This window comes from Pangasianodon hypophthalmus, chromosome 23 (genome assembly GCF_027358585.1).
Source record: "Pangasianodon hypophthalmus isolate fPanHyp1 chromosome 23, fPanHyp1.pri, whole genome shotgun sequence".
Lineage (NCBI taxonomy): Eukaryota > Metazoa > Chordata > Actinopteri > Siluriformes > Pangasiidae > Pangasianodon > Pangasianodon hypophthalmus.
This window is the reverse complement of record NC_069732.1, coordinates 677987-750075: the sequence shown is the minus strand read 5'-3', so window position 1 is coordinate 750075 and position 72089 is coordinate 677987. Positions and strand designations below refer to the sequence as shown.

At 40.4% G+C, this 72089-nt stretch overlaps 5 protein-coding genes across 6 annotated transcripts; all 5 read right to left on the bottom strand.

The window, feature by feature from the left end:
- Window positions 1-6911: 6911 nt before the first annotated feature.
- On the bottom strand, window positions 6912-12012 carry LOC113528988 (keratin, type I cytoskeletal 50 kDa). The gene is made up of 8 exons (XM_026917889.3): window positions 11341-12012; window positions 10970-11052; window positions 10706-10862; window positions 10261-10422; window positions 9827-9952; window positions 9573-9647; window positions 7888-8036; window positions 6912-7094 (listed from the first exon to the last, which is right to left on the bottom strand). The coding sequence occupies exons 1-8, from the start codon at window positions 11962-11964 to the stop codon at window positions 6983-6985; spliced, it is 1488 nt and encodes a 495-aa protein (XP_026773690.3). The 5' UTR covers window positions 11965-12012; the 3' UTR covers window positions 6912-6982.
- Window positions 12013-24954: 12942 nt separating this feature from the next.
- On the bottom strand, window positions 24955-27607 carry LOC113528992 (keratin, type I cytoskeletal 13). Its single transcript, XM_026917896.3, has 8 exons — window positions 27045-27607; window positions 26837-26919; window positions 26571-26727; window positions 26207-26368; window positions 25762-25887; window positions 25550-25624; window positions 25264-25412; window positions 24955-25151 (listed from the first exon to the last, which is right to left on the bottom strand). The coding sequence occupies exons 1-8, from the start codon at window positions 27558-27560 to the stop codon at window positions 25037-25039; spliced, it is 1383 nt and encodes a 460-aa protein (XP_026773697.3). The 5' UTR covers window positions 27561-27607; the 3' UTR covers window positions 24955-25036.
- Window positions 27608-32958: 5351 nt separating this feature from the next.
- On the bottom strand, window positions 32959-36171 carry LOC113529047 (keratin, type I cytoskeletal 13). The gene is made up of 7 exons (XM_034298507.2): window positions 35719-36171; window positions 34864-34946; window positions 34429-34585; window positions 34064-34225; window positions 33846-33971; window positions 33271-33494; window positions 32959-33171 (listed from the first exon to the last, which is right to left on the bottom strand). The coding sequence occupies exons 1-7, from the start codon at window positions 36112-36114 to the stop codon at window positions 33054-33056; spliced, it is 1266 nt and encodes a 421-aa protein (XP_034154398.1). The 5' UTR covers window positions 36115-36171; the 3' UTR covers window positions 32959-33053.
- Window positions 36172-39919: 3748 nt separating this feature from the next.
- LOC113528991 (keratin, type I cytoskeletal 13) lies at window positions 39920-43700 on the bottom strand. Its single transcript, XM_026917895.3, is given in 8 exon segments — window positions 39920-40129; window positions 40229-40452; window positions 40782-40907; window positions 41000-41161; window positions 41370-41526; window positions 41803-41885; window positions 43051-43640; window positions 43643-43700. Coding segments are annotated over 8 exon segments (1500 nt in total). The 5' UTR covers window positions 43686-43700; the 3' UTR covers window positions 39920-40014.
- A 10727-nt stretch (window positions 43701-54427) lies between these two features.
- LOC113528990 (keratin, type I cytoskeletal 50 kDa) lies at window positions 54428-58846 on the bottom strand. 2 transcript variants are annotated; one of them, XM_026917894.3, is made up of 7 exons: window positions 58299-58846; window positions 57265-57347; window positions 56873-57029; window positions 56015-56176; window positions 55799-55924; window positions 54802-55025; window positions 54428-54631 (listed from the first exon to the last, which is right to left on the bottom strand). In XM_026917894.3, the coding sequence occupies exons 1-7, from the start codon at window positions 58767-58769 to the stop codon at window positions 54523-54525; spliced, it is 1332 nt and encodes a 443-aa protein (XP_026773695.1). In that variant the 5' UTR covers window positions 58770-58846; the 3' UTR covers window positions 54428-54522. The 2 variants fall into 2 exon arrangements, with proteins under 2 accessions (XP_026773695.1, XP_026773694.1); XM_026917893.3 differs by having other exon boundaries at window positions 54428-54634; window positions 58299-58845.
- Between the last annotated feature and the right edge of the window lie 13243 nt (window positions 58847-72089).

The following is a 72089-nucleotide window of genomic DNA, read 5'->3' as shown; positions in this document are numbered from 1 at the left end:
AACACAGATGTGAGAGATCTCTGATATGTAAGGCATACAGTCACTCTGCCGTCACACACCTGAGTGACTAATGAGAGTGAGGAAGACAGCATCCAAACACACCAGATCACCATAACACTCAACATCCACGAGTCCCCCAGATCTACTGCTTTGTCTAAAACACTAGTCGCTAAATGCTAAGTTAAATAAATAAGTCTTCAACCTCGACTTAAACACTGAGACCGTGTCTGCTTCACGTACATTAACTGGGAGACTATTCCATAATTTTGGGGCTTGGTAAGAGAAAGCTCTGCCCCCTGCCGTGGTTTTGGCAATGCGTGGTACTGATAGACAGCCTGCATCCTTAGAGCGAAGTAGGCGTGGCGGAACGTAAGGTACTAACATATCGCTTAAATACTGCGGAGCGAGACCGTTTAATGCTTTATAGGTTAGGAGTAATATTTTAATTATAGCTAAAATTAATCATCATATGACAGAAAATTGTGGAAGCTTAGCTGAACAGGAGCGTGTTTTACTCTGAGGAACAGAGCTGAAGTCTTTGATACAGACATGTCTTTTGGATGTTAAAGCTCCAGCCTTGAGTTTTACAGGTTATGAATCCATAAAGATTCAACTTTTACTCCATTACTTCCTGCAGCATGTTAATCATTACTTATCACTCCGAAGACGGAGAAAACTAAATTGGCTAAAATATCTGAATATGACACACTTTTAAATTGAAGCAGACCAATCATAATGCAGTGTACATTTTAATAGCTGTCTATTTAAGGCAGCATTGAATGACACACATTCCCGCTAGAATGTGTTATTTAATTTTTTTTAATTTAATTGTTTAATTTAATATTAACATTTAATAAAGTTTAATAAAAAAAAATAGCACATTTGAATGGGATTGCGTGTGATGTCACAGTAACTAGGTAAATAATGTATATTTCAACTTTGAAACTTGAAGATAATTTATTTGAAATATACAATTTCTCGATTGACAGGTTTATTCACGTGTGCAGTATAGACAGACCTCAACTGGTGAGGCATTGGCAGACGGAACAGAAAGAGATTTTCTGATATTCAACTGTTGAATAGTAATGACAGATAAAGGCGCCTACAAGTAGTCTGCTGTCTCAAAATGTCCAGTTCATATGAACCTCTATATTCATGCTGTAGTAGAAATATTTGTTAAGCTAGGATAAAAGATTGATAAACTGATATACTATACTGTAAAACCAGTTTCCATTCTAATGTATTTTCCATTCTAGTGTGTCTAAGACTGTCCATCACATGACTATGATTGCAGTATCTCCACTGCAATTTGCAATTTCAGTATGCAATTTCCCCACTGCGGGACAAATAAAGGAATATCTTACTCTTACTTACTCTTACTCTTATCTCTCACCTCCAAGCCACAGCCTCTCTACACTCACCATCACAGCCTCTCTACACTCACCATCACAGTCCCTCTACACTCATCATCACAGCCCCTCTACACTCATCATCACAGTCCCTCTACACTCACCATCACAGTCCCTCTACAATCACCATCACAGCCCCTATACACTCACCATCACAGTCCCTCTACACTCACCATCACAGTCCCTCTACACTCACCATCACAGTCCCTCTACACTCACCATCACAGCCCCTATACACTCACCATCACAGCCTCTCTACATTCACCATCACAGTCCCTCTACACTCACCATCACAGTCCCTCTACACTCACCATCACAGTCCCTATACACTCACCATCACAGCCCCTATACACTCACCATCACAGTCCCCTATACACACACCATCACGGCCTCTCTACACTCACCATCACAGTCCCTCTACACTCACCATCACAGCCTCTCTACACTCACCATCACAGTCCCTCTACACTCACCATCACAGCCTCTCTACACTCACCATCACAGTCCCTATACACTCACCATCACAGCCCCTATACACTCACCATCACAGCCTCTCTACACTCACCATCACAGCCTCTCTACACTCACCATCACAGTCCCTCTACACTCACCATCACAGCCTCTCTACACTCACCATCACAGCCTCTCTACACTCACCATCACAGCCTCTCTACACTCACCATCACAGTCCCTCTACACTCATCATCACAGTCCCTCTACACTCACCATCACAGTCCCTCTACACTCACCATCACGGCCTCTCTACACTCACCATCACAGCCTCTCTACACTCACCATCACAGTCCCTCTACACTCATCATCACAGTCCCTCTACACTCACCATCACAGTCCCCTCTACACTCACCATCACAGTCCCCTATACACTCACCATCACAGTCCCTCTACACTCACCATCACAGTCCCCTCTACACTCACCATCACAGCCTCTCTACACTCACCATCACAGCCTCTCTACACTCACCATCACAGTCCCTCTACACTCACCATCACAGTCCCTCTACACTCACCATCACAGTCCCTATACACTCACCATCACAGCCTCTCTACACTCACCACTCACCATCACAGTCCCTCTACACTCATCATCACAGTCCCTCTACACTCACCATCACAGTCCCTTTACACTCACCATCACAGTCCCCTATACACTCATCATCACAGTCCCCTATACACTCACCATCACGGCCCCTATACACTCACCATCACAGTCCCTCTACACTCACCATCACAGCCTCTCTACACTCACCATCACAGTCCCTCTACACTCATCATCACAGCCCCTATACACTCACCATCACAGTCCCTCTACACTCACCATCACAGTCCCTCTACAATCACCATCACAGCCCCTATACACTCACCATCACAGTCCCTCTACACTCACCATCACAGTCCCTCTACACTCACCATCACAGTCCCTATACACTCACCATCACAGTCCCCTATACACTCACCATCACAGTCCCTCTACACTCACCATCACAGTCCCTCTACACTCACCATCACAGCCCCTATACACTCACCATCACAGCCTCTCTACATTCACCATCACAGTCCCTCTACACTCACCATCACAGTCCCTCTACACTCACCATCACAGTCCCTATACACTCACCATCACAGCCCCTATACACTCACCATCACAGCCTCTCTACACTCACCATCACAGTCCCTCTACACTCACCATCACAGTCCCTCTACACTCACCATCACAGCCTCTCTACACTCACCATCACAGTCCCTCTACACTCACCATCACAGCCTCTCTACACTCACCATCACAGCCTCTCTACACTCACCATCACAGTCCCTCTACACTCACCATCACAGTCCCTCTACACTCACCATCACGGCCTCTCTACACTCACCATCACGGCCTCTCTACACTCACCATCACAGTCCCTCTACACTCATCATCACAGTCCCTCTACACTCACCATCACAGTCCCCTCTACACTCACCATCACAGTCCCCTATACACTCACCATCACAGCCCCTATACACTCACCATCACAGTCCCTCTACACTCACCATCACAGTCCCCTCTACACTCACCATCACAGCCTCTCTACACTCACCATCACAGCCTCTCTACACTCACCATCACAGTCCCTCTACACTCACCATCACAGTCCCTCTACACTCACCATCACAGCCTCTCTACACTCACCATCACAGTCCCTCTACACTCATCATCACAGTCCCTCTACACTCACCATCACAGTCCCTATACACTCACCATCACAGTCCCTCTACACTCACCATCACAGTCCCCTCTACACTCACCATCACAGCCTCTCTACACTCACCATCACAGCCTCTCTACACTCACCATCACAGTCCCTCTACACTCACCATCACAGTCCCTCTACACTCACCATCACAGCCTCTCTACACTCACCATCACAGTCCCTATACACTCACCATCACAGCCTCTCTACACTCACCACTCACCATCACAGTCCCTCTACACTCATCATCACAGTCCCTCTACACTCACCATCACAGTCCCTTTACACTCACCATCACAGTCCCCTATACACTCATCATCACAGTCCCCTATACACTCACCATCACGGCCCCTATACACTCACCATCACAGTCCCTCTACACTCACCATCACAGCCTCTCTACACTCACCATCACAGCCCCTATACACTCACCATCACAGTCCCTCTACACTCATCATCACAGTCCCCTATACACTCACCATCACAGCCCCTATACACTCACCATCACAGCCCCTATACACTCACCATCACAGCCTCTCTACACTCACCATCACAGTCCCCTATACACTCACCATCACAGTCCCTCTACACTCACCATCACAGTCCCTCTACACTCACCATCACAGTCCCCTATACACTCACCATCACAGTCCCCTATACACTCACCATCACAGTCCCTCTACACTCACCATCACAGTCCCTCTACACTCTCCATCACAGTCCCTCTACACTCATCATCACAGTCCCTCTACACTCATCATCACAGTCCCCTATACACTCACCATCACAGTCCCCTATACACTCACCATCACAGTCCCCTATACGCTCATCATCACAGCCTCTCTACACTCACCATCACAGTCCCCTATACACTCACCATCACAGTCCCTCTACACTCACCATCACAGTCCCTCTACACTCACCATCACAGTCCCTCTACACTCACCATCACAGTCCCCTATACACTCACCATCACAGTCCCCTATACACTCATCATCACAGTCCCTCTACACTCACCATCACAGTCCCTCTACACTCACCATCACGGCCTCTATACACTCACCATCACGGCCTCTATACACTCACCATCACAGTCCCCTATACACTCACCATCACAGTCCCTATACACTCATCATCACAGTCCCTCTACACTCACCATCACGGCCTCTATACACTCACCATCACGGTCCCTCTACACTCACCATCACAGTCCCTATACACTCACCATCACAGTCCCTCTATACACTCACCATCACAGTCCCTCTACACTCACCATCACGGCCCCTATACACTCACCATCACAGCCCCTATACACTCACCATCACAGTCTCCTATATACTCACCATCACAGTCCCCTATACACTCACCATCACAGTCCCCTATACACTCACCATCACAGTCCCTCTACACTCACCATCACAGTCCCTCTACACTCACCATCACGGCCTCTATACACTCACCATCACAGTCCCTCTACACTCACCATCACGGCCTCTATACACTCACCATCACAGCCCCTCTACACTCACCATCACAGCCCCTCTACACTCACCATCACGGCCTCTATACACTCACCATCACAGTCCCCTCTACACTCACCATCACGGCCTCTATACACTCACCATCACAGCCCCTATACACTCACCATCACGGCCTCTATACACTCACCATCACGGCCTCTATACACTCACCATCACGGCCTCTATACACTCACCATCACAGCCCCTATACACTCACCATCACGGCCTCTATACACTCACCATCACAGTCCCCTATACACACACCATCACAGTCCCTATACACTCATCATCACGGCCTCTATACACTCACCATCACAGTCCCTATACACTCATCATCACAGTCCCTCTACACTCACCATCACAGCCCCTATACACTCACCATCACGGCCTCTCTACACTCACCATCACAGTCCCTCTACACTCACCATCACGGCCTCTCTACACTCACCATCACAATCCCTCTACACTCACCATCAAGGCCTCTCTACACTCACCATCACGGCCTCTCTACACTCACCATCACAGTCCCTCTACACACACCATCACAGTCCCTATACACTCATCATCACGGCCTCTATACACTCACCATCACAGTCCCCTCTACACTCACCATCACGGCCTCTCTACACTCACCATCACAGTCCCTCTACACTCACCATCACAGTCCCTATACACTCATCATCACGGCCTCTATACACTCACCATCACAGTCCCTATACACTCATCATCACAGTCCCTCTACACTCACCATCACGGCCCCTATACACTCACCATCACGGCCTCTCTACACTCACCATCACGGCCCCTATACACTCACAATCACGGCCTCTCTACACTCACCATCACAAACGGGTAATATCTACATGAATATATACAAGGAAGAAGGTTGACTTAAACTGGAAGCTGCATAGACATGGAGATAAATGATCTGAATGATGATGGTGACCAGGTGAGTGGCTGCATGGATGATCTGGGTGAGATGGAACAGAGCTATACACCGTGTCCCTGGTTTCCACTGCACTGTCCATGTTTGTCTTCATGTACATTCTTAGATCTGCCAACCCCCAAGAGGAATAATGTGTAGTCCTCGTAATACAGTAATGTATCCATTTTTGTTTTATTTTTCTGCATGTATTGGGTTGTAAGGTGAGGTGTGTGTGTGTGTTCAGGGCTCCATGTATTGTTTCATGCATAGTGGGGTGGGAAGATGTGTCTGCGAAAGGGCCCAGGACTTACTAATCCGTCCCTACCCAAGAATCAACTAAAACTATGATACTGTGATGTTTGTTCCCTTTGTCTTTGCTTAAGAATAATAAAATGGTCCTTAAATAACCACCTGAACATCAACAATGTAGCAGAAATATGATTTTAAAACATAGTTATTTATATTCATTAGGGGAAAAAATGATCTAAACAAACAGTTTCCTGGTGTAAAATAATAATTTGCTTAGTGACATGTAATATTCTGTCTTGGTATTGCAGTTAAACTAGAAACACAGGCTTTAATGCAGTGTAGTCAGTTAAACTGAAATTATTTACAGCGATATTTAGCATGACTAGATAACAAACACTAAACTTCAGCTTTAGTTATATTAACTTTTGCCTTAATTAATATGTTTACAGTGGCTAATTGTCATTACGGATGGATTACACATGCATTGTATATTGCTGAACTGATAGTTATGATTCTTTGATGTGTGTGTGTGAAACAGGAAACACAAACTACCATCATGATTGAAATTTTATCTTTATTACTTGACTGAAATGCTTAGTGAAATACATTCCATCATGTGTTTTGTTGTCATTCTACTGGAATTGGATCAGCCTTCTCTTTAGGTTGCTGTAGCAGCACTCCGGTAGGAGCTGCAGAAGGAGCCGCGGAAGGAGAGCTCCTGCCGGTAATATCTAAGGCACTGGTGAAACAGAGAAGGACAACAATGACGTTAGATTCTTTACCTTGTTATGTACATCATTAATTTATGGACTGGGAATTTACATGCCAGCTATGAGGGAAATGCTGCGTTTGAGGCAAAGTTGCAACCTGTAATTCCCTGCCTACAACCAGGAAAAACCACCGAAAACACCTCTCAACTTCAACTTGTCAACGTGGAGTAGTCTTCTGAACTACCAGTTCCTTCCCTGGTTATGGAGTGACATCAGATCAACATGGCCGCTCATACTGTGAACAGTGTAAAGTTCCTCTTCTCTACATTTAAATAAGTTTATAGCAGTACTGGCTTCAGATTAGTTAATACACAGACACAGTACTTGGTTAAATCTATTACAGTGATCATGCTAATCATTGTTCTCAGAAGGTAATCATTAACATTAGAGTTATCACTAATGTTTTTGCTAACACTACTTGCTATTGTCCGCTGTTGTTGTTACTCTACTGCAATTTCCAAATGTCCAAAATGTTGCATGAATGTTAAAAGTTCACTATAGAAGAACAGCACCAATAGCCAATCAGGCCTGCAACTGTGCTCTGACAGAATAAACAAAAGACACACTTTTGTGGAGGCGGCCATGTTTTTTTTTTCCATTTTGCACGTGAAACCTGCTGAGGTGTGAAATTATGTTATTACAACTTGCAAATGACCACTTACAAGGCACCAGGACACAGCATAAAAGTAAACAACTCTGAACTATAAGAGACACAGAAAATGGAAAAGAGATTTATATGGAGTTAATTCAGATTTGATTTACATTCCGAGGGCCCCTATTTCCAGCAGTCTCCGGTATTCAGCAATCTCCACCTCCAGTCTGGTCTTGATGTCCAGCAGCATCTGATAATCACGGCCTTGACGATCAAGATTAGCACGAAGCTGCAGCAGCTGTTCCTCCAGACTCGTCACCTTTGTTTTGAGAAACATACCAATGAATTACTCATTTAATCCACATTACTGCACTTTGGCATGTTTATACAAGTCACCACTGGTTAAGGAGTTTCTAAAATACCCAGGAAATAGCACCAATGCTTCAGGGTCAAGTCCCACCCATTTCACAACACCACATGAATCCCTAATGCCTGGTGTATCGGGTTCTTATCACTGGTAGTAGGTTGCTCTGCCTACTAGACATGATTTAAATTATGAATATGCCACAGGTAATTGCTTTAATTGACTACACAGCCCCTAAAATTTCATTAAATTGCATCACTGAAATGTTTACCAAAGTGTCTATATTATTCATAAGTCTTGGTGAAATTCAGTATTTTAGTGTATCAAATGATCAAATATCTCAGTGCAATATCACGCTGTTCATTCCTTTAACTCAAACAGTTTCTGATGAACAGCAGAGCCTGAATGAAAATCTCCTTTGAAGCCCCAGAAACAGAGCTAACAGACACCCAGTGAAGCCTGTGCATCTCTTGATATCTGTTACCCATTTGTGTACATGGTGTTTTAATGGGACAAAATATTAACGCTGATTGGACACCATGCTTTAAATGCTTCATTTTGAGCCACGCCCGAACACACAGCTTCACTGGGACTGAATGGAGTGTGTGCAGGAGGGTTTTGTGCAGAAACAAAACATCTCAACATTTATTGGACAATGTGCTCTTTGTTTGTCCCTCCTGGATGCACAGCTTCTCCCTACGATAACTGGTCGATCTCTCAAAGTGGTGTAACCTCATAACCTACTGCCAGTCACAGAAACATAATGAACATGACTGACATCTCAAACTTGAACATATCCACACCAGTCAGAATAGCTTGGAGCCTGCTGTAGTGGTATAATTTGTAAATATTGTAAATAAACTGTAAGTATAAAGTTTGATTATTTGCATTCATTTCTGAAATTTGTTGTTTATAAGTCTAGCTAGCTAGCTGTCACTTCCTTCTTCAGCTAGCAGCTTAGCTGCTTTTTGGCATGAAATGGCTGACACGCCTAATGTTGACCTGATTCTAGAAAAGTCTTTTGATGCTCATACTTATGAGGAGAGAATGAAAATTAAACAGAAATGCTGAGCAATGCCTTTCATTCAAATGTTCAGGGAGCATAAAAGGTCCTTGGTACAGTAAAATAGGCTAAGTATGCCCTCTGCAATACAAATCCCTATGAATAAGCTGTTACTGTAGAAATGTAGAAAAGATAACACGTGTTAGAACAAGATATATATTCCATAATCCACCACCAGCCACCAGCTGGGTGGATTAATTACAAAAATTCAAACAAACCCCTGCTCTATAATGTCTTGTATTATATAGTATGTATATATTGTATATTATTTTAGTTTGAATCAATGTGGCACTTGGTTTCTAAATAACAATGACATAACATAATGCACACATGACATTCATCTCTAACTAAGCAATATGGATACTTGACAATAAAAGAAACTTATGCTATCTCATCAATGACTTTACAGCATGTTCATCCAACCTCACCTGCAGTTGGTATCCTGACAAGTGCGCAGCGTAGAAAGCCTGTGTCTCTAGCAGTTTTGCTCCCAAGGATGCTTTCTGTGGTGAAAGTAATTGGTGAGTTTTCTTTAAATGTTTATATTTTAAACACCTATGCAAAGAGTTTCTGTTTATATGCATTACATTACACAATAAACAACTACTCAGTTAACACTGGCTATATTCTGAGACCATACTGCAACCAGGCAATTCATAAAATGCTGATTTGTAAATCTCACCACGGCCAGAACAGACTGGAGCTCGAGTTCCAGGCCCTGCACTTTGGTTTTCTCTGTACTCATTTCTGTATGAGATGTTGCTATGGTCTGTGTGCCGGTAGCAACCTCTTGTCTCAGGGTCTCCAACTGCCAATGGAAAAAATAGAGAATAGAGTTATAGTTTAGTTACCATAGTCAAAGACATACTCTGGATAAGATAAGTCCCAGATTTCCACATTTCCTCATGGACAGGGCAGGTTTTCCTTGAGTTGTAAATTTTGATCCCTGCACTGCCACAGGACCACTTAATGGCTCAGCTCTGTGCTTGAATTGGATAAAAGTTTTTAAATAATAGCGCATCACTAAAACCTGATCTTCTTTCAGCTCTATTAAAATGCTATGATGTGGTAGTTTGATCATTTTGATGACTTTTTTTTTGCAAAAGCGGAACCCACCTTGCCCTTGAACCAGCCCTCGAGCTCTCTCCGGTTCTTGGCAGCGATGGTCTCGTAGTGATCACGGATGTCTTCCAGAACGCTGGTGAGATCTTGCTGTGGTGCAGCTTCCACCTCCACGTGAATCTGTCCACTCATCTGGCTGCGTGTGGTCACCATTTCCTTGGAATTAATCAGAGTTGGAGGAGATGGTTGAGTTTAACTCATTAATTCATAAAGGTGATTTATATGAATTCATGAATATCAGTGACTGACTTTTGTCCAATTCTGGCTCACAAGAGTACCTGAACAGCTTGTAAAATCTACTATGCCTGTACCTTTCCTTTCTGATCTAGATGAAAAATCACTAAAACAATTCTCTTTCATTTAGTGTTTGGACAACTCTGACATCCAAAACATGCTTCATAACAATTTAGCATTTTGTATGCTTGTAAAGCTTCATCACCTCGTCATGGTTCTTCTTGATGAAGGCCTTCTCGTCATTCAGTGTGTCAATCTGCAGAGTGAGCTCAGCCATGCCCAGGTGGATATCATCCAGCAGCCTCTTCAGCCCAGCGATATCAGCCTCAACAGCCTGACGAATGGACAACTCATTCTCATACCTGTGTAAAGAAATTGCATTTTTAAAAAAAAAAAAAAAAGAATAAATTCATTTCCATTTATGTAGTACATATGTAGCATGTTCTTTTAATGCGATATGAGATCTTACTTAATCCTAAAGTCATCTGCAGCCAAGGTGACATTGTCAATGTTGAGTTGGACTGTACCTCTCACCTGAATGGCATCCAGAATCTGAAAACAATCAACCCAAAGACATAATGTGAATCCATTTGCAATATACTCAGTTAAGGCACAAACAGCCAAGGTAACAAAGCATTTCTAGACCTTTCTTAGGTATGCTCAACATCTACAAAACTAACATCCACTAAGAATAAAGTACAAATACTTTCACCTGAGGAAAAGTAAAAATTGATTAGAAAAGGTGTGTGAGCCATAAAATTCTAAAAGCAATATCAGTGGTTTAAACACTTTAAAGTCTAAGCTAACTGCAGCAAAAGAGTTCAACTTTAAAGGATTTACTTCTGCCTGGAGCTCATTGATGGTAGACAAGGAGTCAGTGTAGTCCCGTGCAATAGGTGAAGTCCTGCTGTCCACAAATTGCCTGATCTTCAGCTCAAGCTCTGCATTGGCCTTTTCCAATAAGTGCACCTTCTTCAGGTAGGAGGCCAAACGGTCATTGAGTACCCTCATGGTGAACTTCTCATTGCCCAGGATGCCAACATCTGCTCCCCCAATGATACCTCCGAACCCAGGTCCAACTTTGAATGCAGCACCACTTCCAAACCCACCAGCACTTCCAAAGCCAAAACCTGCAGCAGAGCTTGCACCTAAAACTGTAGCAGAGCTTGCACCAATACCTGAACCAAGACCTACACCAAGACCTGAACCAAGACCTAAACCAAGACCTGAACCAAGACCTGTACCAAGACCTACACCAAGACCTGTACCAAGACCTACACCAGAGCCGAGGCCTCCACCAACTAATCTAGATGGACCAACCAACAAAGGCCGAGAGGCTTGGGAGATGAGAACCCCATGGCCTCCTGCTCCACCATGGACGCTTCCGGCGCGTAAGCTGCCACCCCTTCCACCTCCACCATAACCGAGGTACACGGATCCTGATGCAAAGCTACTGCGTGCCATGTTGATGGAGGCTTTTCGGTCTTACTCTAGAGAGTGAGTGAGGACTAGAAGTTCAGCAGACTTTTATACCCTGTCTGAATCTTCAAACTGTAGATGAACAGTTGAGGTTCCCATGGATTAGCTAATTGAATGTTATTTAATGTACCAACATGCCTTAAAGGTAGATTTTTAAAGATTATGTGATTGACAGCCACTCTCTCATGGGCATGGGTTGTACCGCCTCTCACTCCTACAGGGTATTTGCTCCGATTCCAAATTCCTCAAGGTTAGATCTCAGTGTAAAGAGACAATAGCAACAATGTTTTATTTGATGACAAGATTGTGTCCATCGGGAAGATGAAACATCTTTCTTGCTTTATAGTTTGAGAAGAGAGAAAGATCACAGCAATGCAAATGTGGGAAATTTGCGTATCTCTGCTATAACCTGTGCAACCTGTGCAATCTCACCTCACCTTCAACAGAAGCTTTTACATAGTTAACTAGGGAATAGTGTGCAGAGATATTACAGGATCATTGCACTCATTTTTCATCTAAATAGATCTACTCACATTTTTGCATTTGGATAAGCCTCATTTATTCCCACTCAGCTGTGAACATACAGTATGTTACGATTAACACTGTCCACAGATTCGTCCAATAAACCGATGATGCTTAATAAACTGGGAAATCACCATACATTTTGCTGCCACTTAATTTATTACTCTAGCTAGGTAAGATCCTTCCTTACAGCTAAATTCAATCATCACACGGTGGAAGCTTAGAACAAAGAGGAGTCTTGTTGGACGTTAAACCTCTTGTCTCAAGTCTTACAGATCTGAATCCTTACAGAGTCTGTATACCATCTTGTAATACAGTAAATGTAATTGAAGATATAACTAAAAAAACAAAATGTTACTCATTATACCACAGTGTTTATTTGTATAGCATTTTTAACAATGGACATTGTCACAAAGCAGCTTTACAGAAATATATAAATTTCAGATATAAATTTTAAATGTTTGAATTTATCCCTAATGAGTGAGCCAGAGGTGACGGTGGTGAGGAAAAACTCTGAGACGATATAACTCCCTGAGGAAGAAACCTTGAGAGGAACCAGACTCAAAAGGGAACCATCCTCATCTGGGTGACACGGATAGTGCCATTATAAATCATTCCCTCTATAACTGTGTACTACATGGACAAATAGTGCAGTTGTGTAACCAGGAACTTATGAGCTTTTGAGCGACTTATGAATATGAGCATCAGAGTCATTTCTGAATTCATTATAGTTTTAAACTTGAAGTCTATTTGTTGAAGTTATCAACTGTTCAATGATGGAAACTTGAGTGAAAAACTGTTCATAGCAATTGCAGAGCATGCTATCCGAGGAAGAACATCCATAGCCATCTTTATGGTTTCTATGTGGTTCCATCCACAGCAATCTCATGGTGATCTTTAGGCTGTCCGTGTGGGCCATCCTCTGCAGCAGCAAGTGCTCAGGTGATGAGAACTCCAACCAGAAGTAGGGCATCAGGATGGAGAGAGAGAACACAGATTATTAGATATGCTTATTGTCCCGTAATGGTTAAGGACAATGTACTTTGCGTGCAGAGAGCAAGCAGGGACTCTTGAAACATTAGCTATGACAGCATAACTAAAAGGGAGAGCCAGAAGCTAACACAGACATGAGGGAGTCCTGGGACATAAAGCAGCAGCCACTCCACCATCAACAAACCTGAGTGAACGTGTGAGAGTGGCGGGACGACAGCATCCAAACATCCCAGTTCACCACAACACTCTATTTGATAAATGTGATTGGGAGCCAGTGCAGTGTGGATAAGATAGGGGTGATGTGGTCATATCTTCTGGTTCTAGTAAGGACTCTCGCTGCTGCATTCTGGACTAACTGGAGCTTGTTTATGTTCCTACTGGAACATCCAGACAGTAAGGCATTACAATAATCCAACCTAGAGGTAACAAAAGCATGAACTAATTTTTCTGCATCGTGTAGTGACATTATATTTCTTATCTTAGCAATATTTCTGAGATGAAAGAAAGCAATCCTAGTGATATTATCTACATGAGCTTCAAAAGAAAGACTAGAGTCGATAATCACACCAAGGTCTTTTACTGCTGCACATGATGAAACAGAAAGGTCATCCAGAGTTATTATGTGATCAGAAAGCTTACTTCTAGCTGCATGTGGTCCTAGTACAAGTACTTCTGTCCTGTCAGAATTAAGTAAGAGAAAGTTAATAAGCATCCAGTTTCTAATGTCTTTTACACATTCCTCAACTTTATTAAGCTGGTGTCTGTCATCTGGCTTTGCTGAAACATACAACTGTGTGTCATCAGCGTAACAGTGGAAGCTAATACCATGTTTATGGATAATTTTGCCCAGAGGTAGCATATATAGGGAAAAGAGCAGTGGGCCTAAAACAGAGCCTTGTGGAACACCAAACTTTGAGAAGAGAAGTCACCATTTACGTTTACAAACTGATAATGATCAGTCAAATAAGACCTGAGCCAGGAAAGGGCTGTTCCCTTAACGTCAGCTCATTTACAGAGACCTGTATTGCAGATGCTTCACACAAATGGATTAAAAACATGTGTAATCATTGATGTGATGTTTTCTGTAAAGAGATGTTTATTTCAGATTCAGATTCACCTTTATTGTCATTGTGCAGTATACAAGTATAGAGATAATGAAATACAGTTAGCCTCTGACCAGAAATGCAAATAGCAATTTATATGACAAGTAAGTTAAATAAAAGTATTTACCGTAGAAGTAAAGTGCAATCTTATGGACAGCAGTAGCAGAAGCAGAAGCTATGCAGAAAAGTGCAACAGTAGTAAATAGTCCTTGTGCAAATAGAGCAAGTAAGGGGAAAAAACATTTTAAAGAAATCTTGAGATGAGGGTCCTGGGTGGACCACTGTGTATGTGCATTGTAACTATGGAATAGGGTGTGTGAAGAATGTGTGGGTTAGTGCATTAGTGCAGAGTTCAGAAGAGTGACAGCAGAGGGAAAGAAGATATTCCTAAGCCGGCTGGTGTGACAGTACAGGCTCTTATAGCACCTCCCTGAAGGGAGAAGAGTAAACAGTTCATGATCGGGTTGAGAGGGGTCTTTGATGATGCTTCTCACCTTCTGCAGGCAGTATTTATTGTGGATTTCTGTAATTGTTGGGAGCTGGACACCAATGATACATTGAGCAGTTTTCACCACTCGCTGGAGAGCCTTCTCGTCCACCACTGAGCAGTTGCCGTACCACACTGAGATGCAGGTTCTCAGAATGCTCTCAATAGTACAGTAATGAAAGTTCACCAGTATCTGTGGAGACAGGTGAGTCTTCCTCAGTCTCCTCAGGGAAAAAAGGCGCTGCAACAGCAGTGGAGTTAATGGTCCAGTTCAGATCACTGGAGATGTAAACTCCCAAGAACGTGAAGCTAGCCACACGTTCCACCTCTTCTTCATTTATGTGAATAGAGGTATGTGCATGACACTTCTTGATCCATCAGAAGTCTACATTAAGTTCCTTGGTTTATTTAACATTTATGGAAGGAGTCTCCAGTGTTAGCACTTTGTAACAGACATAAAGATGTAATTTTCTGAAATGGGAAATTCTTCAGAACATGGGAAATTACGCATTGTGGTTTCTCAGTAAAATGACTGTGATCTGGCGATGGATCTGGTGCTCCCTATTTAGTGAGGTCAGTCAAGAGGCTACTGACATCCAAATAAAGAGGAATAAATAATAGCCATTATAGTCAGAGATAATAGCCAGCCAGTCGCAAAACCTAGGGTTACACCAATATGTCTAAAGGGACACTAAAAGGAATTCCCATGGAGTGGACTCTTTGATCTCCCTGGCTTGGAGCAGTTGTTGATGGCCCAAGAGCCGCACAAACCCCCACACTGTGATGTCCTACTGCAGGTCCCTCCACCAGCACACCCTTTAGGAGCTCTGCTTAGCCCAGGATCAAACCAGGGACCCTGGAGTTTTGAGCCATTGCAGGATAGCTAAATATCTGATCACATGGGGTCAAAATCTGATCTCTAATGAGGTCACATTATTGAGATTGTGTAGCTGCAATCTACAGTCCAAAGTCTGAAAAATGGATAAATTTTCGATTTGTACATGAACTTCATTAAAATTTTCCATGTAAAACTGTCAGGGCTAATCTCAGATAATCCTAATCACAAGGCTGATGTTACTCATCCTGCCCAATAAAGCTAACCTGGCAAGCGCTAACTCTATGAGTGGGTTGGTGGGAATAAAGGCTACTGAGCCTCACCTTCTTAACAGGTCCTCTTAAAGATTCATCAACTCAACTCATCACATTCTGTAAGTTGTATAATTTATATACAAAAGGCTGAATGGAATTTGGATAATTTTGTACTTTCTTCAGGATGATCTTTCACTTAGTCAGAAAGTCCATGCTTCTGGCCTATTTAAAAATCATTTTTTATAGGAGAGCCTTTATAACTAGAGGTAGATTTCAAACTTAACAAAACTGTAATCAGAATTTTTATTCACTAACATGTACTAATTTCTCTTGGTGCTAAATAAACTTCTAATAATATAATAGAGGCAGGATGAAAAATTAGTCTACTAAAGAAATAAAAATGTGCGTTAGTTGAAACTTTTTTCTTCAATTGTGTAAATGCTGTGAGTTCAGATTTGCTTGCTGGGTTTTAGCCTTGGGTTCTGGGTGTGTCTGCTAACAGTACTGGTGACACGGGTGCTAGCACGGCACAGAACATGACAACTCTGGTGTTTATTTAATAGATACTTTAATCTGATATACCCTCACCATCCACTTTATTAGGAACACCTGTACATCTGCACATTCATTCAGTTCTCTAATCAGCCAATCATGTGGCAGCAGCACAATGCATAATATCATGCAGATACAGATCAAGAGCTTCAGTTAATGTTCACATCAAACATGAATGAAGACTGAAGAAAAAGTGTGATCTCTGTGACTTTAACCGTGGCAGAGGGGCTGGTTTGAGTTTTTCAGAAACTGCTGATCTCCTGAAATTATCACACACAACAGTCTCTAGAGTTTACACAGAATGGTGCGAAACACAAAAACATCCTGTGAGTGGAGGGTCTGCAGGCTGAAACACGTTGCTGATGAGAGATCAGAAGATAATGGCCAGATTGGTCTGAGCTGACAGGAAGTCTACAGTCACTCAAATAATCACTCTTTACAGCCGTGGTGAGCAGAAAAACATCTCAGCATGCACAAAGCATTGAACCTTGAAGTGGATAAGTTAAAAAGCAGAAGTTCACATCAGGTTCCTCTCCTGTCAGCCAAGAACAGGAATCTGAGGCTATCATGAGCTCAGACTCACCCACACTGGACAGTTAAAGATTAGAAAAAAAAATCACCTGGTCTTTTTCCAGTCTTCAGCTGTCCAGTGTGGGTGAGTCTGAGCTCATGATAGCCTCAGATTCCTTCTTCTTGGCTGACAGGAGTGGAACCTGATGTGGTCTTCTGCTGTTTAGCTTATCCACCTCAAGGTTCAATGCTTTGTGCATGCTGAGATGCTTTTCTGCTCGCCATGTTTGTAAAGAGTGATTATTTGAGTTTGTATAGACTTCCTGGCAGCTCAAACCATTCTGGCCATTTTCCTCTGATCTCTCTTATCAACAGGGTGTTTCCACCAACAGAACTGTCACACAACTGTCACTGTTGTGTGTGAAACTCCCAGGAGATCAGCAGTTTCTGAAATACTCAAACCAGCCCCTCTGGCACCAACAGCCATGCCACGGTTAAAGAGATCACATTTTTCCTCTCATTGTGATGTTTGAGGTGAATATTAACTGAAGCTCTTCACCTGTATCTGCATGACTCTTTGCATTGTGCTGCTGCTGCATGATTGGCTGATTAGATAACTGCATGAATGTGCAGGTGTACAAGTGTTCCTAATAAAGTGGACAGTGAGGGTGTATAAAATATATAGCGTATATCATATTTATGACATTGGAGAGTTTGCACAGTAAGTGTTAGCTAGAAATATCTGGTCAATTATGTAGCAAGAGTTCCTGAGGTTAGCAGTTACTTGTTACTGTCAAGCTGATTTGTTTGTATATAAATCTTTTTATACACAAGATCTTTGCATAGGCAGTTTGTTAATCAGGGATTTAGCCTCGGGTTCAGGGTGTGACTGCTGCAGTTTGGCAATGTGAAGGCTAATTAAACGAACAAACATCTTTATTGAGGGCAAGAGGTACTGAAACACACCACAGAGCACATAGGTTTGATGAAGCAACATTCAGTTTGTAAAATCTACATGAGCTAGATGGTGAACACCACAAATGTCCCCAAGTGACACTCCTCACTTGCAGCCCAGGAGATAGCCAGAGTAAGCATCAAATCGAATTTAATAGAAGAAGGCACCTCTTGACCTGTCTCCATGTAGTCTTGCATATTAGCTTCCTTTACCCAATGACCAAACCTGTCTTTAGTGGACCCAGAGCAGGCCTGGAAACATTCTCAGCTGCAAGGATGAAAGGTTTATTAACATGCTGTGATGCAAATACTTTCATAATAATCAATGTATTTTCAGATACAACAACAAGATGTCTTTGTACTTTCTGTGAATTGTGGCATCTGACATGAGCCATGTTATTATTTGGGCATGTGTAGTTGTACCAATGTGGCACATGCTAAAACCCAATTTTGTGGCAATATTTGTGAACAAGTCAGTCTTTTCAGCAAGACACAAGGTGCAAAATTTGTGTTGGGCTCATGATCAGCTGACATATTTGGGCAAATTGTCCAAATGAACAAACAAAAGTTACCTACACTTTTCCTCAAACAGATACTTCCAGAAGCAATTGATCCTTAACTTCTCCGTTAACTCTGGCTATGTACATGACTCCTTTAAAGCAGTTTCAAACCTTTGCTTAAAAAACAACCTTGACCCTTGTGAGCTGTCTAACTGTAGATACACTATATGGCCAAAAGTATGTGGCCACCTGCCCAATCACACCAATATGTGCTATGAGGTGAACATCCCATTCCAGATTTATTCCCCTGTGTTTGCTGTTATAATGAACTTCTTCTGGGAAGCTTTCCACTAGATGTTGGAGCGTGGCTGTGGGGATTTGTGTTCATTCAGCTACAAGAGCATTAGTGAGGTCAGGCGCTGATGTTGGGATGTCGAGGAGGTCTGGGGTTCAGTCGGTGTTCCAGTTCATCCCAAAGGTGTTCAGTGGGGTTGAGGTCAGGGCTCTGTGCAGGACACTCGAGTTCTTCCACTCCAACTTGGCACACCTTTATGCACCTCTCTTTGTGCACAGGGACATTTTTCATGCTGGAACAAATTTGTCCCCTTAGTTCCAGTAAAGGGGAAATCTTAAAGCTACAGCATACAAAAACATTCTTTACAATTGTGCGCTTCCAACTTTGTGGCAACAGTTTGGTGAAGAAGCACATATGGGTGTGATGGTCAGGGGTGCACATACATTTGACCACATATTATAGATAGATAGATAGATAGATAGAGTTTAAGATCACTCCTCCAGGCTGTTAATCCCTTCATATCAACTGCTGCTGAAACAGAAAAAATTTGGCCAGAGCAAGCGGTTTCATCAGTTGCAGGACCGCAGGACTGTTTTGAGGACACTGATTGGAACATGGAACTTGAGGAGTGCATCGTCTGTCACTGGCTACATCAGCAAGTGTGTGGACGATGTAGTGTTCACCTGCACTACCAACACACAACCCAATCAGAGGCCCTGGCTGAGCTCTGAGGTCACTCAATGCTCAAAGCCCATGTTGTTGCATTCAGATCAGAAGACAGAGCCGCTCAGGGCAGCACAGTTCAACCTCACCAACCTCACATCAAGAGAGCCAAGGCCTCCTATGACAGAAGATAGAACAACATCTCACCAACAAGGTCCCACATCACAGGGAATTCACTGATTACAGGAGAAAGAATCATTCTCCCTCCACTAACAACACCTCCCTTCCATTAGCATTCAACACAGAGGCAGAAGTAAGGAACGCAGCTCCCCCTGGTGACCAGGTGCTGACAGTGCCTGCTGTGGACGTGAGAAAAACCCTGCTGAACCTACATAAAGCTGCTGGCCCTGGTAGCATCCCTGGTTATGTGCTGAAGGAGTGTGCCCAACAGCTGAATGATGTCTTCACAGACATCTTTAACTCCATGACACAGGCTGCTGTTCCCACCTGCATCAAATCAACCACCATCATCCCAGAGCCAAAGAAGTCTCCAGTTATGTACCTTAATGACTCCCACCCCACTGCACTCATCCCAATCCTCATGAAGTGCTTTGAGCAGCTGGTCATGGCCCACACTCTATTCCAGCTGCACTGGACCCTCACCAGTATGCTTGCCAGCAAAATCGCTCCAGCACAGATGCCAACTTCAACTTCAGCTCCGCATTCAACACCATCATACCTCAGACTAAACATCACTACACATCACAACAACCACGTCATCAGGTTTGCTGACGACACCACTGCAGTAAGGCTCATCACCAACAACAATGATGCTGCCTCCAGAGAGGAAGTGAGGAATCGAGAGTCCTGCTGCAAGGACAACAATCTCTCTCTGAATGTCAGCAAGACACATGCAATGAGTGTGGATTTCAGAAGGATGCAGATGCCTCACTTCCCCCTGCACATCAGCGGTACTACAGTGGAAACGGTGCACAGCTTCAAATTCCATCACTGACTTTAACTATAGTGATATAGAAACCTACGAGACATTACATTCAACTTTTCTGAAGAAACAGAGACTGTCAAAGTTTTCCAAATGGTGCAGGGAAGTAAACATACCAATAAAAGAGCCAGTATAAAACATTACTGAAGATAAAAAGAAAAAAACTATGCTTTTATCCATTTATAGTTACATTTAATTTTATTGAACAAATTAGTTCCTGTTGTCACTTACATTATAGCAGCTATAAACAGTTTCCTCACCAGCCTCTCTTTTGTCTCTCGCCTGAAGGTAATAAAACAAACAAACAAAAAAAACGCAGCTTGTCATGTTACCGAGAAACTGCAAAGAAGCGTAAACTCCTCTGTCTTGAAGATGCTGTTCAATAAACATCTCCTTAGAGCAAACTTCACCATATTAATGATTTACATTTTCTTAGTAAAGACAGCATGTGTTCTTACTCCAGTTATTACTATCATCGATTATGTGGTGCATCCTTCATACAAGTCTTTGTGAATGAGCTGTTACTATAGAAACAATAACCTATAACGCACAGCTGGAACTACTGTCAGAGCTGCTGTTAGAGAAATCTAATCTACACCTTCTATAAACTCTATAAAGTGAAACAGAGCTGGAATGTTTATTTGTTGTCTACGTGAATCAGTGTTTGAGGTGAAAGCTTCTGTTACTGCTTCAGGTTCAGGTTTATTTGATGCTCTTGGGTAAAAAAATAATAAAATATTGAACCACATTGTCATACTACATTTTCACATGTATTTGTGTGTGTGTGTGTGTGTGTGTGTGTGTGTGTGTGTGTGCAGTAATGAGTTACCATGTCAGTGATTATTTTACATATACAGATTACTTACTCATTCAGTAATATTTGAAATATATATAATATAATGTGATATGTGATAATTTACAGTACGTGATGCGTCTCTCCTGCAGAACAGATATGGCTGGTAAGAAATCAGTTCTACTACAGACTAGTGTTTTAGCTTTAAGCTAGAGTCTTGTTTAGGCAATTATGCAAATTGGCTGGTACTGGCACTTATAAAGGTTGTGGGAGAGCTCAGGAGTGACGGTGGTGAATACACGGTGACCTCTGCCTCCTCTGAGCATGCTTTTTTATCAATAATATCAAAGGACTAAAAAATTTTATACTGTAGTTACTGGTGTTGGAGTAGGCTAATTTCTTTTGCTTCTTCAATCAGTAGGTAAGACAGTATTTGAGGAGCTGGTGTGATTAGTAATTAATCATTAATTAGCTAGTAGTTCTGCAAGAGATCTATAAGACTTGGTAATTAATTTAGTAGTAACTGGTCATTATTGCTTATTTCATAATGAACTACCAAACCATTACTTCATTATTACTTACTGAATAATTAGCCAGTATCCATTAGTAGTTAATAATACTGACTTAGCTGTTAATAGAGAACTTCTCATTCATTCCTTCTTAGCTCCTGCATAGTGACCTTATGAGTCAGTGAATAGTTTATTAAATGCACAGGATGCCAAATGTACAGAGAAGCCCCCTTGTGGACAAAAATCAACTTGCAATGCTCTAGGGAAAAAAAAAAGCGTTGGAAAGTTTTAAATGTCCTCAAATTATAAAAGAACATGACATTAGCAGGAGTTCTAATGTTAGCATCTAACAGAAACACCCCTGATTTAGCATTCTCCTCAGTGTGATTTATCTTGAATTGAGATCAGGTTTTATTGCAATACCAAGAACATAATGCATGACCACTAGATGCATGACCACTAGATGGCGGTAAGTGAATGTCATTCGAACAACAAAGAGTGACGTGTTACTGTTGTAATGTAATATTAGGTGGTTAATTATGAAATGATAATTGTAATTTTCTGATATCTATAATATAGTTTGGTCCCTCTGGTCCCTCTGGTCCCTCGTGTCTTGTGCATCAATTGAATTTTCACATTTCTGTATGTTTCTGTATGTTTCCTGTTCTATAATTTTGAAACTTGAAAGAAAAGTAACATAGCAAATTAATCACCAAAATAATCTTCTTTTCTTATTTGATTCATTCTTTTATTTTAAAATCACACACACATCTCTAACCTACATGAACTGTTCTTCTTCACCTTCTCTTCCTTCCTTAATCCCACACGCATTCTCTGTCTTAAAGCTCAACTTCACAATGCTCTTTGCACAGAAGGTCATCATGAGAAGTCATCCTGGAGAAGCGTTACAAACACACAATATACACACAATATGGATCTAATTTTCCACAAAAATCCAAGCCGAGGAAGAGAAACAACCGGAACATCCTGGCTACTACCCAGCACCTTCAACAGCTGAACAGAGACCTCACACCATACATAAAAGCCAACATCAATATCTTTCTCACATCATCTGCTGCTTTTACAATGTGAATGACCAGATCCTCGTTTGTAGTCATGCAGATTTTAGGTTAAGATCTGAAGTTATGTTCTAACCCGGGGATTGTCATACTTACAGGAACACTCCTACGATGTAGCATTGAGATTTTCAGTTTCATCACCTCACAGCTTTATTACTAAAGTCCCTCAGGGCTCAGTACTCGCTCCATTCTTATTCTCCATTTCTACTAATTATTTTATCACATATGTCACTTCTATTTTTCTCCATTCACCTCCCAAGTTGCTCTGAACTGACACACACATGACTAAAAATCTTGGTGTGGTTTAAGATGATAGGCTTAACTTCTCTGAGAAGATCACAACAGCCATCAGATTCTGCAGAATCTGCTCAAATGTTCTGGTGAAATTCAACCAGTTATTCAAAATGTCTGTATATTTCACTCCATGAATAAAACTCAAATTCCTCCAGTGTTTTGAATCACTGAAGTGTTATGAATATCTGTTTTCTCACTGGAGCTGCATGGGATGAATTTTCCAATCCTTCGGTGGGACTGTGATCAGCTACACCATTGAGATTTGATCATGTCAGCTTCTGAAGGACTCTGTTAACGAGGCTGTCTGTTTCCATTATTCTTTGTGCTTCTTTTCCAAAACTGTAAAGCGAACTAGGGTTTGAGACAGACGCTAAACTCATCCATTCGTTAATTAATCCTGGCTTGTGAATGATGTTACTCAGTATGTAGAGCCCTAAACAAAGTGTTTCAATATCAGATTTCCCAATAGAGCCCCTTTAAAAAGCTAAAGATCTTTAACTATCCACAGAACCCTTGAGGAATTTGTACACCAAGCTCACATGTCACACTGGGATTGAGTTTTTGAAAAAGCGTAGAATTTGAACACACGCCAGAAGCCAGAAGCCAGAAGCATGCAAGAACCTGCAATAGTTTTCAGTCTTCAGACCAGCTGTATCAGCACAAAGCTGGCAATCGTCCAACTGACAGACTGCGATGACAAACAGCAAAATAACCACTTTCACACAGGAATGCTCTTAAAGGTTGAAACTTTTAAAGGTCGAAACTTTAAGCTTTCTATATTATTAGAAGTGGCCTAAAGGGCATTTCTGTATAAATGTTCGTGCTGAACTTTACTGCATGTGCACTTCATCAGCATATATGATTCTCTCCAGGTAAATCAGCTTATTCTATAAAAATACTAGTGTACAGATCTTATAATAATAGTGAAATATGCCATAATTGATCACATAGCATAAATGGGAGCAGCACAGAGAAATACTCATTCGCAAAGATATATTTGCATATTGCTGTATATTCTTATATCCTTTCATTCATTTCCTTTCAATGTCACTGAAAATTAGATTTCAATAAAACAATTCACCTATTTTCAAAAATCACTGTAAAGTCCTTAAGGGCTTTGTGGGTGTGGAGAAGAGATTTGAAATAAATATGTTGTTTTAAAAGAAGAATATATTTCTCTCAGGAAGCAGGTTTAAATGTTTGAGTTTAGTATTTGGGGTTTAATGTTTAAAAATATTGTGGCTTGGTTAAATTGACATTCAGCTCCAGCTCAGATATTAATATGACCTTCTCCTAATCTACTTCATATTACTGAAACCTGTCTGAAGCTCCTCATCACACACCGTTCACTTTTGCTCTACCATTCGAGAGTCTTCAGTGCAACAGCTTTTTATTTCCCCATATAGAAATATGTGTATTTTATATAGAAATATATTTTATTTTTACTTTTTGCAAAATTCCTGAGCTCATACTGAGTTACCACATTCATATGTATAATATATTACATTTTCATTTGGGCATTAAACATTTCTGAACAGTTAAAATTCCAAATGGTTAAAGTATAAGTTAAAGTGTGTGTGTGTGTGTGTGTGTGTGTGAGACAGTAAACACAAAGTTTTGCACAAAATATCATGATTAAAAATGTTTTATTTTTGAACTGAAATGCTTGGTGAATTATACTCCAATAAACACAATTCCAGTTCATCTTTCATTACTTAGTAAGAGATGTAGAGGAGGTAGAGACGACTTTCCCATCAACCACCTCTTCCACCACGGTGATGATTGCTGTTTTGTTGGTGGAGGTCTTGGTGGAGGAAATCGAGGCGCTGGTAAAACAAAAGAGGGTATTTTGTGGTTAGCAATCCCAGGACTGCCATTCTACTTCTCTTGAAAGCTGTTTTGGATAAATGAGTCCACCAAATAAATGAATTCATTTACCTGCCACTGGCCTCAGCATCCAGCAGCCTCCTGTACTCAGTGATCTCCAGCTCCAGTCGGGTCTTGATGTCCAGCAGCATCTGATACTCCTGAGACTGACGCTCCAGATCAGCACGAAGCTGCACCAGCTGATCCTCCAGACTCGTCACCTAGTTTGGGAAAAAATAAATAACAAAGAAAACAAGATACAGTAAAGAATCCCAACTGTCAACTTTCACTTTTTATTTGGCAAAAGCAAAAACTTTGCATTTTTCAAAGATATAGTTTGGTAAGACTCGAACATTACCTGCACTTGGTATCCTGATAACTGCATGGCATAACGGGCTTGAGTCTCAGACAGTGTTCCCTCAAGGGAGCCTTTCTGTAGTGGGATAACCAGGGTGGAAATTTGCCTTATTAGCACAAATGCATTTCCAGAACATACAGTCGACAATCGTGCAAAATTCCTAGAAGTTCTGATGATGTGAATGTCAAAGTGTCCAAAGTTTTTAGTCTCACCATGGCCATCAGAGACTGGAGCTCAATTTCCAAAGACTGCAAAGTGCTCTTAACGGTGTTCACTTCTGTTTTGGAGACGGCCAGAGTCTCAGTGCTGGCAGCAACTTCCTGTTTCAGGGTCTCAGACTGCCAGTGCAAAAATAGCAATGAGTTAGAATAAGCCAAGTTTTTGTGAATATACTCAAAAGAGGACTAAGAATTAGTAAGTCCTAGATTAGTAGCTGCTGTAATGCCATAGCTAAGCTTCCACAATAGGAGCCTGAAGTCACAGAGTTAGGCCTCAGAGTCAGCAGCTCGGCTCTGTGCTCGGATTGGATTCACTTTGTATTAAAAAATGGCATTTGCTACACGCTGAGCTCCTTATGCTGCAGAACTGCAGAAGCTATTAAAATGAAAAGCTAGTGGCAGTCTTGCTTTGATCATTTATGCTATAGTAAGAACGCACCTTTGTCTGGAACCAGCCCTCAAGCTCTCTCTGGCTCTTGGCAGCAACGGCTTCATAGTGCTCGCGGATTTCTTCCATGACCTTGGTGAGGTCTTGCTGTGGTGCAGCGTCAACCTCAACGTGAATCTGTCCGCTCATCTGGCCGCGTGCAGCTAGCAGCTCCTGGAGAAACATAAGAGGAGCATGAGATATTTGGACCTCGACAAATCCATTAGAACCTGAATACATTTGCAAACATTTTCATTTCATTTCGTCAAGAAGTGATTTTACCAAATCTATAAAACTTGACTTAACCTACTTCAGCACATCTGCGTGACATATTTAAGTATGTTTATCATTTTGTTTGCTTGTACAGATTCATCACCTCCTCATGGTTCCTCTTGAGGAAGCTCAGCTCATCATTCAGGGCATCAATCTGCAGGGTGAGATCTTTCTTGGTCAGGTTCAGATCATCCAGCAACCTCCTCAGTCCAGCAATATCAGCCTCAACAGACTGACGCATGGCCAACTCATTCTCATACCTGTGTAGAGAGATTATGTGTTAATTCTTACCTATGAGTGCCTTCCAATATCTCCTTTTGCCCTTAGACATCTAGAGTAAGGACTTTCTACATCATAATAAGATCTTACTTCATCTTGAAGTCATCTGCAGCCAAGCTGGCATTGTCAATGCTAAGGTGGACAGTACCATTCAACTGAATGGCATCCAGAATCTGAAAACATCAATCCAAATACATAATATAACTTTGAATGCAGTGAAGAATGCATAAGGATCGCTTGCACACTTAACTTCATCAAAGCATGATTTTTGCTTAAAGGTGACCTGTGAATGATCTACCTTGGCTTGGAGCTCACTGATGGTAGCCAAGGAGCCAGAGTGGTCGCGTGCAGTAGGTGAGGTCTTGCTGTCTAGGAACTGGCGGATCTTGAGCTCGAGATCTGCATTGGCCTTCTCCAGTGAGCGCACCTTGTCCAGGTAGGAGGCCAGACGGTCGTTGAGGTTCTGCATGGTGAACTTTTCATTGCCGATGATGCTACTGTCCGCTTCCCCAGCACCACCTCCGTACCATGCACCACCTCCAAATCCTGCGCCACCTCCAAATCCTGCACCAAAACCTGCACCAGAGCTGAAGCCTCCACCAGCACTGCCTCCAGATGCACCAAAGGACAAGGACCGAGAGGCTTGGGAGATGCGAACCCCAGACCCTCCTGCTCCACCATAGACACTTCCAGCCCTCATTGCACTGACTCGGCTTCCTCCTCCACCACCAATAGACATACGCGAGGATCCCATGGATCCTCCGACCATGGATCCAGATGCAAAGCTAGTGTGGGCAGAGAAGGTGCTGGCCATGTTGATGGAGGCTTTTTCGGTCTTACTCTGGAGAGTGAGTGAGATTGAGAAGTTCAGCAGACATTTATAGTCTGGCTGAATCTTCCCTCTACAGATTCCAGTAGATTCACATAATTGCACGTTATGTAACATTTATCATCATGGGGTCTTTTTTTGATGGTTTCATGCCTTAAAGGTAGATTTTAGAGATTATGTGAACTTTGTATGATTGACAGCCGCTCTCCCAGGAGCAGATGTGGTACCAAGTGTCATTCCCACAGGGGGTTTTTTGCTTCAGGTTTGAATTCCTCAAGAACAGTTTTCAGCATGAAGAGATACGTCTTGTAGCAGGTTCATTTGTTGGTCAGATTGCTGCATATTTTTCAACAAGAGACCTCTTTAACTTCAAGTTTATAGTGTAGCAGAGAAAAAAGACTACAGAATGCAAATATGTTTAGAAGTTTTCACACAGCCGACTGAGGTCCCATATTTTACCGAGCATTTTTCATCTAGATAGAAATGCAAACACATTATACATGTAGTTTACACACTCTATGGATCTCATCGGAGCACTTTTGCTCGGAGCACTCAACACATATTCATTTGCACAAACTGTTGTGTTTATTTTCTGTCAATTCTGAATTTTTGTACAAGAGAGCTGCTGTTATGATTAAACAATGTCCACAAATGATTGATCTCTTAGTTGAACGTTTAATCTGAAAAAATAAATCAGAGTGTGTGTCTGTGACTGTGTGTTTGTACCTGACACACACACAAACAAAACTGTGTACTCAACTGTAAAGTCCTCATATCTCTGACAAGTACATGATTTAAATGCAGCACTAAATTAAGGACAATACTACATGCTGAAACTGAAACCTGTATTATTATTTCTGTCCTTGTTGTTGGTTTTTAATAAAGACAAGGAACTCTTATTTGTGCTGAAAACCAGAGCCACTTTACTTGTGATTTCAGCAACGGCATTAACAACGTGACCACACCCAGACAACCACAAGGTATAAAAACCTTCAGAGAAAAAAAGCAAAGAAAGCATATGTATAGAGCACCTCCTAGTGGCCATTTTACAGACCACAACGAAAACTTAAATAAGGTATTGCTTCACTTCAGCTTCGTATACAAGATTAATGCGTAACAGCTTGAATCCTGAATGACAAATGCTCTCCTCTCCTTGGGCTTTTAAAAAACAATTTTATTCAATGGACTCTTTAGCACAAAGTACAAACCTCTTGGCACCAGAAAATGGGAACTCTGCTTTTCCACATCTAACATCGATCAAGTAGATCCAAGCTAGATCATTTCTGGTTCCTGCTTAACATCAACTGCAACTAACAATACTCACAGCTGTCACACTGATGGAACTAGAACTTCAACTAGAACTTCCACTGCTTGCCACTTCTTGTCTCTGAACATGCGGTGGAGAAACAGCCTATTCATTATGGTGAATATGTTTTTTCTAGTCAGGGATTTTCTTCTTTGCCTGGTTTCCATAAACATTCTTTTCTGGAATAAAAAACAATAAGTAATAAACATTGTAAAATGGCGCTTGTCATGTCACTGAGAAACTGCAAAGTGTAAACTCTATAATAATAATAATAATAATAATAATAAATGTGTTTCATTTATATAGTGCCTTTCTCACACCCAAGGTCACTTTACAATTACAAACAAACAAATAAACAACTAAACACAGAAAAAAACTAAACACAGACTCAAAAAGCTGCCAGCCAAGATCTAATTTCAGTGGCGTAGCTGCTCATAGTCCCACCGAAGGCCTACGCAGTGCCACTGGGCATCACCGCTCGAGCAGTCCCGAGTCCACTCAGAATCATCATACACACTCTCCGCCATCAGCGAGAGCAACAGGCACACTGTAGTCTATAGCGAGTGGGAGGACAAACATCACACATGGCGTATGAAGGCCTGGGAAAACCCACGGATCACGATTGGGTCTGGTGCTCAGTCATAACCGAACCAGCGGACAAACAGAACAACAAAACAGAAAACAAACACACAAATGTCAATGCAACAGAACTCAGAAACAAATGAAAGAAAGGAGAAGAGGCAGCCAAAACATGCACAGCGTACTCTCAACCAGAAACTGAAATTACGTACGAGATGGCTATGGGTTCATTAAATCCTCTGTCCTGAAGATGTCGGAAAACTTAAAGTTACAGCTTTACCTCCGACTGTTACAAGGCACTGACACCGGAGTCTCCTTCCATAAATGTCAAATAAACAATAAACATCTCCTTACAGAAAACTTTACCATATCAAGCATTACGCAAGATTTTAATCCATTTAAGTCCCTGTGAATGAGCTGTTACTATAAATATAATACAAATATAAACAATACAATAATACAATAAAGTATTAGAATGAGCACATTAAGATTTGCAGCTGCACTACTGTTTGTTATAGAAAATTAATCAACACCTACTGACCAATCACAATCCAACAGCAGAGTGGGTGTAAAAAGTTATAAAGAAGGCAACGTCAGCATATTTTAACTTTTTTAACAAGCAAACCTGAATAATTATGATTCGTTGCTTTTATCTGTAACATTTTAAATAAAAATGGAGCTATATTTGCGGTATGAAAGAGTATTTGCACATGCACTTGTACATGATAAAATAGCAACTCAGTGTAAATAAAGTATATAATTATCTTTGGTTTATGTGGAAATGTTGAAACACAGAGCACAGAGTCTCTCTTTGAACAAGCCACGCCTACTCCAGGTGCACAAACAGTTCCAAAAAAGCCATGAAAAGTCATGTGACCACACCATCCATATATCTCCTTTCAGTAAATCAGCCTTTTTGTCCTGTCACCCATTTATGCTCAGTGCCTTTAGGAATGTATTCCGCTCCAGGAGCTAACAATTTGAGAAAAGAAGCTGCACTAGTCGTTCACCTGCACTTTAGCCTCGGGTTCAGGGTGTGCCTGCTAATAGCACTAACATCTGTCGATGATGTGCTAGCGTGACACAACTACACTGTTTTACTTCAGTCTTGGATTCAGCTACCTTAGTGTCTCACAAGTCAGTACTTGCTACCTAAATTTGTTTGTATATTCCAGTTTACTTATCAGAAAAACCGGTCCACAGAAGATGCTGTCAACAGTGCAATTCACACAGCTCTCTCACAGCAAGGACAGATTCAAATTCACAGATAATTCTACAGTCATTGGACTGATCTCTGAGGGTGATGAGACAGTGTATGCTGTATGGTGACGACATAGATGAAACTGAGGTGGAGAGGGTGAACACCTTCAATTCAATTCAATTTTATTTGTAAAGCATTTTTAACAATGGTCCTTGTCACAAAGGAGCTTTACAGAAATATATAAATTCCAGACAAAAATGTACAAATTTATCCCTAATGAGGAAGCCAGAGGTGATGGTGGTGAGGAAAAACTCCCTGAGATGATATGAGGAAGAAACCTTGAGAGGAACCAGACTCAAAAGGGAACCATCCTCATCTGGGTAACACGGATAGTGCGATTATAAATCATTCCCTTCTATTACTGTGTACTATATGGACAAAATATAAACAAATATGTTTTCAGCCGAGACTTAAACACTGAGACTGTGTCTGAGCCCCGAACACTAAGTGGAAGGCTGTTCCATAACTGTGGGGCTTTGTAAGAGAAAGCTCTACCCCCAGCTGTAGCCCGCATTATTCGAGGTACCAACAAATAGCCTGCACCTTTTGATCTGAGTAGGCGTGACGGATCATAAAAGATCAAAAGTTCGCTCAGGTAAATGAGGCGCAAGACCATTTAGTGCTTTATAGGTCAATAGTAGTATTTTATAATCAATACGAAATTTGATTGGGAGCCAATGCAGTGTGGATAAGATAGGGGTGATGTGCTCATATCTTCTGGTTCTAGTAAGGACTCTTGCTGCTGCATTCTGGACTAACTGGAGCTTGTTTATGCTCCTACTGGAACATCCAGACAGTAAGGCATTACAATAATCCAACCTAGAGGTAACAAAAGCATGAACTAATTTTTCTGCATCGTGTAGTGACAATATATTTCTTATTTTAGCAATATTTCTGAGATGAAAGAAGATTTATTCCCTTTTAGGATAAATGCTAAAAACATATTAGCATCAAGCTTAACTATCTAGCTAATTTACAAGATTTAATTAACTAGTTAATTCGACTAGCAAAATTACAAATCTTTACTAGCTAGCAAATTCAACAAACTAATTATCAAACTGAAGCAGTTAGGTAGTTTATTAAGCTAATTTACAAAACTTAACTAGCTAGCCAATTTAACTAGATAAATTACAAAACTTAGCTAGTTGCTAATTTAACAAGTTAAATTAAAAGATTAAAACTGAAGTAGCTAATCAAATTAACAAACTTAAATTTACATAATTTCAATTTAACTTAACAAAACTTAACATACTCAAGAATTTTCCACTCCTAGTCATTTACATAGTCAGTTTATTATCACGTATTTAGCATGCTAACAGCGCTAAGATTTACCAGTTTGGATGGTAGCATGACAAAAACCTGTTTTTGTTTAATAGCTGTTCTGTTTTCCATCTGAAGTCTGACAGATGGATGTGTTCTATATCTGTATTTAGCATTATTTACAGAGCCTGCTAAGTCAGTGTTAGGCATCTAAGGCAATAATCATATTGCTAGCAAACTTGCTAACCACTAACTTGAGGCTGCCATTTAGTCTACATTACTAAGAGGTTAATTTGTTTATATATGATTAATTATATATGATTAATTTTCTAGCTGACGTACAGTATTTGCATACTCAGTTTATTTATCTAGGATTTAGCCTTGGGCTCAGGGTGTGACTTTTTTCAATGCTAACATGAGTGCTAACATGATGTAAACAATGACACAGCTATTTATAGTGAGTGAGTGATTAAAACACTGAGTGAGAAAATAAATGTATCGTGTTCAGAAATTAAATGAAAGAATTAAAAAGATTGTTTAGGTTTTCAAAAGGTGAACTGAAATATTCTGCTAAAAATACATTAGGAAACTCCATCATATTTTTTCCATCATATAATAGGAATTGTCATAACGGTTTTTTTTGCATCATATAATGGTTTCCGTCAGGAATTTTCTGGTAATAATATTTAACTAATGCTTTAATAATGATGAAATAATCTAATTAAAGATTATGGTTTAAGTTTCAGACTCTTTGTCTATTTTCATTTTCTAGTACACCCAACTCTAAACTAAACCCTCACACATGATATAAATAAAAATGAAATATACATATTGTTAAAATTGTCAGTGAATTTTTAGCTAATTATTGACATGTAGCTAATTACTGGTTTGTAGCTACCTACTGATGTGTAACTAATTATTATGGAGCTAACTCTCAGTCATTTGATGGAATCCAAACTCAACACCAGACACATGAATTGCTTTGACTCGACTTTATTTAACTTTGTGAGCATCGAGGAAACATGTCACAGTGCTTGAAGTCATCTCATTGCTGCGTGGAGACTCAGGATGTTTAATTGGTGATGGTTTTGCTCTCAGAAGTACTGGAGGAGCTGACCACTTTACCATCCACCACCTCCTCTGTGACGATGACCACCTTCCGAGTGGAAGTGCTAGAGGTGGTTGTGGTGCTAGAAGAGGAAATAAAGACAGAGAGTGAGCAGAAATGTGAGGAGAGAAAACATCTAAATATTCCCCAGATCTACTCCAATTTTCTCTGAAATGTTCACCTGGTGGTTGCTTCTCCATCCAGCAGTCTCCTGTACTCAGCGATCTCCAGCTCCAGTCTGGACTTGATGTCCAGCAGCATCTGATACTCCTGAGCCTGACGCTCCAGATCAGCACGAAGCTGCGCCAGCTGCTCCTCCAGACTCGTCACTTGAACCTGATAGCCGGTGAGCATTTGTGCATAGCGGGTCTGTGTCTCAGCCAGAGTGTGTTCGAGAGACGCTTTCTAAAGAGACAAAGAAGATGAAGCATGTTTAAGTAAATAAGGTTCATGAGGGTTAGCAAGAACTCGTATGGTGAGGATTAGTGAAAATCTTCACTGAGGATTAGCAAGAGATCATAATGAGGATTAGTTCAAAGCCATATTTATATTACACAAAAATTCAGCATGCTTAGTGACAATTCTTATCATGGTTAGCACAAAACTTTGTCCTGAATATTAGAAAAAAAATTTTTATTATATCGATTAGCATTGTGAGGATTAACAAGAAATTACTGTGAGGGTTATTAAAATTTTGTATCATGACATTGCGTTATAAAGATTAGTGTCTGAATGCTTGCACTAAGAAGCTCTCACCATGCTAAGCTGTGACTGAAGCTCGATTTCCAGACTCTGAAGTGTGCGCTTAACCTCTGTAATTTCAGATCTGGAGGTCTGGAGTGTTTCTGTGCTGATGGCGACCTCTTTGCTTAGCGCTTCACTCTGTGGAGACAAAAATCGCAAAAACAATTAAAAATCTCAGAGTGACACACTTCTGAGCACTGAGAGTTAAACGTGTTCCAGTTCAGACTCACCTTGGTCTGGAACCAGGCCTCAATGTCTTTGCGGCTCATAGCGGCCACAGCTTCATAATGCTCGCGGATTCCAGCCAAGATGGCCATCAGGTCTTGCTGTGGTGCAGCGTCCACCTCCACGTTCACTTGTCCACCCATCTGAGAGCGTAACAACAGGAGCTCCTACGGGAACATGTCCAAGACATGAGTTACTGATAGTAACACAGTGAAATGATGGAATTCCTTAGTGATTAAGTCTTTTGGGTTTGTGTTAAATATCAGAATATTGCAATATACTGAGTAACTGGTAATTATGATGTTTTGCACATATCTTTGTGTCTGGGATTAATGAAGATTTTTGAAGATGTTTGAAAATCACGCCTTACTTCCTCATGGTTCTTCTTCAGGTACATCAGCTCCTCATTCAGACCCTCGATCTGCAGCTGCAGATCTGATTTGGCCAATGTGAGGTCATCCAGAACCTTCCTCAGCCCAGTGATGTCGGCCTCAACTGACTGCTTTATGGCTAACTCATTCTCGTACCTGAAACAATCATCAAAAACTTATCAGTTAAACACCTGTGGTTCCTCTCAAAATGAAAGGTAATTCTGAAGGAAAAATAAACCTTGGTGATATAAATTTTACTGTAAATTCAAATTTATTAGTTCTAGGAGAATCCATATAAACATAAAGAAGTTTCCAGTTTTTCTGCAATACTAAACTGAAACACTAGGGGCCAAAGAACACTCTGATCCCTATTCTATACAGTGAAGAATTATTCACACTACATCTCTTTATAAATAATCATTTTGAACACTAACTTTACTTTGAAGTCATCAGCAGAAAGTTTGGCATTATCGATGTTGAGGTACAGTCCTCCATTCACAGCAATGGCACCCTGAATCTGCAAAATAAGCATAAATATAATAAACATCAGTTATATCCTTCAATCTTTCATCCATCCATCCATTTTCCATACTGCTTATTCTACTCAGGGTTGCTGGGGAGCCTGGAGCCTATCCCAGGGGACTTGGGGCACAAGGCAGGGGACACCCTGGATGGGGTGCCAACCCATCTCAGGGCACAATTGCACACATACTCACACACTATAGACAATTTGGAAATGCCAATCAGCCTACAACGATTGTCTTTGGACTGGGGGAAGAAACCAGAGTACCGGAAGGAAACTCCCAAGAACAGGGAGAACATGCAAAGTCTGCGCAAAATCTCAAGGTACAAAATGACTATGACCCCTGTAGTGAGAGGGTCTAGGGTGAAAGAGATGGGCATGGCTCCTGTAGGGAAGAGAGGCTAAGATTATTCATTATAATAATTACATCATCATTCATTTTAAATACAACTCCACAATTCTGACTCAGTGACCTTCATCAAGGGCTTTTAGTAATCTCTATGACAGAAGCAGTGGAAGGGGATAGTGAAGAAGAAGAGATTGACTGACCTAACCCCTGTGCCCAACATCTCTTGTACATACTGCAGTGCATTGTAGGATTCCATGAGTGCACCATTTACTCTCTACTGTGACATGACTTTAAAGACTGAGACTTTAAATAGTGCACAAGGAAACAAGTTAAAGCTCTACCATAGTAAGGCAGTGTATAGTGAATTAGGGCCCTACGTTATTAAACTAGTGAACAGTGAGTGAGTTAGAGCCCTACCTTGGCCTGAAGGTCACTGATGGTGACAAAGTAGGTGGAGTAGTCCCGGGCCTGGGGTGAAGCCTTGCTGTCGAGGAACTGACGGATCTTGAGCTCCAGCTCAGCATTGGCCTTCTCCAGTGAGCGCACTTTCTCCAGGTAGGAGGCCAGACGCTCATTCAGGTTCTGCATTGTCAGCTTCTCATTGGCAGAGACATCAATGGCATTAGCAAGATTTAGGCCACCTCCGACAGTTGAACTGGTGGTGGAGATGCGCACTCCAGACCCTCCAGCTCCTCCATACATGCTGCCGGCTGCTCGGGAGCTGCTGAGGTGCAGGGCTGAGCCACTTCTCAGAGAACCGGTGCCAGCTGCTGAGGAGGAGATGAAGCTGCGGCTAGAGAATGTGGTTGCCATTATGAGGAAGATGAAGTACAGTTCTGCTCAGGCTGGAGAAGAATGAGTGGTGAGAGGAGAGAACTGCCAACTTTTAAGCATAGCAGGAAGGGTTGGGGTTTGATGGGGGGAAATTTACAGAACATTCTTCACCTCAGGGTGAAAACACCTCAGACTGGACCAACCTGTCCAAGATGGTGAGGGACCAGAAAAGCCACCAGTGGAATTTAATCCTGGCCTCTAAATTTCTGTAATAAACTGCACTCAGGAGAAGGTTTAGGATCCATATGCAAGAAACCTTATTGACACAATTCAAATAAGGCACAGGCAACAACAGAACCAAATCTAGACTCATTCAAGGCTAAAAGAGCCTAGAGAACTGGCAAGACTTTGCAATAAACTACTAAAAACATTGAATTTATATACGCTATGAAATGAGGAAGTAAACAAGAAATTGGGGTCACTCACCACAGGATAGTACGACCTCTGCTGGCAGGAAGGGGCTCTGAGCTAATGTTAGAATGACAATATTAATTTGCATTGTGTACACCTATCATATTGTGAATACTGCACAAAAAATACAGCTAAAAAACCTAATGCCCATTGTGGTGATTCTTTTACATGTGGCCAATAAAAACAATGCCCCAGGCGGTGAAACTGGTTAAATCACGAATACCAAATGTGTTTCGCATTCTAGAAAACATTCCTATTGCGAAAGTTAACATACTTTGAGTTACTTTAACGTGTAAGACATTATTTTGTAAATTATTTACACATTCATATTGCAAATGCAGGTTCTTTCACTCCTTTAATGCATGTCAAATCATCTGTCATAGCATCAGGCCATGACATTAATCTGCCTTTGATCATTACCTTATCATCACATAAAACACAAAATCATTCTGCAAAAATCATGATTAACCTGATTAACCTCTATTATGTATCACTGAGTTGTGTTGAAATTGGGTTTAACTGAATTCTACATGCACAGTAATCCATTAAAATGATCTATGCACAAATACCTTCATCCTGTATCCAGTGAAAGGACTCAGTAGTCTGTATAATACCAAAGAAAAGCTGACCACAGTTCCCTCAGGGTTTTTCAACAGATATTCTTTATGAGCTGTATATGTAAAGTACATGAAGGAATTTTGAAAAACACCCTACTTGATGGAATTGGATCTGCTATTAAAGGCTCACAACATGAAGAACAGATTTGACAGATCAGATTTGGAGAACTGCCTCTGCTTTCTGCATGCTTTCTAAAGTTGTCAGTAAATGATGCAGTAACTAAACTAAATGTACATATTGTTTTTATAGACTTTTTCCAGGGCTTTTTTTTTGTCACTGTAGATCATCGTCTTCTTTCATCCACATTAGCCTTACTCTGAATATCTAACTATATACAGTAACTTGGTATAAATAAGTACAGTATTTGTGGTTAACCCCACATAACTATTTGGTGGGAACACACCAAATTGTGTGTTTGGGAAAATGTTTTAGATCTACCTAAATGGTTCTGGTTGGTGCCCCCAAGGGTGGGTTGTCTGTATCGTCTTCTTTTCTTCATTTTCATGAGTATGCTGGATAAAATGTGGAACCAATTCATTATTTCATTTTTATTTGTATAGCGCTTTTAACAATGGACATTGTCACAAAGCAGCTTTACAGAAATAAGTGGATTCACAAAAAATATATTGTAAATATGTGAATTGATCCCTAATGAGCGAGCCAGAGGTGACGGCAGATGAGATAATTATGCAGATGACCTGACTATGTTTGTGGTGTTAAAGCGAACTCTTCCTGGTCAAATACAATTCTCAGACACAGTCTCTGTTTAAGTCTCGGCTGAAAACATATTTGTTTAGTCAAGCCTTTAGTGAATAGTTTTCTTAGGTACAGGAGCAGGTCTGGAGGGTTCACAGGCATAGAGTGTTGTGGTGAACTGGGATGTTTGGATGCTGTCACCCCCCCACTCTCACACGTTCACTCAGGTTTGTCGACAGTGGAGTGGCTGGCTGCCTTATGTCCCAGGACTCCCTCATGTCTGTGTTAGCTTCTGGCTTTCCCTTTCAGTTATGCTGTCATAGCTAGTTTTACCGGAGTCCCTGCTTGCTCTCTGCATGCAAAGTACATCGTCCTTAACCATTAGAGGACAAAAGCTTACCTAACAATCTCTCCCTCTCTCTCTCTCTCTCTCTCTCCCTCACTCTCTGTCGAGCTACACATGCTACTCCTGAGATGCCAGTGATCCTGACCCCTTCTGCTCCTCCTCGCTGCCTGACCCATCCTGATGCCCTGCTTCTGGTTGGAGTTCTCATCGGTTGAGTTGCTCGCTGCTGCTGGGGCCCCATATGGACGGCCTGAAGACTGTTTGGATTGCTGGGGATGGTGCCACCTGGGGGCTGTGGAGATGGTTTGGGGTTCTCATATGGGGAACTGTACTGTACTGTACTGTACTGTAATGGCTTGGGACTGCGATTGCTGTAGTGGCTTTGGGGCTGCAGTTGCCACGAGCAGCTTCGTACTCAGGACTCCATCAGTGGACAGTGGATAGATTTTAACCAACCGGACTTCTTGCAAAAACTGTGAATTTACTGATTACACAATAGCACTATTTGTCCATATAGTACACAATAATAGAAGGGAATGATTTATAATCGCACTATCCGTTGCACCCAGATGAGGATGGTTCCCTTTTGAGTCTGGTTCCTCTCAAGGTTTCTTCCTCATATCATCTCAGGGAGTTTTTCCTCACCACCATCACCTCTGGCTCGCTCATTAGGGATAAATTCACATATTTACAGTATATTTTTGTGAATCCATTTATTTCTGTAAAGCTGCTTTGTGACAATGTCCATTGTTAAAAGCGCTATACAAATAAAATTGAATTGAATTGAAATACAAGCTTGATGCAATTGTTCAAATGCTCTTAAAACAAAAGAACTTTAAAAAACCTCAAAATATACCTGATCCCCTACTGTTCTCCTGCAATGTGTGGAGTGAGTGGAATCTTTTAAACTTCTTGGTGTCCAGTTCATCTCAGATCTAACATGGTATAACTACATAATGTACATTATCAAGTTCAACCCTTACTTAAGAGTTGCTGAGCATATAGACTTGCTCCTTCATATTTACTTCACCCTCATTTAGCCTGTTCTGGAGTATGCTTGTCAAAGAACTTGAATCTTCTCAAAGGTGTTGTAGACTAATTGAGAAAACACACACTATCCTTCCCTTTTTAGAGGTGAGAAGAAGGAAAGCCACAAAAATTAATTTGACAGGATTCTACAGGTCAAAATCCATCTTTTCCATGTACATTTACCTCCTTAATTGAACTGTCAATACTCCCTATGAAAGAAGACAATTCGTACATCCTTTTAGTCACATCAAAAGACATCAGTTGTCCTTATTGTCAACTAAAAATTATATCAATTAATTTGTCTTGATATTTTACAATTAGTTTTTTTTGTTACTACACTAATGTAAGAGAAATTTGTTTGAATTGTACAAATTGCATTCTGTGGTCTGATATTTATTAGACTAGTTTGGGCTAGGTGACTAATTCATGCACTTGTATGCCACAGCTGTTTTAACAAAGCTCTTTATTAGTACCTAGAATGAAGACTACAACATGGGGCAGAGCTTTTTCCTACAAACCTGTGAAACAGCCTTTAAGGACTCAGACACAGTCTCAATCTTTTGGTCTAGATTGAAAACATATTTGTTTGGTGAAGCTTTTTGTTAATAACTCTTCTCTTAGGTAAAAGCCCAGATCTGTGGGGTTCATAGAGAGTTTTGGTAAAATGAACAACAGACACATGAATTGTTTTGACTTGACTTTATTTTACTTTGTGAGCATTGAGAGAGCATGTCATGGGGATGGAAGTCATCTCATTGCTGCGTGGAGACTCAACATGCTTACTTGGTGATGGTTTTGCTCTGAGAAGTGGAGGAGCTGATCACTTTACCATCCACCACCTCCTCTGTGACAATCACAACCTTCCGAGTGGCGGTGCTAGAGGTGGTTGTGGTGCTAGAAGAGGAAATAAAGACAGAGAGTGAGCAGAAATGTGAGGAGAGAAAACATCTAAATATTCCCCAGATCTACTCCAATTTTCTCTGAAATGTTCACCTTTTGGTTGCTTCTCCATCCAGCAGTCTCCTGTACTCAGCGATCTCCATCTCCAGTCTGGTCTTGATGTCCAGCAGCATCTGATATTCCTGAGCTTGGCGAGCAAGATCAGCACGAAGCTGCACCAGCTGCTCCTCCAGACTCGTCACTTGAAACTGATAGCCGGTGAGCGTTTGTGCATAGCGGGTCTTTGTCTCAGCCAGAGTGTGTTCGAGAGACGCTTTCTAAAGAGACAAAGAAGATGAAGCATGTTTAAGGAAGGGAGTTTCATGAAGGTTAGCAAGAAATTATATGGAGAGAATTAACAAAAGTCATCACAGGATTAGCAAGAGGTCATAATGAGGATTAGCTGAAAGTCACAATAATATTACACACAAGTTCATTCTTATCGTGATTAGCAAAAAACATATTAATAATAGTGAGAACTTGTATCATATGGATTAGCATTGTCAGGATTAGTGAGGATTATTAAGAAAGGTCTATATGATGAAAATTATTGATGATTATTCTATTCTATTCTAGTTTTTTAATGTTTGTGCTAAGAAGCTCTCACCATGCTAAGCTGTGACTGAAGCTCGATTTCCAGACTCTGAAGTGTGCGCTTAACCTCTGTAATTTCAGATCTGGACGTCTGGAGCGTTTCTGTGCTGATGGCGACCTCTTTGCTTAGCGCTTCACTCTGTGGAGACAAAAATCGCAAAAACAATTAAAAATCTCAGAGTGACACACTTCTGAGCACTGAGAGTTAAACATGTTCCAGTTCAGACTCACCTTGGTCTGGAACCAGGCCTCAATGTCTTTGCGGTTCTTAGCGGCCACAGATTCGTAATGCTCGCGGATTCCAGCCAAGATGGCTGTCAGGTCTTGCTGTGGTCTGGCATCCACCTCCACATTCACTTGTCCACCCATCTGAGAGCGTAACAACAGGAGCTCCTACAATAACACAGCCGAGACGTTAGCTACTGATATCATTGTATCCACAAAGACACAGTGAACTCCTCAGGGATCTTTTGGCTTGATGAGGTCTAGGTGCATTAAATCTATCACAATACACTGTAACTGATAATTGTGTGATAACTGTGACATGCTGTAATTTAAATGAAGTGGTTCTTTGTGCAGATGGTTGAGGATCATGCTTCACCTCCTCATGGTTCTTCTTCAGATAGATCAGCTCGTCCTTTAGACCCTCAATCTGCATCTCAAGATCTGATCTGGCCAACGTCAAGTCATCTAGAACCTTCCTCAGCCCGGCAATGTCTGCCTCCACTGACTGCCTCATGGTCAGCTCGTTCTCATACCTGCCACAATTCAAAAAAATATCTGTTTTACACTTGTAGTTTGTCTCAACCTAATATGGTCAAATTGAAGAAAAAAGACACGCTGGTTTAATCGTCCAAGGCTGCATTTATTTATTGTAAGAGAATTTGTAAAAACATAAAGTAGACTTGTAATTCCTATTTTTGCAAAAATACTAAACCAGAACAGGAGTTCAGCCATCACTCTGCTCTCTATTGACTACACTAAAGAATCATGCACATTACATAATTTTATAAATAAGTGTTTTGGACTCTCACTTTACTCTGAAGTCATCAGCGGCAAGTTTGGCGTTATCAATGTTGAGGTACAGTCCTCCGTTCAGAATAATGCTACCCTGAATCTACAAAATAAACACAAAGTTAAAAAACACCATATATGTAGAATTTTTCATTTCCAATAAAATATCAAAGTGTAAAAAGGTACAAAAGATAGATGTGGCCTCTATAGTGCATTGTATGAAAGAAGGGAGTGGCCTCTGTATGGGGAGTGGATCAGGTGAAAGACATGGGCGTGGCCTCTGTAGGGGGAAGGGATTGGGTGAAAGACATGGGAGTGGCCTCTGTAGGGGGAAGGGATTGGGTGAAAGACATGGGAGTGGCCTCTGTAGGGGGAAGGGATTGGGTGAAAGACATGGGAGTGGCCTCTGTAGGGGGAAGGGATCGGGTGAAAGACATGGGCGTGGCCTCTGTAGGGGGAAGGGATTGGGTGAAAGACATGGGAGTGGCCTCTGTAGGGGGAAGGGATTGGGTGAAAGACATGGGAGTGGCCTCTGTAGGGGGAAGGGATCGGGTGAAAGACATGGGCGTGGCCTCTGTAGGGGGAAGGGATTGGGTGAAAGACATGGGAGTGGCCTCTGTATGGAGGATTGAGTGAAAAGGATGAGCACAGAGACATAATAAACGTCACTCCATATCTCCGAAGAGAAATGAGGGAGGAAGTGGTGAAATTGGAACTTCCTGCTATTATACACTATTATATAGCATATATAGTCTATATATAGCTACTGTATAGCTACCACACATGCAGAGTGACAGGTTAACATGCAAAGCAACATGGAAATGTGTATAAAGGTAAAAGTGCAGAGTGACCGATAAATGTATAGATGCATTTAAAAAAATATGTGATCATATGTGTGAAATGTGTTGATTCTAAATGGTTTACAGCATATAAATGTGAATAAGTGAGAAGTAGGGTTACACTGAGGGCAGGGTTATGATAAATGATGATTGCTTATAGTAACAATTACACCTTCATTCATTTCAATTACAACTTCACCAATCTGACTCAGTAGAACTACAGTAGACTTCACCAAAGGGATCGTAAGGAAGGTGATAGTGAGTATCCTACATCCTATGCACTACATCCTTTTTACACTAACCAGTGCATTGTGGGATTCCATGGGTGCACCATATCCTCTCTATAATGACATGACTACAAAGGCTGTCTCCCTAAATAGTGCATAGTGGTTAGTAAGGAAGGGGTTAGTGAGCAAGATTAGCCCATACCTTGGCCTGCAGGTCACTGATGGTGGCAAAGTAAGCAGAGTAGTCTCGGGCCTTGGGGGAGGCCTTGCCCTCAAGGAACTGGCGGATCTTGAGCTCCAGCTCAGCGTTGGCCTTCTCCAGCGAGCGCACCTTCTCCAGGTAGGTGGCCAGACGCTCGTTCAGGTTCTGCATCGTCAGCTTCTCATTGGCCGAAACATCGATGGCGTCGGCGAGGTTGAAACCACCTCCGACATTTGACCTGACAGTGGAGATGCGCACTCCGGACCCTCCGGCTCCTCCATACACGCTGCCACTTGCCTGGCTTCCAAAGCGCAGGGATGAACCGCTCCTCAAAGAACTGCCAGAGGCTAGCAGTGAGGAGGAGGAAGAGGAGACGTAGCTGCGGTTGGAGAAAGCGGTGTTCATGATGATGATGATGTAGAACTCTTCTGCTCAAGCTGGAGAAGAACGAGTGGCAAGAGTGGAGAACTGGCTCCTTTTAAAGCCCTGAAAAAAAGAGGTGGTGGTTTGGGGGGAAAACTTTACAGAACATTCCTTGCCTCAGGGTGAAAACACCTCAAACCAGACCAACCTGTCTAGGATGAAGAAAGCCACCAGTGGAATTTGCACAGGTGACATTGCCTCTCGCTGATCATGTGGGCGAGAGAGCAAATCACAGCCAGAGTTTAACTCATTTTATGGTTATACAAGCGTGACCTTTTAATCACAAGGCATCTCCACATGCAGACGTCCAGAGGTGCGGCTAACAAAGAAATGTAATGAAGTGATTTTGCACAGGATGTCAAGAACTTTAGTGAATTTAAAAAAAAAACTGCAGCAGGAGGCTCTTATAAATTTACTGTACACTTACACACATAATAGCTCAACTCGAATAAGATAAAACACAGATAATCATCTCAGTTTAAAGCCAGCAGACGTGGTCCAGAAATCCTGCTCTTGTATTTAAGTATTTAAGTATTTATTTACTTTTAAAAAGTATCATTCATTGAAAAAGTACATACTTTTATTACTTTTAGTGTTAACAGTTTAATACTTACTAAATGTATGATATCGGAAGGAAGTATAACAAGTGTATGATTATATAACAAGCCATGATTTAGCTTAAAACATCTTAAATGCATTTAGCTGTGATTTTTTTTATTGCACTTGAGTAGATTTAAGAATGTAATTTGTTGACAAAATTATCACACTTAGTCCGTTATAACCCTCTTTAACCCTCAACTGACCTGCATGTACAGTACAAATGACACAAAGAAAAACAAGCACTTTTATTACTTATATAATAAAATAATCATTCCAATATTCCTTCTCTCTTTTTTAAAAATTTTTAAGTAAACAGACCGTTGATGAAAACTGTTACCTGTTACAATCCATTATCATGTATAAATTACATATCTCCAGGTCAAAGATCCAATGTGGTACATTACAAACAAACATTAATCTATTTTGTGAATGTCGTAGAATTCTAAAACACAATGGCTAATATTTTGTTGATATTTTTTTCACAATTTGGTCCATGAAGGGTTAAATCAATGAAACAGATCAAAATAATCCCTCTATAAATACTTATAAAATCACAAATGAGGAGTTTTCACACATTAGTTTATTGGTTTTATTCTAATCTATAAACCAGTGGTGAAACTCTGCACTAGATTTAGTGTGAAACTTAAATAAACTTTTCTCCTTTTTGTTTTTAAAGGCAGTTGATAATGTTTACTCAGGAAACTCTACGTGCTGAGCGTTATTATTTCTGTAAGCTTGTAATGACTTTGCATTGCGTAAACCTTTAGCCCTGTAAGTCATATCAGTGATTCTTTCACTTGAAGCCAATAAAAACAAGGCCTCAGGTGGTGAAACTGATTTAATGCACGGATACCGAACATATTTTACATTGTGGAAGAAATTCTTATTGCAAAAGAGAACCGTGTGTGAGTTACTTTAACCTGTAAGACATTTTTTTTATGAATTATTCATTTAATGGATGGAGAATAAAGCTAATTAATTGGATTTCCTGCAAGGTTTATCATTGGGTGGTCAAATTGCATGTAAATCATCAGCACATTAAAGTGATCCACGCACAAGTCACTTTATCCTCAAATACAAATATCACGTATAAATGCACAGAAGCATGTTAGAACTATGATGCATTTTATTATAAATTTATTCAGGCACTAATAAAACCAGCTGCAGTGAAACTGATCTGCGTTTGCATGGAAATGCATCATCAGGGCCTCAAAAGCGTGTTTTAGGAACAATTTGATAATTATTTCCTTTCAACCCAAGTGTTGGTTCTCAAACATTAAAGCTCCTGAAGATCTTTTTTCTGTTCAATGTTATTTTAGCAGAAATTCTGATTTTCATTTTACTGTTAAAACTGAAAATGAGAGGTCAGGTGTTAATGATCTGTAACCTTCAGGTTTAGGACATCTGTCAGCTCTGCAGTGAGAGTGTGTGTGTGTGTGTGTGAGAGTGTGAAAGAGTGTGTGTGTGTGTGTGTGTGTGTGTGTGTGTGTGTGTGAGAGAGTGTGAGAGAGAGAGATAAAGATCAGTGACTCACCCAGTTCAACATTTCTGCAGAAATTTTCTGTTAGTGAGACGAGAACAGACTTGCCTTACATTCTGTGACCTTCACACACACACACACACACACACACACACACACATACACACACACACACACACACACAAATGCCGTAACAAAGCCTGAACAGACTTGTGCACATTTTCCTGTTATTAATGTTCTATAATAAACTGTACTCTGGTGAACTGTGCAAGCATTTAGTCATTATATTTTATTCAATTAAAGATATTATTTATGTATTTATTTCATTTTTGGCATGTATATTTCATATGTATTTTATTTATTATTATTATTATTTTAAGAACTTTCATGCAACAAAACTGTCTTTTTTTTTTACAAAAAACATTTTATATATAATCAGTACTTTAAATATATTGAAATGCATTTTTTTTTAAAATTCAAAAAAGTCTATAAACAGCCAAATACACAGTTAATAAAGTTCCTTCACTTGTTAAACTAATTTCTGGGTGAATCATTTTATCCTGTAATATTTTTCTGCACACACACACACACACACACACACACATATATATACGTCCAGAGATTTTAGATGCCTTTATGCAGAAATCATTAATTTCCTCGTAATGGTGAGTTATATTCTGACTCACGGTGTTTGTGTGCAATAACTGCATGCATGTAAATCCTGCACGTCTCATCTCATCTTTGCTTTACCTTCAGCTAATAAAGCCTCAGGCTTCGGGCGTTTCAGGGGGGTAATAAACTGGGGGGTAATAAACAGGGGGGTAATAAACAGTTTTATACATTTACAACATTTACATTATTTATATAACTTGAGCTTCAAGCTGTGAAAGTCATAAAAGAAGAGCATGAATCTGTCTTATTGTACTCTGTGTGGTTTAGAAATAAAAATAAACTCTTCTGTATGAAACTCTGCACTTTCCTGAGCTCTGAACACGTCCTGTAAAGAATCCAGACTTTCTAGTCCGAGCCTGCTGAAAGCCGCCTGCTGAGGGGCCCTGCATCGCCACTTTCACTACAAACCCCCACACTGCCGCCCCTGTGCCGCCCCACACCCCCTCAGGCCTCAAAGCCTTCAGCATTACAAAGTCTTAGCTCATCTCACTTTACACAGAAGTGTTTCCTGTAATAACACACACACACACACACACACACACACACACAAAACAGGTTTGGTGAATTCTAGCAGCAGTCCCGATTTATTACACCACAGTGCTGTTGAATTCTGCACTCTGATTGGTCAGAAGGTGTTGATTAGTTTTCTATAACAGCAGCTCTGACAGTAGCGCAGGTTTATAATAATGCACTCGTTCTGATACGTTATCGTTTCCATAGTAACAGCTCATTCACAGGGACTCGTGCAGCAGATGATCTACTCATAATAAACAGATTAAAATAATCGATGATATGATGAAGTTTTCTTAAATTAAGGAGATGTTTATGTGACATTTATGGAAGGAGTCTCCAGTGTCAGCGCTTTGTAACAGTCAGAGGTAAAGCTGTAACGTTAAGTTTTCAGACAGAGGAGTTTACGCTTCTTTGCGGTTTCTTGGTCACATGCGTAACAAGCTGCGTTTTTTTTGTCTTATTAACTACAAGAGAGAGAATAAAGAGGCTGGTGAGGGAACGAGTGTTTATAGCTGCTATAACGTAAGCGACAACAGGAACTCACTCGTTTCAGAGACCTTCTACAATAATGAACTATCTTGCTTCACAGAACATTAACGTAACAATAAATGGATAAAAAGTATGACATGTCATTCTTTAATAACTAAAAAAACTGCAGTTGTAGGTAAATTGCTGTGATATGAGAGGAATGAAATGCTGCTGTGGGTAACAGAACGAGAGCATTAATATAAACCTGCGCTACTGTCAGAGCTGCTGTTATAGAAAACTAATCAACACCTTCTGACCAATCAGAATGCAGAATGAAAGCAGGAGTCACACAGCCGCCATCTTGCAGGTATAAACTCGAACTCTGGGTGTAAATGAACACTAGAGCATGTGACTCGGCTCCACAGCGGTGCTACGTATGTTTAGTTTTTAAACTCCATTACACAAATAAAAAGTGTAGGATGCGGTGAATTTGAATGCAGAGTGTCAGGTGGAAGAGAGCTGAATAACTTCACACACACACACACACACACACACACACAGAGCGAGTGTATCCGGTTCTGCGTGTTTAACTGTTTTCTGTGTAGTGAGCACTGACATGGCCACCGGGCGACTCGCCTCACCCTCACACACACACACACACTCACACTCAGAGCTGTGCAGATTCTCTCAGACTGAAGACTTACATCCAAATAAAGACATAATGTGGGAGTTTTGAGTGCAAGCGTTAATCAGAAACATGTACATTCCATCGGTGAGTATTTTATTACCTGGATAAAATGAAGTGCAGGAACGTCTGTGAGATATATGCATGAATTTCCTGTTGGAAAACTTTATTTATTGACAAATCAAAGCATATATGAGTGGTAGCTGTAACAATTCAATTTTATTTGTATAGCTCTTTTAACATTGGACATCGTCACAAAGCAGCTTTACAGAAATAAATACATTCAGGATATAAATTTATCCCTAATGAGCAGTGGTGAGGAAAAACTCCCTGAGACGATGTGAGGAAGAAACCTTGAGAGGAACCAGACTGAAAAAAGAATTCGCTGCAGACTCACAACATGGCCGAAACAGACTCCATTTTCTATCAGCCGCATTCATGTACATGATTTCTAATTACACACACCACATCATAATCTCTCACACTCCTATAAATAACCCGGACTCTCACACAGGCGCGTTCTGAGATGATTTCAAGCTGCTTTGATTCTGTGGTGGTTTCTTGTCTGCTTTTTTGTTGATCTTTGACCCTGGTGTTTTTATTAGGGTTTGGAATTGTGTTTTGGATGATCTGTCTGATAATAATAAGTTAATAATTACTAACCTGCACTTGCTTCCGTCTCTGCCACCTGACACAATTTATCATTCATTTCAACTGTTACTTCTTAAATTTATGCATCGATTCAAAACGTTGGATCATTACACCCTTTATATATAGTAATTACCACACACACACACACACGCACACACACACACACACACACACACACACACACACACAGACTGATAAACATTTCTGCAGAATTTCTCAGTCAGGTGTTTGAGTATCTCCTAATCATGAACAGCGTGATATCAACACGCACACACACGCACACACACGCGCGCACACACACACACACACACATGCACACACACACACACACACACACACACATGCACACACACGCACACACACGGGCACACACACACACATGCACGCACACACACTTCTCACATTTCACACCACAGTGTGCAGGATATAAATAAATATTAAACATTAGTACTGAATATAATAAGTAAAATAAATAAATTCCACAGAAACAGATTCTTTAATGTTTCTACACACAGCCCCGCCCTAAACCCTACAGCCCCGCCCCAAACCCTACAGACCCGCCCCAAACCCTACAGCCCCGCCCCAAACTCTACAGCCCCGCCCTAAACTCTACAGCCCCGCCCTAAACCCTACAGCCCCGCCCCAAACCCTACAGTCCCGCCCCAAACCCTACGACCCCGCCCTAGAACCTACGACCCCGAGCTAAACCCTACGACCCCGCCCTAAACCCTACGACCCCGCCCTAAACCCTACGGCCCCGCCCTAAACCCTACGACCCCGCCCTAAACCCTACGACCCCGCCCTAAACCCTACGGCCCCGCCCTAAACCCTACAGCCCTGACCTAGACCCTATAGAGCATTTTTTCAATGCAGTGGAGAAGAAATGAGCAGATTGTTGATGCTCTGTTGTGGATGAACTGAAAGTCTTGTTGGTTGGAACTTGGAGGAAACTTCCACCGTAACTGCTACAGAATCTGGCTGATTTTAGGCCCAGACACTGTCAAGAAGTTCTGAGAAACAAAGGATGGCAAACTAACCACTAAAACACTGTAACTGTGATCTTTAATGAAGCCACTATTCAGTGTTCACTTATTTTTTTGTCTAATTTTGAACAATAAATCTATTATTTTTATATTTTTAAACATAATCTATTTCTTGGGAAATGTTTTGCTTGAAGAAGAAGAAGAAGCCTTTACTTGTCACATGCACATTAGAGTAAAGTGAAATTCTGTTCTTCGCTTATCCCAGCTTGTTAGGAATTGGGGGTCAGAGCGCAGGGTCAGTCGTGATACGGGCCCCTGGAGCTGAGAGAGTTAAGGGCCTTGCTCATGGGCCCCAGTGGCAGCTTGGTGGTGACCTTCTGATCAGAACCCAGAGCCTTTAACCGCTGAGGCACCACTGCCCAAAAGTGCAGTTTAAGTGTCTAAATACTTTTGGGGGCCACTGTAGAAGTATTAAAAAACATTTCACTACATTAAAAGCATTTCACTACATTACATCACATGTATGTAACATGTACGTGACAAATAAAGAACCTTGAGCCTTGAATCTTAATGAAACGAGTAAGAGTAAATAAAAATAGGAAATGATGAAAATATACAGTTAAAATGCCTTTATCTGGTTTTAATAAAAACTTATTTTAGAGTCACCTGTCTGATCTTAATCAGTGAATCTTTCACATACATACACCAGATTAACCTGTCACACAGAAGATAGCTGTGTGTGTGTGTGTGTGTGTGTGTGTGTGTGTGTGAGGACTGGGAGTGGCTCGTAAATCTTACACACATTTATATGGAATTTTGTCATGTGACTTCAGGCCATGTCCCAAACTCAGCGGCTTCAACAGAAAAGTCCCTAAAATTAAAAAATAAATAAAACCCTAAAATTAACAAAGCAGGTTAACTGCTTTGTACAAAAGGTCAGATTTTCCTCATGTCTAATCTCTTCTACTGAAGTGTGTGATCAGACGACACTCTGATGGATTTGATCTAAAATTGAACATAAGGTTTTGCACAAACGTGTGGAGTCCACGCCCGCTCGAGTCGCACTGTCATTAAAGCAAAAAGGGGACGAACCGAATACTAAGAAACTCTGAAATTCATGTAAATATTTCTTTAAAGATTCTACTTTCACTCAAGTCGTTTTCAATAATATAATTATAATTAGAAAATAATGCAAAATAGGAGCATTTTCACTTCTTTTTTGCATTATATTTTCCATCCATGCTCTCAGACTTATGGACCTCACACTGTGTATATTTCATTTAGCACTAGTTATTTATTTGTTTACTCATTTTTAAAAACTGTTTATTTATTCACTTATTTCATGACTATATTCCCTTGTGAACACGATGACCGCTGTGCGCTGCAGGAGCTCACTAGCGAGCACTTTTAGTTCCACAGCACCCCCCTGTGGAGAAACTCCATCCATCCTCAACAACCAGGTGTATAAATATTTCCTCTTTTACAGGATCTCAGTGTTTAATTAGTCTTTTCCTCTCATTAATGTTACTTATTAATCATTCGTCCACTGGAGCCCTAAATCCCACCCCATATTCCTTCACCAATCATAGTGCAGGTCCTCTAGTCATATCAATTTTAAAATATAATTGCAATCATCAGCTGCAGTTATACAGAAAGGAGTCTGGTCTTTATCTAATCTGACCAGTGTGGGTGAGTCCATGCCCTCAGTCTGTAAGCTCAGATCACTGTTCTTAGCTGACAGGAGTGGAACCTGATGAGATGACTTTTCAAGTCAAGTGGCTTTATTGTCATTTCAAACATATACAGCTGGTACAGTACACAGAAACAAAACAACGTTCCTCCAGGAACATGGTGCTACATAAAACAACACAGAAGTAACTAAAGACTACACAGATCTAACTAAAGACTACACAGATCTAACTAAAGACTACACAGATCTAACTAAAGACTACACAGATCTAACTAAAGACTACACAGAACTAGCTACACAGGACCACATGAAGTGCACGTGTGCAAACAGAGCAAGACAAGTACAGGTTTCCTAAAGCAGGACAATAGGCACAGTAATGAACAGTGCAGCGCCGACTAGTACACAGTCATACAGAGGTTCTTTCCCAGACTTTGTAGAAAGTAGAGACGCTGCTGGGTTTTATTAGCTATGGAGCTGGTGTTGATAGACCAGCTGAGGTTCTCTGCCATGTGAACACCAAGGAATTTGGTGCTCTAGACAATCTCCACGGAGGAACCGTCAATGTTCAGTGGAGAGTGGTTGCTATGTGCTCTCCTGAAGCCAACAGCCATCTCTTTTGTTTTGTCCACGCTCAGAGACTTGTTGGCTGTGCACCAGTCCGTTAGCCGCTGCACCTCCTCTCTGTATGCTGACTCGTCGTTCTTGCTGATGAAACCCAACTTGGTATGATTCAAGCTGTGCATTTCTGCACATTCGTGAGTCAGCAGAGTGAACAGCAGTGGACTGATCATACAGCCCTGTGGGGCCCCTGTGCTCAGTGTGGTGGTGGTGTTGGTGGTGGTGTTGGTGTTGGAGGTGTTGGACTCCCAGTCAGGAAGTCCAGGATCCAGTTGCAGAGGGAGGTGTTCAGGCCCAGCAGCCTGAACGAGCCTCTCGAAGCACTTCATGATGGGTGTGAGTGCAGTGATACATATATATGAAAAGTATCATATTAACAACAATGAATGATCAGAAGTTTTTTATTTCACAGCAAATATTCAGTTTTAGCTTTTTAGTTTCATTGCCTTTACCATAAAATGACAAATAAATCGTTTGGTAGAGAATGTTTTTAGAAAATTATTTGACCCTCATTAGACTGTTCAGTAAGACCTCTGAAACTATAATATGTCTATAATAGTTAATGAGTGTTAAAGGGTTAACTATTGAGTCATATTCTGTATCTAGCTGATGGAAGCCAAGTCCTCCAATGAGACACTCTTTCAGAAGATGAACCTGATCATTACAGAGAGATTCTCAATATTACACCTCTCTCCATGTCATTTTTCATATCCTGTGATGTATATTTTGCATTCTCAGAAATGTGTTTTGTTATTGCTGCCAATTCTTTGGACAATCTAAGCTCATGATCCACTTTATTAGGAACACCAGTATCCCTGCAATTATCAATGCAATTATCAGCCAACCATGTGGCTTCAGCACAATGTATAACATCATGCAGACTCAGGTCAAGAGCTTCAGTTAAAGTTCACATCAAACATCAGAATCTCAAAAAAAAAATCTCAGTGATCTCAGTGACTTTGACCGTGGCATGGATGTTGGTTTGAGGATTTCAGAAACTGTGATTGAGAGGAAGCAGGTGGAAACACCTTGTTGGTGAGAGGGTCAGAGGAGAACGACCATGGTGAGCAGAAAAGCATCTCAGAATGCACAACATATTGAACCTTGAGATGGATGGGCTACAACAGCAGAAGACCACATCAGGTTCCACTCCTGTCAGCTAAGAACAGGAATCTGAGGCTACAGTGGACACAGACTCACCCAAACTGGACAGAAGAAGATTGGAAATATGTCTCCTGGTCTTTATCCAATCTTCAGCAGGGTTCTGACCATTCTGATGTTTGTATCTGTATCCCTATATCTGCATGGCTGATTGGATAACACATGCATGGATGAGCACATGTACATACAGTCCCCTCTGAAAGTACTGGAACAGCAAGACCAGTTCTATTGTTATTGCTATACAAGATACACTGAAGACATTTGGGTTTGAGATCAGAAGATGAATATGAGACGATAGATCAGAATTCCAGCTTTCATTTCCTGATATTTACATCTAGACGTGTTAAACAACTCAGAACATGGCACATTTTGTTTGAACCCACCCTTTTTTCAAATGATCAAAAATATTGGAACATGTGACTGACAGGTATTTCTTGTTGCCCAGGTGTGTCCTGTTATATTGATTGTTTAAACAATTAATAGCTCTGAAGGTGCCATGTTCTACGTTGTTTAACACATTTAGATGTAAATATCAGGAAATGAAAGCTGAAATTCTCAAACCCTTTTTGATCTGTGCTGTAACTCCACCGTTCACCCATTTTGGATATAAATTCATTATGTTAGACAGCTGAAGAACAGTAACTTTTTCAGTGTCTGAATATTCATGGACTTGACTGTATATATAGAGGATTTCAATGAAAATGGCATTAGCAGCCTACAGATGATCGGGGCAATGTTTCAGTGTTTTACAGTGGAGAAGCTGCTAATTACTTACATGTCTGAATATCCAGAGATATTTAATATAACCTTAAAGACATCAAACCTGTTTTTGTCCAAGTTAAAGCCCTGAAATCAGTTTTAACGGCTCTGTAGCTCTCAGAGCTCTTGGGTCTCATGCAATCATTTTCTTGTCCTCCATGTTTTCTCCCATCTTCTCCAAAAGATGACCAATGCCTTTCTTTTTTTTTTCATTCGGGATTTAGTTACATGCTGAATTTGGAAACATGGAGAATACGCCAGCTCTGTGAATGATCTGTGTTTTCAAACTCATGATTCATTTCATGCATAACTTTCACTTTTTATATTTTGTATTTTATAACATTCCTATCTCATTATGTCTTTTTTTCGTAATCATAACACCTTCTCATTGCCTCTTTTTTCCTCCACTCTTTCTTTCTATCACTCTCACTTTCTATCCTCCCATTTACTTTAACTAATACTTTGAATAATTAATTTTTTATCCTGCCTACAGCCTTAAAATTAGACCTTATCTAAGTTCATGCCATTCTGCTTTATGACTAATTTAACGTTTAGCCTGGACACCAGTGTCTCTGCTTCATCACGGCTAATCCAAACCGGTTTTTTCCCTTTGATATGTAGAATTGTGAAATTGGTGAGCTATTGTTGTGAATAAACCACGTGACACAAACACACATGTTTAAGACTGAACACTTTATTGATGTTTTAGCATTGTCATAATTCATGTTTCTTGGAGGATGTTTGTGTTCTTCTCATTCGCGATGTTTCCTTACAGTTTATTTGTGACGGATTTGGAAGTGGAGCTGACGACTTTGCCGTCCACCACCTCCTCCACCACCGTCACCACATGGCGCTTGGTGGCGATGCTGGAGCTGGAGCTGCTGCACACACACATAAAATACACACTTTTCAGTGCACTTTACTCTTACTGCACATTTTAATCTGGTTAGCTAACTAGCCAGTTTACAAAGTAATCTACCTAGCAGTGCGTCTTTTACAGACGGAAAGTGAAAAAATGGAAAGTGGAAAGTGTGTAAACTGTGCTCACCTTCCGACACTTTCTCCATCCAGCAGTCTCCTGTACTCGGCGATCTCCAGCTCCAGTCTGGTCTTGATGTCCAGCAGCATCTGATACTCCTGAGCCTGACGCTCCAGATCAGCGCGAAGCTGCACCAGCTGCTCCTCCAGATTCATCACCTGCTGCTGGTAGCCTGCTAGCATGGATGCGTAGCGTGCCTGTGTGTCTGCTAGCGTGTGTTCCAGCGACGCTTTCTGCAGACAAGAATGTTGGGTTTAATAAACGAGTACTCAAAGCTGGTGATAATCAGTTATAATCTTGCTTAGCATTTCTTTAATAGTAATACTAGCTAGTTTTGTTTGACATTGCGACTAATGATAGCTAATTTTGTTTAGCATTGCTAATACTACTAGCTATTTTGCAATATACTAGCTAGTTTTATTAGAATTGCTTCAGTAGTGGTTATCTTTGCTACAATGAACCCATAATACCATTAATGCAAGCTATATTTGTTTAACATTGGAAGTATTGCTAGCTAGTTTTCTGTGATAGCAGCATTACCTGTGTGTCAATGTTAATAGTAATGTCTAGTAAGTGTTGCTACAGCTGTAATCTGGACTATCTTTGTTTAGCATAGTTAGTAATGTTAGCTAATATGCCAATACTTTTATTTAGAATTGCTTTTATATTAGTTAACGTTGCTATACTGATTATACTAGCTAGTTTTGTTTAACATTGCTAGTTGTGTAGCATAATACCAAAATGATCTTTATGTTAGCATTGCTACACTCAAAATATTAGCTTTTAAAAACATGGGTATAGCAGTAATGTGAGCTATCATTGTTTAACATTGCGAATAATGTTAGCTGTTTTGCAGTATGACCAATACGAGCTGGTTTTATTAGAGCTGTTCAAGAGTAGTAAATTTGCTAGCTAGTTTTGCAGTAATATCATCTATTTTTAGCATTGCTACAGTAGTAATGCTAGCTGATTGTCTAGAATATAAATGTAGAAATGTTTTCCTCACCATGCTGAGTTGTGACTGCAGCTCGATCTCCAGCCCCTGCAGCGTGCGCTTCACCTCTGTGAGTTCCGATCTGTTGGTCTGGAGCGTTTCCGTGCTGACGGCGACTTCTTTGTTCAGCGCCTCGCTCTGGGAGACAAAACGTTCATGCCAGGGTTTAACAACACAAGTCTGAAGTCGTAGCATGGTTTAAACACGTGCACAAGGAATTTTTTTTACCTTGGTCTGGAACCAAGCTTCGAGATCTCTGCGGTTTTTAGCGGCGACGGCTTCATAGTGCTCGCGGATTTCAGCCAGAACTTTGTTGAGGTCTTCCTGTGGTTTGGCATCGACTTCCACGTGGACTTGACCGCTCATCTGAGACCGTGCAGCGATGAGGTCCTGCGGAGAAAACAAGGGTTGTGGTAAGGGACGAGGGTGTAACAGAAAGACCTGAAATAGTTTTCGCACTAATATTACGCTTTATTGTTATTATTTACAATGTGATATCGTTTAGACCAATTTCTATCATCCATATTTACAGCAGTTGCGTCGGACTCAAATCATTAAATACATTACGGCAAATCAATGAGACTATTAAATATGTAGCCTAGCTAGCTATCTAGCCCTTATTAAGCGTGGTTTGTCCTGTATAGCTAGATTATTAGCATTTGTTAGATTAGCTTGTGAAATTGGTGTCTGTGCATTGCCAGAGCACATGTTAAAAAAAATTCAAAATTATAGAAAAAATATTAAAGAAATGAAAAGTAAAGCTAGGTTGAGGCTTGCAACTTTTGCTGGCTAACACAAGCCACATAGCAGAAACTAATCTCGGAATTTTGTACAAAAAAAAAAACATAAAAACATTTAGCCTATACCTCAGTTGCTAGTTTGCTAGCTATCCATGTTTACATTCCACAAATTTCCACACTATAACTATATGACTTGTGTCACTTGTGAAGTGATGTGATGTCACTTCCTGGCTGAGGAGACCAAATTTATGGAGCACAGCTAACAGGGTGAAATAGGTACAACCACCAGAAATGTTGTGCTAGTTCTGTGGTGATGAGTAGATAACTATGTTACTCCATCACACACCTCTTCGTGGTTCTTCTTGAGGAAGACCAGCTCCTCCTTCAGACCCTCAATCTGCATCTCCAGATCTGATCTGGCCAACGTCAGCTCGTCCAGGACTCTCCTCAGCCCGGCGATGTCAGCCTCCACCGACTGCCTCATGGCCAGCTCGTTCTCATACCTGAAACAATGGAAAACATTTCATATACACCACTATCACATTAAACCCAAACCAAATTAGCAAAACCGAGGTCAATATCCTTAACTATGCAATTATTAATTGCTAAAAAGCTTAGTTATTTATTGTGATTGACATTCCTTCCGTAATTACACAAAATCACTCTCATTACACTGAAGTATGGATTAATTGCTTAATTGTTTTGTTATTTTGTGTTATTTTATCGAAGGGAACATACTTGACTCTGAAGTCATCAGCAGCGAGCTTGGCGTTGTCAATGCTGAGGTAAATGCCTCCATTGATGCGTGTGGCATTCTGGATCTACGAGATATAAATGAACACATCAAAGTCGATAAATAGATAAATAAAAGTAAACAGGAAGCTGTGAAGGGGAAGTCTGAATCTCTGGTGTAATTTCTAACACACTGTGGCAGTGGTGTGTTTTTTGTTATTCTGAATGGCGGGTGTGGTCCTGTGTGTGCGTGTGTGTGTTTTCTGTGTGTGTGTGCCTTAGGGTGTGTGTGTGTGTGTGTGTGTGTGTGTGTGTGTGTGTGCCTTAGGGTGTTCCATTCACTGATACAAAAACAGTGAAAGTGTGTTCCTGCTTTTATTCCACTCCTTTCTTTGTCTGAGCCGTAATACACAGAAATGATAATGGGTGACACACCTTAAAACCCCGCCCCTTCACCCTGACCCCTAACTCAAAGAGGAAAGCGATACTGAGGGAGTGAGGGCCCTAACTTAGTGAGGAATAAGACACTGAAGGTCCTACCTTAGTGAGAAAGGACATAGTGATGTCCTAACCCTGCATTTACACTAACCACTTAGCCAAGCTGATAGTCCAAGGTGATAGTGAGGGAGTTGTGGGGCTTTCTTCAGTGAGGAAGTAAGTAAGAGAAGGTCATACCATCGTTAGGAAGGATGTAATGAAAATTGAGGAACTGAGGGCTCTACCAGTGTAAGATAGGGATAGTGAAGAACTAAGGGTCCTATCCTGAAGAGAAGGTCTTAGTGAAGACCTGAGGGTTAAGAACTGAGGGTCCTATCCTGAAGAGATGGTCTTAGTGAAGAACTGAGGGTTCTACCAAGGTAAGATGGGGATAGTAAAGAACTGAGGGTCCTATCCTGAAGAGAAGGTCTTAGTGAAGACCTGAGGGTTCTACCCTGATGAGATGAGGATAGAGCTCTACCTTAGCTAGACAAAGAAGGTAGTCAGTGAGTGAAGGCCCTACCATAGTGAGGAAGTGTATAATGAGTGAGGTAAGGCCCTACCTTGTCCTGCAGGTCACTGATGGTGGCAAAGTAAGCAGAGTAGTCTCGGGCCTTGGGTGAGGTCTTGCTCTCAAGGAACTGACGGATCTTGAGCTCCAGATCGGCGTTGGCCTTCTCCAGTGAGCGCACCTTATCCAGGTAGGAGGCCAGACGCTCATTCAGGTTCTGCATCGTCAGCTTCTCACTGGCTGAGACATCAACGGCATCACTGAGGTTGAAACCGCCCCCGGCTCCTCCAAAGCCTGCACCAAAACCGCTGCCTGCTCCAAAGCCACCACCTGCCGCGAAGCCACCTCCAACTGCAGAGCCGAGGAGCGCGGGGCCACCTGAGACACGTACACCATACCTACCGGCGCCTCCGTAAACGCTCAGGGCTCTCCCACTACTCACGCGGCCACCACCTACGGAACGCAGGGAACCACTGGATCCTCCTGAGGAGAAGCTGGTGTGAGAGGAGACAATGGATGCCATGGTGACGGTGCAGTGGAGTCTAACTCAGCAACAAGCACGAGAGGAATCAAGTGATGAGCGAGTGAGGAGATGAAGAACAGACACCTTTTTATTCAGTATGGAATGAGGGAGGGAGCAAGGGAACAGGAGGAGGGAGGGATTACATAAGATCACATAATGTACTGGATTTGACCTACACCCACTCCTCAAGGCAAATGCACACACACACACACACACACACACACACGGATAATTACAGTCTCTTGTACTTTACATTTCTGCACATTTTTCTTAAAAAGGCTGGTGACCAAGCCCCTTAAACATGAACAAACACGCACACACACGTGCGCACACACACACACACACACACAGAAGTTTCCACACCTACTGAAAGCAATAATAGAAAAGATTTAAGATGACACTCCCTCTACTGCACTCACTGAGTTACATAATATACATAAATATAACTATATAATATTATTTGGTGTAATTTGTATACTTGGTTTTATTGTTTTATAATTTTTTTTAAATTTGCTTTGCATGTGAGCTAGTTTCACTGCTCAAGGCAAATAAATTCATGCACACACACACACACACACACATTTCTAAACCACACCCAGTGAACACCAGGTTTAAAATGTCAGTAAAGTGTCATGTTAGTAGTTTTAGTGCTCTAACTTTAAATGTGTGTGTGACATAAAATCACTTATTATAACTTCTGTACTTGATGAAGTGAAGAGTTCATCATTATTATGTATGTAGTTTTACAGTTTATCACACACACACACACACACACACACACACACACACACACACTTTCTCACTCTCTCATTTTTATTTATTTAATATTTATATTTTTATAATATTTTCACTGCGTATTACTGTTGCTCAATAATGCAAACACTAACTTTAACCTAATTATCAGGAAAAACAAAATATAAATAACAAACAAGAATGCCTTTTAGGTAAATAAATAAAAAAATGAATGAACGAATGAATGAATGAAATTGAATTAAAATAAGAAAAAATTAAATTAATTACAGTGTAGGATTTGTTTCTATAACACACATGAAAAATAAATACAGATATACATGACAATAAAACATTCATGATCCCCCTCCAAACACACACACTCTCTCCCTCACACACACACACACACACACACGCACACACACACACACACACCGGTATGGGCTCCAGGTGACACACCCACAGAATACGACAATGAAGATGCAGTAGAAAATAAAAGAAAAGAAAAGAGCTGAAATGTCTTGTCTGATATCTGAAGTCTTCACTGACTGTTAATAACGTTTATAACTGTTTATAACACGCAGCATGTACAGTGTGTTTATAAATATACAATACTGTACAGAGGCCATTACTGTAATTCTGTAAATATGAAGATAATCACTACACTGAGCAGTAAACAGTAAAATAACAATAAACGAATGAAGTGAAATCACAGTTTGGGTTTGAAGCTGAATAAACTCTCAGTCTGTTCCACGCTCCTGTGAGAACCTCCTGCAGTTCTCCTGCCTCTGCATGCTGCATCTCACACAACCTCCATCATGCTTTACTCACAAACCTGATCCATCACGCAGACACGATCCTGCACCCTGAGTCTCTGCAGAGAACGTCTAATAAACCTCCTCACAGCCTGCAGACCGAGTCACAGCGTCAGGGTTCTCCACTGGCTTAGCTTTAAACAGCTGTGTGTGTGTGTGTGTGTGTGTGTGTGTGTGTGTGTTTCTGCAGACCAGAAGCAAACCTTTCCTTTAAAGTGGAACCTTTTGCTTGGTGGAACCTTAAAACAGAACCATTTTAAGATGTGAAGAACCCTTAATTTTGCAATAAACCCTCGAGGAATCTTTATTCCTAAGAGAGTATAGTATATGTTTTGTGAAAATTACTATTATTATTATTATTGTTGTTGTTGTTGTTGTTGTTTCTGTTCAATTAAATAATAAGACATTGTTTTTATTGTTAATTATTATATTGTATTATATCATTAATTATCATATTTCATTATTTATTATTAATCATGAATATTAGTTTCCATTAATATTATTACTGATTATTAAATTAATTTAATATTTTTAGGAGCTGTATAGTTGTAGAGTTTTATTTTGTCTGATGTTTTCATCTTGCAGGCGAAATGAACACACACACACACACACACACACACTCACACACACGCACACACACACTCTAATAAATGTTTATTTCTTTAACACAGTCTGTATTGTTTTATTTTTATATATAATAGAGTTTCTCCCAGTCCTAAAGGCAAATACATGCATGAACAAGCACAAAGACACACTCACACACTCACACACACACACTCACACACACTCACACACTCACACACACACTCACACTCACACACTCACACTCACACACACACTCACACACACACACACACACACACACACAGGTGCAGGTGACACGCCCGCTGTTGAACATGATAATAAATAACCAGAAAAGTTCAGAAATGAGTCACAGACGTGAAGTTTATTTAAAACTTTACGAGATTAACTCATGAAAAATAAAAGTGCTGTAGATATGATTTCCATCATTTGCATAGTTTTTACAATATTTAAGTTTTATTCCACATATCATCTTTATATATACACATATATACATATTTATATTTATATAAACACCTGCTCATTTGTGTAATTATCCAATCAGCCACTCATGTCACAGCGGTGCAGTGTATAAATCATGCAGATACAGGTCAGAAGCTTCAGGTGATGTTGGAGTATTTCAGAAACTGCTGATCTGAGATCTTCACACACAGCAATCTCGAGACTGTAGCTTAAATAACCACTCTTTACATCCATGGTGAGCAGAAAAGCAAGAAGTCAAAAGCAGAAGACCACATCAGACACACACGCACCCACACTGGACAGGTGAAGATCAGAAAAAACATCTCCTGTACTGAGCAGAAGTCAGAGTCCATCATTTTATTTCTAAATCAAATAGCCGTTCAGGGCTTAGTGTTAATTATCTGGTTATAAACAGTAATGATGGAAAAACGTTCAGTACAGCGGCCTAGCGAGAGGTTCTGTTCTGTCTTCCTCCAGCCTTTTATCAAAAAGCCAAGTCTACACCCATCTGTTCTTTATACTTTTAAACCAATTTCTAAACCTTTTACCTTAAACATTTATTAAAAGTTGTTTTTCAGCAATCACCAGTGGTGCACTTCCTGGCTCCATCCTGGACCCTGCGGTCTTCTCTTTGTGCATGCGGCCCCTTTTTCCTTACGCTGATGACTCCCAGTTTTATCTCCCAGTGAAACCTGGTGAAAATGTCAGGCAGAAGTCATCGAATTTGATCATCCAGGCTTCACGACAACTGTCGCTGACAGTGTGGGTCCTGGTCAAATCTGATGAGCAGCTAAACTCAGCTGTGAGAGGAAGCTTTCTGCAGCAGAGATCTTTCACCAAATTAAAATATTCCTTTAAAATATTCCTCATTTAAAGATCTGGAGACTGATATTCACGCGTTCTTTCCTCTCGAATTGATTACTGCAGTTCCCTCTACATGGGAAGTCAACCCTGAGGGGCTCTACACAACTCTACACAACTCTACACAACTCTACATCTTCAGCTCGGCTTCTGATCGGCGCCAGAACGAGGGAACGCATCTCTCCTGTCTTCATTGGCTGCCAGTCAAATACAGAAGAGAGTTCAAGGTTTTCTTATTTGTATTTAAAGTTAGAAGTTTAGAGTTATATCTCTGACCTCCTCTGTCTTCAAAATACCTTCGGAGCTTTGAGATCTTTGAGCTTTGAGATCTTTGAGCTTTGAGATCTTTGAGCTTTGAGTCTGTGCAGCTACCTTCAGCTGTTCCTCAGACTCGGAAGACGTTCTCTGAGATCCGAGACAGTTTCCCGTTTTTCATAAACACATCCCCAATATAGACATTTTTAAATCCGATCCAAAAACGTTTATTTTCTCGAGCATTTGAAGGTCTTTAAGATCAGCAGGATCAGGTCTTCTGTTCCTGTCTTTTATCTGTCGTTTTGTCTTTCATGTTTTATTTCTCTTTTGATTTATTGCTTTAGCAGTAATTTATTGTTATTCTTTTATTTTACATCTTTTTAAAATCTCATTTTAGTTGTCTTTTATTTCATTGTTTAGATTGTTTAGAATTAGCCCAGATGATGTACGGCACTTTTAAATGTGTGCTATAAATGAAGGTGAGTGTGTGTGATGTATAAACACATACATGACCAAGTAATAAACCGCATGATTTTATAGATTTATTCATCTGACACACAGTGTGTGTGTGTGTGCACGCGTGCGCGTGTGTGTGAGCGCGAGTGTGTGTGTGCGTGTGCGTGCGCGCGTGTGTGTGAGAAAACAGCCTGCAGTAAAATTCCACACTCAATCTCACTTTGTCCTTCTTTCATTCATTCTTTTTTTCTTCTTCGTGTCTCATCATGTTGTTTGTTCGACGTGTCACGACTTCACAGCGCACTTCAGCTTTCACAAAGCAGGTCACTCTGAGTACAGTACACTTTATTTATTAAAGAACAACAAACACTATATGTCCAAAAGTATGTGCACCCTGACCATCACACCCATATGTGCTTGTTGAACGTCTCATTCCAGATTTATTCCCGTGTGTTTGCTGTTATAATGAGCTCCACTCTTCTGGGAAGCTTTCCACTAGATGTTGGAGCGTGGCTGTGGGGATTTGTGTTCATTCAGCTACAAGAGCATTAGTGAGGTCAGGCGCTGATGTTGGGATGTCGAGGAGGTCTGGGGTTCAGTCGGTGTTCCAGTTCATCCCAAAGGTGTTCAGTGGGGTTGAGGTGAGGGCTCTGTGCAGGACACTTGAGTTCTTCCACTCCAACCTTCACACACCATGTCTTCATGGAGCTCGCTTTGTGCACAGGGGCATCGTCATGCTGGAACAGGTTTGGGCCTTGTTACAGGGCTCGGTGCGTGGAGTGGGCAGAGGTGAAGTATAAGGCCCGTTTGTCCCTGAAAGGATGATATCTCGTTAAGGGAACCAAGTGCGAGAGCGGGGCGGAACGAGGAAGTGCACGCTGGCTGCCAAACAGCTCAACCAAAACCAAACGCCTTAGCCAAAGCGCAAACCAAGTCATTTTGTAGTATAGTTATAGGAGCAGTAGTATAGTTATAGGAGCAGTAGTATAGTTATAGGAGCAGTAGTATAGTTATAGGAGCAGTAGCAGTATAGTTATAGGAGCAGTAGTAGTATAGTTATAGTAGTAGTAGTAGTATAGTTATAGGAGCAGTATAGTTATAGGAGCAGTAGTAGTATAGTTATAGTAGTAGTAGTAGTATAGTTATAGGAGCAGTAGTATAGTTATAGGAGCAGTAGCAGTATAGTTATAGGAGCAGTAGTATAGTTATAGGAGCAGTAGTAGTATAGTTATAGTAGTAGTAGTAGTATAGTTATAGTAGTAGTAGTAGTATAGTTATAGGAGCAGTATAGTTATAGGAGCAGTAGTAGTATAGTTATAGTAGTAGTAGTAGTATAGTTATAGGAGCAGTAGTAGTATAGTTATAGTAGTAGTAGTATAGTTATAGTAGTAGTATAGTTATAGGAGCAGTAGTATAGTTATAGGAGCAGTAATAGTATAGTTATAGTAGTAGTATAGTTATAGGAGCAGTAGTAGTATAGTTATAGTAGCAGTAGTAGTAAAGTTATAGGAGCAGTAGTAGTATAGTTATAGTAGTAGTATAGTTATAGGAGTAGTAGTAGTATAGTTATAGTAGTAGTATAGTTTTAGGAGTAGTAGTAGTATAGTTATAGGAGCAGTAGTAGTATAGTTATAGGAGCAGTAGTAGTATAGTTATAGGAGTAGTAGTAGTATAGTTATAGTAGTAGTATAGTTTTAGGAGTAGTAGTAGTATAGTTATAGGAGCAGTAGTATAGTTATAGGAGCAGTAGCAGTATAGTTATAGGAGCAGTAGTAGTATAGTTATAGTAGTAGTAGTAGTATAGTTATAGGAGCAGTAGTATAGTTATAGGAGCAGTAGCAGTATAGTTATAGGAGCAGTAGTATAGTTATAGGAGCAGTAGTAGTATAGTTATAGTAGTAGTAGTAGTATAGTTATAGTAGTAGTAGTAGTATAGTTATAGGAGCAGTAGTAGTATAGTTATAGTAGTAGTAGTAGTATAGTTATAGTAGTAGTAGTAGTAGTATAGTTATAGGAGCAGTAGTAGTATAGTTATAGTAGTAGTAGTAGTATAGTTATAGTAGTAGTAGTAGTATAGTTATAGTAGTAGTATAGTTATAGTAGTAGTAGTATAGTTATAGTAGTAGTATAGTTATAGGAGCAGTAGTAGTATAGTTATAGTAGCAGTAGTAGTAAAGTTATAGGAGTAGTAGTAGTATAGTTATAGTAGTAGTATAGTTATAGGAGCAGTAGTATAGTTATAGGAGCAGTAGTAGTATAGTTATAGTAGTAGTAGTAGTATAGTTATAGTAGTAGTAGTAGTATAGTTATAGGAGCAGTATAGTTATAGGAGCAGTAGTATAGTTGTAGTAGTAGTATAGTTATAGGAGTAGTAGTAGTATAGTTATAGGAGCAGTAGTAGTATAGTTATAGTAGTAGTAGTAGTATAGTTATAGGAGCAGTATAGTTATAGGAGCAGTAGTAGTATAGTTATAGTAGTAGTAGTAGTATAGTTATAGGAGCAGTAGTAGTATAGTTATAGTAGTAGTAGTATAGTTATAGTAGTAGTATAGTTATAGGAGCAGTAGTATAGTTATAGGAGCAGTAGTAGTATAGTTATAGTAGCAGTAGTAGTAAAGTTATAGGAGCAGTAGTAGTATAGTTATAGTAGTAGTATAGTTATAGGAGTAGTAGTAGTATAGTTATAGTAGTATAGTTTTAGGAGTAGTAGTAGTATAGTTATAGGAGCAGTAGTAGTATAGTTATAGGAGCAGTAGTAGTATAGTTATAGGAGTAGTAGTAGTATAGTTATAGTAGTAGTATAGTTTTAGGAGTAGTAGTAGTATAGTTATAGGAGCAGTAGTAGTATAGTTATAGGAGCAGTAGTATAGTTATAGGAGCAGTAGTATAGTTATAGGAGCAGTAGTATAGTTATAGGAGCAGTAGCAGTATAGTTATAGGAGCAGTAGTAGTATAGTTATAGTAGTAGTAGTAGTATAGTTATAGGAGCAGTAGTATAGTTATAGGAGCAGTAGCAGTATAGTTATAGGAGCAGTAGTATAGTTATAGGAGCAGTAGTATAGTTATAGGAGCAGTAGTAGTATAGTTATAGTAGTAGTAGTAGTAGTATAGTTATAGTAGTAGTAGTAGTATAGTTATAGGAGCAGTAGTAGTATAGTTATAGTAGTAGTAGTAGTAGTATAGTTATAGGAGCAGTATAGTTATAGGAGCAGTAGTAGTATAGTTATAGTAGTAGTAGTAGTATAGTTATAGTAGTAGTAGTAGTATAGTTATAGTAGTAGTATAGTTATAGTAGTAGTAGTATAGTTATAGTAGTAGTATAGTTATAGGAGCAGTAGTAGTATAGTTATAGTAGCAGTAGTAGTAAAGTTATAGGAGCAGTAGTAGTATAGTTATAGTAGTAGTATAGTTATAGGAGCAGTAGTATAGTTATAGGAGCAGTAATAGTATAGTTATAGTAGTAGTATAGTTATAGGAGTAGTAGTAGTATAGTTATAGTAGCAGTAGTAGTAAAGTTATAGGAGCAGTAGTATAGTTATAGGAGCAGTAGTAGTATAGTTATAGTAGTAGTATAGTTATAGGAGCAGTAGTAGTATAGTTATAGTAGCAGTAGTAGTAAAGTTATAGGAGCAGTAGTAGTATAGTTATAGTAGTAGTATAGTTATAGGAGCAGTAGTATAGTTATAGGAGCAGTAGTAGTATAGTTATAGTAGTAGTATAGTTATAGGAGCAGTAGTAGTATAGTTATAGTAGCAGTAGTAGTAAAGTTATAGGAGCAGTAGTAGTATAGTTATAGTAGTAGTATAGTTATAGGAGTAGTAGTAGTATAGTTATAGTAGTAGTATAGTTATAGGAGTAGTAGTAGTATAGTTATAGTAGCATTATAGTTATAGTAGTAGTAGTAGTAGTATAGTTATAGGAGCAGTAGTATAGTTATAGGAGCAGTAGTAGTATAGTTATAGTAGTAGTACTAGTATAGTTATAGTAGTAGTAGCAGTATAGTTATAGGAGCAGTAGTATAGTTATAGGAGCAGTAGCAGTATAGTTATAGGGGCAGTAGTAGTATAGTTATAGTAGTAGTAGTATAGTTAGAGGAGTAGTATTAGTATAGTTATAGTAGTAGTAGTAGTAGTATAGTTATAGTAGTAGTAGTATAGTTATAGGAGCAGTAGTAGTATAGTTATAGGAGCAGTAGTAGTATAGTTATAGGAGCAGTAGTAGTATAGTTACAGTAGTAGTAGCAGTATAGTTATAGGAGCAGTAGTAGTATAGTTATAGTAGTAGTAGTAGTATAGTTATAGGAGCAGTAGTATAGTTATAGGAGCAGTAGTAGTATAGTTACAGTAGTAGTAGCAGTATAGTTATAGGAGCAGTAGTAGTATAGTTACAGTAGTAGTAGCAGTATAGTTATAGCAGTAGTAGTAGTATAGTTATAGGAGCAGTAGTATAGTTATAGGAGCAGTAGTAGTATAGTTATAGTAGTAGTAGCAGTATAGTTATAGCAGTAGTAGTAGTAGTAGTATAGTTATAGGAGCAGTAGTAGTATAGTTACAGCGGTAGTATAGTTATAGGAGCAGTAGTAGTATAGTTATAGCAGTAGTAGCAGTATAGTTATAGTAGTAGGAGCAGTAGTAGTATAGTTATAGGAGCAGTAGTAGTATAGTTACAGCGGTAGTATAGTTATAGGAGCAGTAGTAGTATAGTTATAGGAGCAGTAGTAGTATAGTTATAGTAGTAGTAGCAGTATAGTTATAGTAGTAGGAGCAGTAGTAGTATAGTTATAGGAGCAGTAGTAGTATAGTTATAGGAGCAGTAGTAGTATAGTTATAGGAGCAGTAGTAGTATAGTTATAGGAGCAGTAGTAGTATAGTTTACACTGTTTACACTGTTTACACTACCTCAGCTGTAATATTTGCACTACTGTCACTTTATCACTTTCAACAGGACTGTGTACTGGTCGGCGTCGTAGTTATGTAGTACTGTCTGTTCTGTCTTGTGCTGTCTGCACATGTTTGCACTTGTGCACTTTACGTTTAATTTATGTCATTTATGTAGTCCCCGTAGTTCTGTGTTGTTCTGTGTTGTCTTATGTAGCACCTTGGTCCTGGAGAAATGTTGTTTTGTTTCACTGTGTACTTGTATATGGCTGAAATGACAATAAACTCCACTTGACTTGACTTGACTTGATAGTTATAGGAGCAGTAGTAGTATAGTTATAGTAGTAGTAGTAGTAGTATAGTTATAGGAGCAGTAGTAGTATAGTTATAATAGTAGTAGTAGTAGTATAGTTATAGGAGCAGTAGTAGTATAGTTATAGTAGTAGTAGTAGCAGTATAGTTATAGGAGCAGTAGTAGTATAGTTATAGTAGTAGTAGTAGTAGTATAGTTATAGGAGCAGTAGTATAGTTATAGGAGCAGTAGTAGTATAGTTACAGTAGTAGTAGCAGTATAGTTATAGTAGTAGTAGTAGTAGTAGTATAGTTATAGGAGCAGTAGTATAGTTATAGGAGCAGTAGTAGTATAGTTATAGTAGTAGTAGCAGTATAGTTATAGCAGTAGTAGTAGTAGTAGTATAGTTATAGGAGCAGTAGTAGTATAGTTATAGGAGCAGTAGTAGTATAGTTATAGTAGTAGTAGTAGCAGTATAGTTATAGGAGCAGTAGTAGTATAGTTATAGTAGTAGTAGTAGTAGTATAGTTATAGGAGCAGTAGTATAGTTATAGGAGCAGTAGTAGTATAGTTACAGTAGTAGTAGCAGTATAGTTATAGTAGTAGGAGCAGTAGTAGTATAGTTATAGTAGTAGTATAGTTATAGGAGCAGTAGTATAGTTATAGTAGTAGTATAGTTATAGGAGTAGTAGTAGTATAGTTATAGGAGCAGTAGTATAGTTATAGGAGCAGTAGTAGTATAGTTATAGCAGTAGTATAGTTATAGGAGTAGTAGTAGTATAGTTATAGGAGCAGTAGTAGTATAGTTATAGGAGCAGTAGTATAGTTATAGTAGTAGTATAGTTATAGGAGTAGTAGTAGTATAGTTATAGGAGTAGTAGTAGTATAGTTATAGGAGCAGTAGTATAGTTATAGGAGCAGTAGTATAGTTATAGTAGTAGTATAGTTATAGGAGCAGTAGTAGTATAGTTATAGTAGTAGTATAGTTATAGGAGCAGTAGTATAGTTATAGTAGTAGTAGTTATAGAAACAATAACGTATTAGAACAAGTGCATTAATAGAAAACCTGAGACTTGCAGCTGTACTACTGTCAGAGCTGCTGTTATAGTAAATTAATCAACACCTTCTGACCAATCACAGTCCAGAATGCAACAGCGCTGTGGTGTAGTTTTTGAACGCTGCTCCGTAGCGCTAGCCACCAAGCTGATTACAGGAGCAGTGCATGTGAGGGCCGTGGTGCTGATGTGACACGATGAGGGTCAGAAATGTGGGAGCTTCAGAACATTAGGCTCAACACAGAGTACCGCAGTGAGGCAGGAAACAACAACTCAAAATGGCCTTTTCCCTGGCCAAACTAAAAGGCACCAAATGATAACGGAACAAATCGTTCTCAACTTAAAGGACGAAAATCTTTATTTTGAAATCACGTTCTCTCTTTCTAACCTCGTCTTTAGTCTTACGTTCCTTTTCTTTCTTTTCCTTAATCTACTTTCTCTGTAATTCTGAACTCCCCTTATTCCCTTCCCTTAATGTTTTCTCTTTAATTCTTTCTTTTCCTTAGTACTTTTTCTTTCTTTCTTTCTTTCTTTCTTTCTTTAAATCATGAAAAATCCATGTCCGCACATGGAGTGAGGCATTCGGAGGACTTATAAAGAGGCGTGGTCACGCGCAGCGTGTTTAGGCTGATTACCCGCATGAGGGTGTCGCGTAGCAACCGGTCCCGGGTCTGTGATAAAAGCCCGTGTAGGTGGCAGCGGATTTGCCTGAGAAGGCACTCATGGCGTTACAGGCCTTTTAGTTCCACCGAAGGGAAACTGTAATGCTACAGTGTACAAAGACATTCTATACCACATAAAGGTGTGATGGTCTGGGGTCTACAAACTTTTGCCTGTATAGCGTATCATATGTTTTATCCATTTATAATTACAGTTAATTTTATTTCCTTGCCTTTAGCCTCTCTTTTTTCTCTCTCTTGAAGTTAATAAGACAAAAAAAAAAAAAACATAGTCTCTGTCCTGAAGATGTCAGAAACATCTTCAAAAGTTACCTCTGACTGTCACAAAGCGCTGACACTGGAGACTCCTTCCATAAATATTAAATAAACGTCTCCTTACTTTAAGAAAACATGATTACATGTTTTTAAAACCTGTTTATGTTAGAAAGAGCGCATTAATATAAACCTGTGATTTGCAGCTGCACTACCATCAGACCTGCTGTTACAGAAAATTAATCAACAGCTTCTGACCAATCACAGTCCAGAACTCAGCAGTGTTTGATTTTGAAACTTGACCACAAGAATCAGCAGTATGTTTCTGAAACTCTGAACTTTGGGCTTGTTGCCTCCTCACTGTTTGTTCCTGGCAAACTTCAGTTTTCAGAATCCGTGTTGGGAATCCGTCAGCTGTTTCTGTACACTGGTATCTGCACCTCGTCTTCCTCTTCCTCACATAACTACAGAAAAGAGAAATTATAAACTCTAAGAAAACACACACACACACAGTATTAAACAGTATTTGGGGATTTTGCTGGATTTGGGCCGCAGCCTGTGTGTGTGTGAGCAAGTGTAGGGAAGTTAACGTGTTATAATTAAGGATAATTTCACTCAGATGGATGTACACTGGCATGTGCACACGGATCTAATTATAAGCTGAACAAACACACGGTTAAACCACACACAGTTCATCTGGAGTTCATTTCCATGCAATTGCACGCACAGTTACACTGATTATAACTCCATGACTCAGAGCTGTTCTTCTCGTTGGAAATCAGATGTTTCTATGGCAACACCCTATACACATCAATGTTTATATATCATATATCAAGGCGATGATCAGGTGATCAGAAATATCGGAACATGTGACTGACAGGTCTTTCTTGTTGCCTGGGTGTGTCCTGTTAGATTGATTGTTTAAAGAATTAACAGCTCTGAATGTCTCCTCTTGGTTTGATCCCTGGGTTTCACCTGTGAAGACTGCATTTGTTGAAAAGGAAAAACCAACTTGAAGACCAGAGAGCTGTCTATGGGAGGAAAGCAAGGCATTTTGAAGCTGAGAAAAGATGGAAAATTAATCAGAGTCATTGCATAAGCATTGGACATAGCCAATACTACAACGTGGAATGTCCTGAAAAAGAAAGAAACCGCTGGTGTTCTAACAACCAGACATGGAACAGGTTGGCCAAGGAAACAACAACAGCTGATGACAGACACATTGTGAGAGCTGTGAAGAAAAAATGCAAAAACAACAGTCAGTGACATCACCAACAACCTCCACAGGGCAGGAGTGAAGGCATCACAATCCAACGTTCAAACAAGACTTCAAGGGCAGAAAGATATTGAGGCCAAACCACAAGATGCAAACCTCTCATCATCAGTTAGAATCAAAAGGCCAGACTGGAGTTCACGGAGAAGTACAGAGATGAACCACAAAAGTTCTGGAACCGAGATTGTCAGGATCTTTTGATCTCCCTGAACAACTCTCTGATCTCACCTTGGGGTAATCATGGACAATCAACTGTCCTTTTCCTCTCACATTGCACATGTCGATTTCTCCTTTATAACATCAGAAGAATTCGTCCATTTCTCTCCACACAGGCCACACAGGTGCTTGTTCAGTCGCTTGTCATTTCGATACTGGACTACTGCAACTCACTCCTGGCAGCTCTGCCTCTGAGCGCCATTCGTCCTCTGCAACTGATCCAGAATGCAGCTGCACGATTGGTTTTCAACCTTCCTAAGTTCTCCCACACCACCCCATTGCTGCGCTCCCTCCACTGGCTTCCTGTAGCTGCTGCATCAGATTTAATTGCTATGCTCCCTTTGGTCCTCTAGCACTGCTCGATTGCTCCCACCATCTCTCAGGGTACAAGGAAGACCTGCATCAAGACTCTTCTCTGTTCTGGAGCCTCGGTGGTGGAATGAACTTCCCCTAGATGTCCGAACAGCTGAGTCACTGGCAGTCTTCAAACGACGTCTAAAGAAACATCTCTTCCT

Excerpts from the sequence above, each read along its gene's own strand:
- LOC113528988 (XM_026917889.3), bottom strand. The coding sequence starts at position 11,964 with ATGGCACGCAGTAGCTTTGCATCAGGATCCGTGTACCTCGGTTATGGT. Across the intron at positions 10,863-10,969 it reads GCAGATGACTTTAGGATTAA|GTATGAGAATGAGTTGTCCA; the intron begins GTAAGATCTCAT and ends TTCTTTACACAG. Across the intron at positions 9,648-9,826 it reads TCCAGTCTGTTCTGGCCGTG|AAAGCATCCTTGGGAGCAAA; the intron begins GTGAGATTTACA and ends CTTTCACCACAG.
- LOC113528992 (XM_026917896.3), bottom strand. The coding sequence starts at position 27,560 with ATGGCCAGCACCTTCTCTGCCCACACTAGCTTTGCATCTGGATCCATG. Across the intron at positions 26,920-27,044 it reads TCAGTGAGCTCCAAGCCAAG|ATTCTGGATGCCATTCAGTT; the intron begins GTAGATCATTCA and ends TGATGTTTTCAG. Across the intron at positions 25,888-26,206 it reads AGGGCTGGTTCCAGACAAAG|TCTGAGACCCTGAAACAGGA; the intron begins GTGCGTTCTTAC and ends TTGCACTGGCAG.
- LOC113529047 (XM_034298507.2), bottom strand. The coding sequence starts at position 36,114 with ATGGCAACCACATTCTCTAGCCGCAGCTTCATCTCCTCCTCAGCAGCT. Across the intron at positions 34,947-35,718 it reads TCAGTGACCTTCAGGCCAAG|ATTCAGGGTGCCATTGCTGT; the intron begins GTAGGGCTCTAA and ends CTTATTTTGCAG. Across the intron at positions 33,972-34,063 it reads AGGCCTGGTTCCAGACCAAG|AGTGAAGCGCTAAGCAAAGA; the intron begins GTGAGTCTGAAC and ends TTGTCTCCACAG.
- LOC113528990 (XM_026917893.3), bottom strand. The coding sequence starts at position 58,769 with ATGGCATCCATTGTCTCCTCTCACACCAGCTTCTCCTCAGGAGGATCC. Across the intron at positions 57,348-58,298 it reads TCAGTGACCTGCAGGACAAG|ATCCAGAATGCCACACGCAT; the intron begins GTAGGGCCTTAC and ends TATATCTCGTAG. Across the intron at positions 54,635-54,801 it reads GATGGAGAAAGTGTCGGAAG|CAGCTCCAGCTCCAGCATCG; the intron begins GTGAGCACAGTT and ends GTGTGTGTGCAG.